The sequence below is a fragment of the Tursiops truncatus genome, chromosome 6 (assembly GCF_011762595.2).
Source record: "Tursiops truncatus isolate mTurTru1 chromosome 6, mTurTru1.mat.Y, whole genome shotgun sequence".
In the NCBI taxonomy this organism is placed as follows: Eukaryota; Metazoa; Chordata; class Mammalia; order Artiodactyla; family Delphinidae; genus Tursiops; species Tursiops truncatus.
This window is the reverse complement of record NC_047039.1, coordinates 19,802,992-19,875,080: the sequence shown is the minus strand read 5'-3', so window position 1 is coordinate 19,875,080 and position 72,089 is coordinate 19,802,992. Positions and strand designations below refer to the sequence as shown.

Below are 72,089 nucleotides of genomic sequence, written 5' to 3'. Positions count from 1 at the left end.
TACATCAGACAGATTCTGTCAGTGCAATTTTTGTCTAGATGGAGAGACAGACTCCTGGCACATCCTGCTTCACATGTTCTGTGAATTCCCTCCTGACAGACTTTATTCTCTAACAATTGCACCATTGCATATTCCCACCAGCATTGTATAAGTGTTGCAATTTCTTCACATCCTTGCCAAAATTTTTTATTATCTCTCTCAAAAACTGTCTTTTGATCAATGACCAAGTGACCGGGAGGGACTAGAGAAACAGAAAAGAACTGTTGAGAAGAAAAGGTATTGAGTGAAAATCCTGAAATAAGTGAGCAGAGGGGATGGGGAGAAGTGGTAGGGACTGGGTAGGAAAAGGCTGGAGGAAACAAGGGTATTAACAGGGGCAAATATGAAGTCAGGGGAAAGACAGAAGCAAACGTGTGGGCTGGGAAAAGGCCACAAAAGTGGTAACAATTAGACAGATGTGAGTGTCTGGGGTACCTGCTGGATGATGGGGGACTATGAGGACAAAGGCCAAGGCTGTAGCTGGGTTTGGCTGTAGCTGCACTGACAATGGTTTGGGACGTTATTAAGGAAACTCAAGCCTGCCTGGTGTTCAGTGGACCCTTGGAAAATACCACTTTGCAGGACAAGATTTTTGGCCATTTGTGCTGTAACAATTCTTTTTCATTTCAGGAAAGATAGATATGCCAAGCTGTCACTTGAGAATACCATGAGGCGGGACCATTGTCTTCCCAGAAGACAATTTACATAAGTTACAAGAGAGGGAATAAAAGCATGAGAGACCCTGTGAAGTCTGTGTGTCTATTCTTTGCCAAGGGAACTTTTATATGCTTCCTACTTGGTGATATTTCCCTTAAAGGAGGCCCCCTTCCCTGAGTCCCAAATGAGAAAGAAGGAGTTAGAATCAGATATCATTACTGTCAGTCATCTCAGACATGAGTGAGTGAGGCAGGAGTCTGACCTCCATGTCATGTTTATGGAGTTGTGTGTACACAAGTCTGTCTCTTTTTCTGCCTGTCTCAGGATAGGTGGGTGATGGCTTTTTCCATAAACCATTCAAGGAAGGAAATATCACCCACAGAATATCTGATTATTACTAATGTTGAGTAGAAAGTTAAAGAAAGTTTGCTGAAAAATTCTTACGGCCGTACCTGTCCCTTGCTGTACTTCATCTTTCACTCGCTACTTTACCACGAGAATTAAATCTCTATTACATATAGTCAGTTCACCTCAAACCTTCTGGTGCAGTTGGGCCATAGCAGAAGGCTCTGGGAGACCTTAGTACCTTAGCTGTGGAACTGGCCCACCTGTAGATTGATGATAGTTGTATAAAATATGCTAAGTGCACAGGTTAGTATGTTTCTCCTTTTTCCTTTTCCTTTCTTGTATTTAGTAATCTTTTAGTGCAGTCAAAATGTAGGATACTTGGACAAGACTAAAGGGAAAGCCCAAATGAGAATTTTCCATTCTCAAGTGGCCAATTATGAGATTGGTTCATTGAGCCACAAATGAGCCAAATGGGGAATGATTCCTAGCTCACCCACAACTGTAGGGAAATTTTGTTTTGCATTTTATTTTATTTTTTTATACAGCAACTTCTTATTAGTTATCTATTTTATACATATTAGTGTATACATGTCAATCCCAATCTCTCAATTCATCCCACCACCACCACCACCCCTCCCCTGCTTTCCCACCTTGGTGTCCATATGTTTGTTCTCTACATCTGTGTCTCTATTTCTGCCTTGCAAACTGGTTCATCTGTAGCATTTTTCTAGATTCCACATATATGTGTTAATATACGATATTTGTTTTTCTCTTTCTGACTTACTTCACTCTGTATGACAGACTCTATGTGCATCCACCTCTCTACAAATGACCCAATTTCTTTCCTTTTTATGGCTGAGTAATATTCCATTGTATATATGTACCATATCTTCTTTATCCATTCATCTGTTGATGGACATTTAGGTTGTTTCCATGTCCTGGCTATTGTAAATAGTGCTGCAGTGAACATTGGAGTACATGACTTTTTTTTTTTTTTGTGGTACACGGGCCTCTCACCGTTGCGGCCTCTCCCATTGCGGAGCACAGGCTCCGGACGTGCAGGCTCAGCAGCCATGGCTCACGGGCCCAGCAGCTCCGCGGCATGTGGGATCTTCCCGGACTGGGGCATGAACCCGTGTCCCCTGCATCGGCAGGCGGACCGTCAACCACTGTGCCACCAGGGAAGCCCTGCATTGTTTATTTTAACTTATATTATTTAAAAATTTTACATATAGTAAGTCAACTTTCTTTTGTGTACAGTTGTATGAGTTTGAACACACGTATAGAGTACTGTATAAATGGAATCATACAGTACATAATTTTTTGAGGTTGGATTTTTTCAGTCAGTGTAATGTCCTTAAGTTTTGTCAAAGTTGTGTATTGTAATAGTTCAGTTTTTTTATTGTTCACTAATATTCCATTGTATGGATGTATCATAATTTACTGAATAACCTATTAAAAGACATTTCTCTAGTTGGCAGCTTTTGATGATTTATAAAGAGTGCTGTTATAGACATTTGTGTATAGATTTTCTGTCAACATGTTTTTATTTATTAAGAATGAATACATAGGATTAGGATTGTCGGGTCATATAGTGTTTGTATATTTAACTTCTTGAACTTACCAAGCTCTTTTCCACAGTGGTTGTATCATTTTGCATTCTTACTAACAATGTATGAGAATTCAAGTTACCCTGTGTTCTTGCCAGACATGGCATTGACATTTTTAAAAATTTAAGCTGTTCTAATATGTGTGAAACTATAACTCATTATGATTTTAATTCGCATTTCCCAAATAGATAATGGCTAATTATACTGAGCATCTTCTGATGAGCCAACAATACATCTTCCTTGGTGAAATGTCTGTTCAAATGTTTTGCCACTTAAAAAAGTTGGTTTGTTTTATTACTGTTGAGATTTGGGAATTTAAAAAAATATATATATATTCTGGATATAAGTTCTTTGTCAGATAAGTGCTTTGTAAATGTTTTCTCCCAGTCTATACCTTGTTTCTTCATTCTTTTAATAATATATTTTACAGCGCAAGAGTTTTAAATTTTGATGAAGTCCAATTTATTATTATTTTTCTTTTAAAACATGCCAGGAACACTTTGCTCAACCAAGGTAATTAAGATTGTCTCCTATGTTTTCTTCTAAAAGTTTTATAGTTTTACATTTTACACATAGATCTGTGATACATTTGTGAGTTACTATTTGTATAAGGTGTGAAGTTTAGTTTGAGGTATTTTTTCTTTTGCATACAAGTAACTAATTATTCTGGCACCATTTATTTATGAAGATTTATTTCTTCATTAAAGATTTGATAGTATTTTCCAGTGAAACTATTGGGGCCTGTAGTCTTTTGCAAAGGGGTATTTTTAAATTATAAGTTTAATTTCCTTGTTAGATATAGTACTCTTTGGCTTGTCTAGTCTTTCTTGGGTGAACTTTAGTATAGTTTATGGCTTTCAAGGAACTCATCTATTTTATCTAAGTCTAATTTATGTGCCTAGAATTGTTATATTGCTCTCTTATTATCCTTTTAATATCTGTGAGGTCTGGGGTGATATCCTTTTTTTTCCACTCCTGATATTGATAATTTGTGTCATCTCTTTCTTTTTCATTGTTATTTTGGCTAGAGGTTTATCAAAGTTATTAATTTTTTTTTAAAAAAATAAGTTTTGGGTTTCATTCGTTTTCATTACTGTTTTGCTGTCTTCAATTTCACTGACCTTTGTTCTTATCTGTACTAATTCTTTTTTTTCCACTAGTTTTGCATTTTTTCCTTCTCCTTTTTCTAGTTTTTAAGTTGGAAATTTAAGATTACTGAGTTGAATTTTTTCTTCTTTTCTAAATAAACAGTTAAATCTATAAATTTCTCTCTAGTGCTTTAGCTACATTCCACAAATTTTGATGAGCTATATTTTCATTTTCATTCAGTTCAAACAAAATATTTTCTAATTTCCCTTGAAACTTCCTCTTTGCACATAGATTATTTAAAAGTGTGTTTTTTGTTTCTAAATATTTGGAGAATTTTCAGTTATTTTATAATTGATTTCTAGATAGTTTAATTATGGTCAGAGAACACATTCTGTCTGATTGTTGAGGTTTGTTTTGTGACCTAGGATATGATCTCTCTTGATGAAAATTCTGCTCCTGTTGGATGAAGTGTTCTATAAATATTAGATCAAGTTGTTAGTTGACGTTGTTCAGTTCTTCTATATTCATGCTGATTTTCTCTCTGATTGTTGTGTTGATAATTGAGAATGGAATATTGACGTCTTCAACGGTAATTGTAGATCTGCCCATTCTTTCAGTTTTTGCTTCATGTGGTTTGAATCTCTGTTGTTTGATGCATACACATTAGGACTGTTATGTATTCTTTGTTATTTGACACTTTTGTCATTGTTTAATGTTTTTCTTTATTCACGTTGTTTTTCCTTGCTCAGAAATCTACTTTGTCTGATATTAGTGTAACCTCTTCTGCTCTCACCAGTGTTTGCATGGTTTATCCTTTTTTCATCCTTTCCCATTTAACCTGTGTGTATCATTTATTTAAACTGCATTTCTTCCAAACAGCATACAGTCAGCTCTAAATCCATTCCAACCATCTCTGTCTTTTAATTTGTGTGTTTATACCATTAACATATAACATAATATTGATATGTGTGCATTTAGGTCTACTCTCCTATTACTTGTTTTCTGTTTATTCTGTTTATTCTGTTTTCTGTTCCTGGTTGCTCTTTCTTGACTTCTTTTGAAGTATTTGACTTGTTTTTAGGTTTCCATTTAAAATTATCTATTGAATTTTAAAAATAATATTTCTGTAATTTTCTATTGATTGTTCTAAGTATTAAAATATACATATTTAACATTTCTCATTATACTAAGAATTTTACATTTTACCACTTCAAGTTGAATATAGAAACTTTACCACCACATAAGTCCATTAATTTGCCCCCATTTATGTTGTAGAAATATATTCAAAATCCTATAAGACAATGTTATAATTTCTGATTTTAGTTGTCACACATATTTAAAAGAACTTAAGCAGAGAAAATTTTTAAATATTTAAATAGATACTTACTATTTCTTTTTCTCTTTTCTTATTCCTGAAATTCTATATTTTCTTTGGGTGTTATTTCACAAGAACTCTTTTAGCATTTCTTTTACAGTGGGTTTGCTGGTGACGAATTCTCTTAGTTTTCCTTCATCTGAGAATAGCTTTTTATTGCCTTCATTCCTGAATAATATTTTACATGCACATAGATTTTTTTTCTCCTCCTAGCATAACATGTGTTCCACTGTCTTCTGGCCACTATGGTTTTTTTTGTTTTTTTAACGTCTTTATTGGAGTAAAATTGCTTTACAATGGTGTGTTAGTTTCTGCTTTATAACAAAGTAAATCAGCTATATATACACATATATCTTCATATCTCCTCCCACTTGCGTCTCCCTCTCACCCTCCCTATCCTACCCCTCTAGTTGGTCACAAAGCACTGAGCTGATCTCCCTGTGCTATGCAGCTGCTTCCTGCTAGCTATGTATTTTACATTTGGTAGTATTTATAAGTCCATGCCACTCTTTCACTTCATCCTAGCTTGCCCTTCCCCCTCCCTGTGTCCTCAAGTCCATTATCTATGTCTGCGTCTTTATTCCTGTCCTGCCCCTAGGTACTTCACTCTGTATGACAGACTCTAGGTCCATCCACCTCACTACAAATAACTCAATTTCATTTCTTTTTATGGCTGAGTAATATTCCATTGTATATATGTGCCACATCTTCTTTATCTATTCATCTGTCGATGGACACTTAGGTTGCTTCCTTGTCCTGGCTATTGTAAAGAGCTGCAATGAACATTGTGGTACATGACTCTTTTTGAGTTATGCCACTATGGTTTTTGATGAGAAACATGTCATCATTCAAATCACTGTTTGTCTCTGTGTTATGCATTATTTTTCTCTGTTTTTTTTTTTTTTTTTTGAGCAGTTTGCTCATGATGTATCTGTGTATGGGTTTACTTGGATTCACTGACTTTCTTCAATGTGGAAGTTTATGTTTTTTGCCAATCTTGGGAAGTTTTTAGTCATGATTTCTTAAAATATTTTTTTCTGCACACTTTCTCTTCTCTTCTAGGACTGCAGTGACACAAATATTAAACGCTTTGATGCTGTCTAATAGGTCTGAGGCTCTGTTCCTTTTTTGTGTTCCAATCTATTTTTCTCTCTGTCGTTCAGTGCATTTCATTCCACTATATTCATTTTTCTATTGCTGCATAACAAATGTCCTTAAACTTAGTGGCTAAAATAGAACATACATTTATTATCTCAGAGGTTATGTGGGTCAGGAGAGTCCAGATAAAATTTAGATGGATCTTCTGCTTAGTGTCTCATATGGCTGCAGTCAAAGTGTTGGTCAGGCTGTATTCTCATCTGGAGGCTTAACTGGAGAAGCATTTACTTCTGGTTCATTCATGTTGTTGGCAGAATGTATTTTCTTGCAGCTATATGACTTTCGCTGGCTATCAGCTGGAGGCTCCCTCAGATCTTGTAGGCCACCTGCTTTTGTCATGTGAGCTTCTCCAGCATGGATACTTACTTCATCATGCTCTGAAGGAGAATCTATGCTAGCAAGATAGAATTTTATATAAGGCAATATAGTCACAGGTGTAACATGCTATCACTTTTGACATATTCTATAGGCTACAAGCAGGTCACAGGGCCCACCCACCTTCAGCAGAATGGAATTATACAAGGGCATGATAGCAGGCATAGGATAGAAGCTTTAGACATTGTGATTCAAAATGAGGCAAAATGGAAGATAAAAAAGTAGTCACTTTATCATACACATTCTGAAATCTAGCCAGGTAAATATTGGGGGTTCCTCAATTAGGTTTCAAGGTCTAGAAATAACTCTCCTTGGTCCTTGACTTCACCTCTTGATCTGATTCTCCCCCACGAGTCACCCTTCTTTATTGTTAAAGGTAGATCAGAAAGAAAAGGCTTCTCTTAGAATTCATTCTCTCTACACCTTTTGTGCAATTTCAGGTTTCAAGTTGACTTTGAATTCAGGTCAGGAGATACCAAAGGTCGGGGGGGAATATCTAAGAACCTTATTGCTGGATTGTTCTTACTTGGATTCTGGTTTGTTTCTTCAATCTACCTTTTATGATTTACATTTCAGAGTCCTCAGATAGCTGTTCCATTTATTCTGCCCTAGGATTTTATTTGCATTCAATAAGATGGAGTGTGCTTGTTCCATCTTTACCAGAACTGGAAACTTCCAGTGTTTACTTAAAATAATTTAATAGACAGAATAGATAATAAATTAACAAGATACAAAAGAGCATACAGTGAAAAATCTCCCTTATTCTACTGTTTCCCACTTAATCAATTCCACTCCCTGCTGGCAAGCAATATTATTAATTTCTAACCTATTTGTTCAAAGAAAATTTATGTGTACATTCAGGGAAGATACAAATACTCATATATACTTTTATACTCTCCTTGTCACAAAAGATAGCATACTGTGTATTCTGTTATATATTTTGCTGTTTTCACTTAAGAATATAGTGGTGATCAATCTATCAATACATGATCATTTCCTTGATATGGCCACTTAGTATTCCATTGAGTCAAAGTATGAAAATTGATTTAACCATTTGTCATCCTTAAACAAAGCCACAGATAATAATGTTATCCGTACATTCTTGCAAACATTTTAGGGTTTATTTGTAGTATAAATTCTTATATGTGGAATAGCCAAGTAAAAGAGTATGTGAATTTGTAATTGTTATAGATAGGATCCATCATCTCATATAGCTAAAAAATGTTTTTTTCCCCATGTGATGAGAGCTCTTAAGATTTACTGTCTTAAAAACTTTCAAATATGCCATACAGCCATGTAAATGATACTCATCTTGTTCCATATTATATCTCCAGTATAACCACATGCTTTTTTGAAGTATATTCTTTACTGGGTATAGAATTGTAAGTTGGCAGTTATTTTCATTAAGCAGTTAAAAATTGTTTTTCCTTTATTGACCAAATAATGAGAGAGATACTCCCATAATTTTTATGAAAAATGTTATTGTTTTCCATTTGAAAGCAAAATGATTCTTTTCCCCCTCTTTGGCACTGATTGTCGGCAATTTTAGTAAGATAAACTTAGATTTGGCTTAATTTTTGTTTGTCAGATTTGAGGTTTGTAGAGCTTTCTGAATTTGTCACTTGATATTAATTTTGGAAAATTCTTGGTCAGTACCTATTCTAATACTACTTTTGTCCAATTCTCCCTCTTCATTATTCTTGCACTATAAATACTTTTGTTATACATTTTCACTGCTTTTCATGTACAGTCTTCAAACTTTCTATATTTTCCTTATCCCTTCCCATAATTTTTCTATCGAAAAAAATTTTATTGACTCATCTTCCTGTTCACTAATATCCCATCTGTTGAATCTCTGTTTCAAGTTACATGTTTTGTGTTCTAGAATTACCATCTTTGGTGGCCATGAGAATGCACCTCTCACTTCCCAAAGTAGGGACCATATTTAATTGGCCACTGGTCTCAGCTGCTGCATTCTAAATTCATCACAGTGTTTGTACTGGGGCTGTGATTCCCACAGGCTGATCCCAGCCAGTGAGCTTTGTAGGAATACCAAGGGCAGGATGGTCCTGAGAGGTGGAGGACTAAGTTGCCAGGAGAGTTTGCCTTAAGGTGTCCCCGACATCCTTGCCAGGCATAACTTAGAATGGCACTTCAGTATAAGGTCCTTCCACATATGATCTTTTCTTCTCTCTTTCCTTCTCCTGGGGTCATATCTGGGTTCTCCCAGGGTCCCTCTCCATTCCCTCTCTGTTTTGGTGGGTAGCTTGGATTTGGTTTAATTAGGTATGGTAAGATGACAGATATGGACTGATGACTGCCTTGAAGGAGGAGTTTATTGCTTAAAATTCCCAAGGGGAGGGAGCATACTGTGCCCTGCAGGGCCACATGGGGAAGCACCAGGGTCAGTCAGGAGGGAGAAGGAGAGGGGAGAGCATGGGCCAGAGAATTTATTGTGGTTTCATGGGGAGGAAAGGTAACACAGGCTAAGCATCTGAGCAGGTCTAAGATTGGATAGTTTGAATGATTTTGGTGGACTCTGGGCTATAGAAGTCATCCCTAGTTGTCTGGTACCTGGTACAGAGGTGATGTAGGGCAGGAGGAGTACTGGCTTGGTGTGTGTGAGAATTAGATAAAGGAAGTGGTTGGGGGTATAGGCTCTGGGTTAGTTTGTTTGCATATCAAAGGCATGCTTTCAGGCAAGTTGTTTGCTATCTCTAGGAGTTAGCTAACCCTGCAAGGGTCAACCTCTCTCTGGGTCCATAAGGCTTCAAGATATCAAAGCATCATAAAATATAGAAAATAATAAACATGATTAATACACTCTTACAAGTGTTTCTCCTAATAAATATCTTGCACATCGAATCTTGTCTTGGTTTCTGTTTTTTCATATGCCCCAATAACATGACATCTTTTTAAAATCCCAGTTTAGTTTTATCTATCTTTCATCTTTTATATCCTCTTGAACATGTGATGTGTACCCACATTCCCTCTTCACTGAAACGTTTGTTGGCTCCACTTCTCGGAGTTCTGTCAGCAGACTACTTTCAGCTCGCAGTAACTCCAGGGATTGCCTCAGCTGTAGATGCAGAACCACTTTGCCAAGGTTTTACCACCCTAGGGAAGTCCACATCCATTGACTGATGAGTAGCATAAATGTCTGCCTATCTTTGCACAAGTTGACACAACTCAGAAAGCCCATTCTTGATCTAGAGTTCTCCATGGAGTCAGTTTAGACTATAATTGGGTCTTCATGATGACTCAACTTCTCTCTCTTCCCAGTTCTGCCCCTGTACCCTCCCTTCCATAATTATTACTCATGAGTGCATTTCTGAATAAATTCTGACTCACAGTTGGCCTCTGCGGGATTGGAGACATGACAAGATATGGTTTACCTGTGGGTTTTCTCTATTGTCTGTTTTTACTTTTGTATTTTTGATTACCTGATCATGTTTCCTGAATTCTTAGTGCACTGCCTTTTCATTAAATAACAGAAATTTCATAAGCAATTATAGAGGCTCAGGATGAAGCTGTTTTTCCTTAGATTGGATTTTCTGTTGGTAGGCAGATAGAGAGTGGATAGTTCACCTGAATCCAGTTCAGATGGTATTTCAGACATTGTTAAAGCTGGCATTTTCTAGTTTGTTCTGAGTCCCATGGTGGAGACTTTCTGAGGTCTCAAATGAAAACCTCGAATGTTGACAAGGACTTCTGCTCTTTGATAGGCTCTGAACTCCAACTTCCATTTCTCCAGCAGTATTAAACAGCTGAAACTCTGCTTTCATTTTATAGTCTCTTAAAACTGCTTTTTTGCTTGTCTTCTTTGTTCCATAGGTACAGCCTAGAATATATCAAATGCCCTGTGAAGAAGGATGTTGCATGCAGAATGTCAAGTCCTCTTTGGTTCCCTTTCTTCTCAAATTTTGGCCATCAGCTCCTGCAGCCCAATAAGATTGCTGTAAGCTCTGGGCTGCTATTTTTTGTTTTGTGTCTGTGCACAGAATGGCAAACTAACAAATGCTCTGAAGGAAAGGGTTGTGGTGAATATAAGGCCCACTCTATGTATTTCCCTTTACTCTGGTATCTTGGTGGCTTTGGCTGTCCTCAAATGGCTTCAAAGACCTGGATTTTTGTTTTATGCTATTTTAGTCTTATTTTATAGTCATTCTGGGGTAAACTTAGCTGAGGGTTGAAGTTTTAATATTTTTCTTTTTGGCTTAAGATAGGGAGAAACTAGAGCTTGTTGGAAGAGGTTAGAGGAGTTTGTATACGATTTCTACACAGTTCCTCTTATCCAGATGTATTAGTAAACACAGTATTCTGGAAAGAACCATCATTAAAATTTTTTCAATAATATTGTGTGTGGTTGTGTATGTGTGTAATCCCTCACTAACAAGCAAAACTTCATATTGTGGCAGATAATCATTTATCTTCCTTGAATTAATTAATTTTCTTAAACAATTTGATGTATGTAGAACAGTTTCCAATTACACTTTTCAGACCAACTGGTCCTTATCTACTCTTGTCTTGGAAACCATCATCTGGAGTGTCCCTGAGCTGACCCACACTGGATGGTCTCATTGATAACATCCATCATTCAGCAAGCATTGATACAGCATTCTTTCACACTGCCTTCCAGCCTTCTCTTAGCAGATTTTAGAAAGTCCACTAAAATGCTATGAGTGTATCAATCCTGTCCTCAAAGATTACATTATAAAAGAGATTTATAATATAGAATACTACCTTTTAATTTAATATAGCTAAGAGCATTGAATGAACTGCATTTAATTCTCATTTAAATGAGAATTTCCTCATGGTCTAGAGTTGAGATTAAGGGACTAGATTATGTCCCATGGAGTCTTGCCTTCCACTGCTTGCCTCTTTGTGCATAATTCAGTATGAGTCCAACCAAATGAAGGCTCTGCACTAGCAAAGTCCCCAAGGAAAACAGATATTCATCTCTACGTTTTATAGGCTAAGAGTTGTTGTTATATAGCCATATTTATTCCAACATTAAAGTAAATGTGAATGACCTTTGTGACTATAGGAGTAGAGATTTTGAACACAGAACATTTAAGACTCAAGGTATTGCTAAGAGATACAGCTGCCACTCTGCTTAGCATGCTTCACAGCTGTTTCTCAGGTGAACAGGTGTGGTAAGTGTCAATGACTCCTGATTCTATGAGGTTTGTCCACCATGTTGCCTGGCTCCTACTCCATTTCCTAAGAGATATGCTTCTGTAATAGTGTCAGGTTCAGGAATCAGATTTAAAATGTCTATTTTGTGTTTCATTTTTACAAAGCTTATATACATGTATATATGTCTGTGCCTCTGTGTCTGTGTGTGTATATGTAAGTTTGTGCATGTGTGGTATGTGTACAGGCATGTGTGTGTACATGGGTATGTGTATTTGAGTGGTACGCGTACGTGTATATGTATGTTTGTATATGTATATGTGTGTGCGCATATATGTATATGTGTGTGCACATATTTGCATGTTCACCTAGTTCTTTCTGCTGAGAGGAACGAGAGCAGGGATAAGCCAGTAGCAATGAGCAATAAGCCAGTAGCAAGCAGCACATATAGTGTGCTGTTTTCTAAATATCAATCCCCACAAAAAGAAAAAGGGGTCCTCGGAAAATTCTTGATTCCATATCTAGGACAGTGAAAGAACAAGATGACCTTGGTACATCTTATGCCAGAAAACAATTAAGCCTTCAAATAATATTGGAGCTTGTGAAAAGGACTTAAGAGTCTGCTTGAAGTGTTTCCCTCTGACCAATAGGAGATAATTGTCCAGACGGGATCAATATTTTTTCCCCTCCTAAATTCATATGTTGAAGTCCTAACCTCCAATGTGTTGGGATTTGGAGGTGGGGGCTTTGGGAGGTGACTAGGTTTGATGAGGTCATGAGAGTGAGGCACTTATAAGAGACATCAAAACCGCTCTCTCTCTCTCCAAGCACACACGAAGAAGAGGCCATATGAGCACACAGTGAGACGGCGGCCACCTACAAGCCAAAAGAAGAAGCCTCAGGGTGACACCTACTTTTATGATGCCTTGTTCTTGGGCTTGTAGCCTCCAGAACTGTGAGAAAGACATTTCTGTTGTCTAAGCTACCCAGCCTATGGTATTTTGTTATAGTACCCTGAGCTGACTAATGCAGGAGACAATTGAGCATCAAAATAAATAAGGAATAAGATGAAATCAGAGCCCATTAGTATATTCATGTATAAATAAATTAAAGAATACATAATAAGTGAGAGAAAAGGAAAAGCTGTTTCTTATAGTGAATGCCAATTAACAAATGTAGAAGGAATGACGACATTGGCAACCTGTCTTCAGAGCATATTAATAACATTCAGGTAAGAATGGTCAGTAGATGAAAGTTTGATGAGGAACAGGATAACTGCTGAATTTTGAAATATTTTCCTACAGAACAGCTTATTAGTTAGAAATGGAGAACAGAAAATATACAGTAAAGAAGCAATCTGGTTACCCAAAGTTAATATCACCAACAAATGGGCATCAAGTGACCCTGGGGCGCATGGCGTTGGAGTTTGTGCCATCTTATAGGGTGCAGTTGGGCAGAACGTCAGTTTTACGGAATTCCTTTCCAAGCTGCTAACATGGATACTGAAAATAATTGATCTGTATTTGTCAAAGTCTCCAAGTCATAAAAACAAAGACAAACTGAGGAATGTCTCCAGATTAAAGATGTCCCCTAAATGCAGCTAGCAGTCCTGGATTCCTGGAGAAAAATAATTACAAAGGACATTATTAGATCAATTAACAAAATTTGAATAGAGGCTATATTTTAGTTAATAGTGTTGTGTTGATGTTGAATTTCCAGGTTTTAAATTTTGTACTGTGGTTATGTAAGGAGTGTCCTTATTCTTAAGTATTTCAGGTGTAATAAAGCTTAATGTCTGTGACTTACTTTCAAATGATTCAGAAACAAAACAAAACAAAACAAAGAAACAAATGGAGCGGGAGAGTAAGCAAGAGGTTAAGTAAATGGGGCAAAATATTTAAAATGGTAAATTTGGTAAAGAATTTACAGGAGGTCTTTGTCTATTCTTAAGCTTTTCTGCAAGTTTGAAATTTTATCAAAATTAATGGTTACCAAAAGGAAATATCTCAACAAAACAAAACAGAATAAAAAAATTATGAAATGACTTATAGCAATTTCTTCTTGTCCTATATATATATATATATATATACATAAAATCATATATATTTTGTATATATATGTATGTATATGAAAGTTCAGAGTTCAAAGGCTATGTTGAATGATTCAGTATCACAATGTCATCACCAGAATGTCCTTTTGGATTTCTCCCACCCTATGATCCAGGGAAGGATTTCCTCCTTTCCCACAGGATGGGCCATTATACTTGGATGCCCATCAAGCCTGTACAGTTATGTCTTCTCATTTAACTGCCACTGAGGCCAGTGCCTTCCTTGGAATCCTGAGGCAGGATCCTTCCAACCTCAGGGAGCAGCAGTTGGCCTCACACCGACAACTCCTTTTGACAGTTGCAGGACTTGGAGCTAGACTTTCAGGCCTCCCTGTTCCACCAAGATATCCAGGAGGGGAAACCCTGGGACTGTTTGTGTCACTATGAGCAAGGACAGAATGCCCTTATTCTGTAGGGTGAATGATTTTATGCCCCTACAGAATGCCTCAGGAAGGTACTTAAGGCCAACGTCTGCAGTTCTTTTCCTATTAATTTACCAGTAATAACTCAATTACACTTTTTAAAAATATATGCTAAATAGTGTTTATACTTAGAGCTGGGTTTCAGGGCTTCTGCTTTCAAAAGAATACTTATTTTTTTAGCTAAATTTCTATTTTCTTTTCTTACAAATTATAACAGGAAATGGTGCTTTGAACTACAGGTAGCACTATATTTAAATATATCATGAAATTAATGAATTAGGAAATTACATGTGTTTATTACTCTTAAATATTCTTCAGCTCACTTTCCTGAATTATCAAGTTTTGACTGAGATTAAAAATTAAGACAATTTCTGTAAGCTAACTCTTTTTTGGTGTGTATTTAACAATAACAACAAAAAAGCTGTGTGTCCACAATGTGCAAATATATATATATACACACACATATTTATAAAGAAAATTAATAAAATTTAAATATAGGCTATATTTTAGTTAATAGTGTTGTGTCGATGTTGGATTTCCAGGTTTTTATTTTTGTACTGTGAGTATGTAAGAAGTGTTCTTTTACTTAAGTAGTTAAGGGGTAATAAAACATAGTGTCTGTGACTTATTTTCAAATGATTCAGAAAGAGAAACATATGGAGAAAGAGAGTGAACAAGAGATAAAATAAATGGGGCAAAATGTTTATGTGTATATATGTATATATATATATCTATCTTCTGATGCATGTATACACACACACAATTTTTTGAATGTATATATTTCAGATGCTTTTAACTACTCTGCCAGGTAAATACATATTAACACTCCATTTTGTGTCTTAATTTAGAGATGCTTTTTAAAAATTTTATTTCTTATTTTTATTTATTTTTTGGCTGCGTTGGGTCTTCGTTGCTGCACATGGGCTTTCTCTAATTGTTGTGAGCGGGGGCCACTCCTCTTTGCGGAGCGCAGGCTTCTTACTGCGGTGGCTTCTTTCGTTGTGGAGCACAGACTCCAGGTGCTCAACTTCAGTAGTTGCAGCACGTGGGCTCAGTAGTTGTGGCGCACCGGCTTAGCTGCCCCTCAGCATGTGGGATCCTCCCGGACCAGGGATCAAACCCGTGCCCTCTGCATTGGCAGGTGGATTCTTAACCACTGTTCCACCAGGGAAGTCCCCAGAGATGCTTTTAATATACTTAGGTTCACATAAATCCTAGCAGCTAGAACCAAATTGGTTCCCAGGAATACATGACCCAATGCCTACACTAGTTTCACTGTTGTCTCTTCCCTGCACATATTTTGGTTTGTGTTTGTCTTGTGTCTTGCCTAAACTCTTTCAATTGTGATTTGTTCGTAGGCAGTTATTTCCTTTAAAATTCCATAAGAATTTGTTCAAGCATTGTGCTCAGTTTGCTTCTTTGATTATTAACATGCAGGAAAGCCACACAGAAAATATTTTTTCTCCTGAAAGCCCTTCATATCATGTATCACATGTAAGTATATGTGAGATGCAGCTTTATTTCAAAAATTTCCACTATAATCACACTTAATACAAAAACAACATAATTGAGCCTAACAGAGTTTCTGGAGATCAGATACGAAGAAATGTATTTTTCAAGTTCAGTTATATGAGAATCTGTGATATTACCTCTTACTGTAAAGATACAAGATGCTCTAAGTTTTCATTAAAAATAAAAATATTCAAAATTGTGTAATCTGTTTCTATAGGGCATGTCTTTTCTAAGGTGCTCAAAGAATTTGCTTATTTACTGGTAGGCATTGATTGTGATCCAGCAGAGTCATTATTCTATGATGACTGCTGCTTCACGAAGATTGAATGGCCAGTGGAGACAGTGAGAGTAGGGCTCTTGTGTTCTCCCTGCAATTGGCCCAGAACTCTGAGAGTTCCACTCCAGATCTAACACTGATATCATATGGGATTTTAGATCCAGATTATAATTTATTGACAGTATTTTAGACTTAATCATAAGTTACAATTATAGTTGTTGCCACTGTTCTTGTATCCTGTTTCCCTCTCTCTTGAATTCGGCTTTTGTTTTGCACTAGAGAACATCCTGGAAGAATTCTTTCAGAAAAGTTTGTGTGTTGTAAACTATCTACCTCTTTGTATGTCTAAAAGTTTCTTTCGTTTACTCTTATACTTGAGTTTTCATTTGCCAGCACAGAACTTGCTGGGGAGTGATGGGACTAACCATCTCATTAACTGAGCGATCCTTCTGCGAATGGAGGTTTAAGGCTGTTACAGTAATAAGTGGTATAGACTGTACATAACGCTTACCAGTAAGCTATTTTACAGTTGGGTGTAGTGTAGATTTTCAGTGCTTACATTAATATTTACATTAATCTCTAATTAAGAATAAACAGTTCAGAATAGTGACATTTCTTAATTAAGTCCATAAAACTGTCTTTGCCTTGAATTAATGATTTCCCCAACTACATGGTCTGAACCTAGGAATTCGTCTACTCCTGTCCAATGTTTCTTAAATCCAGCCAGCCACTTCACATTTTCTAAGAGCATTGTGAAAATCCAGGGCTATATATTTTGGTAGCATCTCTAGACTTTAACTCTTTTCTGTTGGTTGTAAATTATTTATGACTCCTTAAATAGTCTTATGCCAAGATTTGCTGTCATGTATCTTTCTCATATCCTCATTTAGGTTGATTAATTTTTTTCCATGTTTGCATTTTATATTTGTTTTTTCTTTCTATATTGCAGCAACAAGGATGAAAAGGATGCCCAGGACTTGATCTTAGAAAAAACCAAAGAAGTGGAGTCTTTACGAAATTCCAGCTTCGTTATAGGAGCAAGAGTGAGTGTCAGTCACATCCCAGGAAGACTCATAGAATGGAAAAAAGGAAAGCTAAAAATGATGATAATAAAGTTGCTGAATAATGTCAATTTGTCTAGATCTCAACCTGAAAAATGCCTTTTCATAAGAGATGAGCCCTGCTTTTTTGGGAGGGGAGGCAGCTATCATGGTTATAAGCAGAAAAATGAGACTGTTCATATGAATCTTTAATAATATCCCCAAATTTAATGAAAATAATACAATTTAACAATCAGTTTTTCTATTTACTATTCAAGAAAACTAATGGTTCCCAGCACCTCCTAAGTTTTTCTAGAAGTGATTTAAAATTTTGTAAGTATAAGATGGAAATCAAAACCTACTTATCTGATTTTGTAGAAAATGCCAGGGGCAATGGAGCGATTTGATAAACTGGATATGTCAGCTATGCTTAAGTTGGAGTCGGCTTTCGACAGCGAATTTCCGGAAAGATCCTCCCAGAGGCTGCTCCAGCCACTCTAAACTGGTGAGACCGACTGACACCATTTTTAAAACAACTTATTTACAATCTGGTTGCAAAGTACTTAAAGCATAGTTATGTGTTTAGTTTCTTCCTATGACATAAAGTTTAGTTTCTTTTTTTAAAGAAAAGCTTTTTTCTATGAAATGAAAAGTAATGAAAATTTGAAAGCAATTAGTTACTTTTAACATATGTACTTTCAACAGGTTTTAATTGATTCTGGCATCTCTACAAAATCGTATCAATAATACTGAAAACTGAATCATCTGTGAATGACGTTTCTGTTGTTTTCTCCTTATTTGCAAAATTTCCTTGATTCGCAGGCACCCAAAATCCTCTAGTAAGAAATACCTCGTATATGTAGAAAAAAATTTTTTGAATGAAAATAGAATGAGGTAAACTCAAAATGTGGCCTATTTCCCATAGACCTTTAACTTCTAAAGGGTCTACTGAGGTTGGTTTTCTCATATTTTTAATTATAGCTTGTAACTTGTATATTGCAACATGTGTATTTTTTAAAGGGCTCCTCTCTCCATTCTGTTTGCTGGTTAGTGAAACAGTTTGTTTCATTCTTACCACAAAAATAGAGCAAATTAAACTCCAACACTGTGGATGATAATATGATAATCATACAAATAGACAATAAACATAGCTAATGAATACATCAGTGTGGGTGAAGTGGTGTAATATTGGAGAGTAAAAGGAATAAAAGAAAGAAAGTTCAAACCAGTGTGAAAAAATATATATGACATCCATTTCTTATGTAAACGTGCTCCAAAAGAGTCATTTTAGTGAGATGAGAAGAAACATAAGCCTCTGAGGGCCACTTTCATGCCTAAAGCCTTATTCACTTAACTGTAATCGTTAACATGTGGATCAACTTCAATGCAAGAAGTTGAATTATTAAAAGCCAAAAGCTTTATATGCTGCAAATGATACAGTTATAAGACCAGTATACTTTATTAAACATGAAAAGGAAAAGACATTTCTCATTGTGTGAATGATACAGTGTAAAGAGCTATCAAATAACATCTGTGTAATCGTCCACAATAAACATGTTATTTCATATTATATTTAGGGCATCTCAGTTCACATATTTGCTCAAAAGTAGGCATGTAAATCAGATTGAAAGTTAAATAATATATATACACATTTATTTGCTCCATTATTTTGGTTCCTTAAGAAACAAACCTTGATGCAGTTGCCAAATCTCTTTCAGTGGAACTACTTTTTTTCAGCATCATGATATATTTCCTAAAAACATGTTAGTAATTGGTAAAATTTTTCAATTCATATCAGTCACTTCCCAGCTTTGGAATGCTCCCATGTGTTGCAGCATGAGACAAACCACTGGCAATGGGGAAGTCGGCTATTGTTCAAACTGGACAGAGTCGAGGCAACACAGGTCTGTGTGTTCAGAGCTGTAAGAGGAGGCAAAGTGGGATACGGCAAAGTGCAGCTGTGGAGCCCTCATGGGAGACATGGGAGACTCCCTCAGACTTGCCTCAGGATGCTCCTGATCCTCCTCCGCTTTTCTTTTTCTTTTTTTTTTTAAACATTTTTATTGGAGTATGATTGCTTTACAATGGTGTGTTAGTTTCTGCTTTATAACAAAGTGAATCAGCTATACATATACATATATCCCCATATCTCCACCCTCTTGCGTCTCCCTCCCACCCTCCCTATCCCACCCCTCTAGGTGGTCACAAAGCACGGAGCTTATCTCCCTGTGCTATGCGGCTGCTTCCCACTAGCTATCTATTTTACGTTTGGTAGTGTATATATGTCCATGCCACTCTCTCACTTTGTCACAGCTTGCCCTTCCCCCTCCTCATATCCTCAAGTCCATTCTCTAGTAGGTCTGTGTCTTTATTCCTGTCTTACCCCTAGGTTCTTCATGACATTTTTTTTCTTAAATTCCATATATATGTGTTAGCATATGGTATTTGTCTTTCTCTTTCTGACTTACTTCACTCTATATGACAGACTCTAGGTCTATCCACCTCATTACAAAGAACTCAATTTTGTTTCTTTTTATGGCTGAGTAATATTCCATTATATATATGTGCCACATCTTCTTTATCCATTCATCTGATGATGGACACTTAGGTTGCTTCCATGTCCTGGCTATTGTAAATAGAGCTGCAATGAACATTTTGGTACATGACTCTTTTTGAATTATGGTTTTCTCAGGGTCCGCATGCCCACTTTAAGCCATTTTCAACTATCTGTTAACCTTTTTGTTCTCCACTAAGATTTCCTGACATTTGCCCATGACTCTGGAAGCTAAGAATGTGTCACCCTTTTCAATACATGGGTTTCTTAGATTCTTTTCATTATGAGGGTATTTATAATACGAGAATTTAATAAAAAACAACTGTGGATGTTACCTTTAACTGAAGGGATATTTTATTGTCTTAACAGAAGCCACTTATTATGCAAATGAGTTAGTGGAGCTTCTACCTGTCTGAGTTCCTCTTTCCTTTCTTGCCACAGTTTTTTGGCTCACATTGGACTGGATTAGAGTCCAATGACTCTGAGCCTGCGCCAGTGATGAATATTCTGGAGGGGAGGGAGTAGGCTCATAAGGAATTCAGGATAGGAAAACTCTGGAAGTAAATAAAATTGTCCTATAAATATTTGTGAGTGGACTTTTTTATGGACAATAGAAGAAACAATTAAAGAGAACTTGAGTACCCTTGCAAAGATGAGAACCAAGACAGGTTCTAATTCAAGAGAGGTGTAGGAAGCACTGAATATAGGATAAGTGATGTAGTGTGCTTAGGTGGTAGCGGTCCCAGGGCTGAGGCTCCAGCAAAGAAGTCAAGGCCAGAGTATTGCTCACTACACGGAACCAGCGGATGGGGTACTTTGGATAACAAAACATTTATAGGTGGGAAAGACTATATATATATATAATCACAATACTTTATCAAGTTAACATTTTTATCCTGGAATTTTATTTTTACCATTATTTTTTCTCTAAATGCTGCAGAGCAATACAATCCTTGTGCAGTATTATGTGGCATTTCTGAACACCCTTCCTTATTTGACTATTAAGCAATTGTGTTTAGTGATTTATAGCTGGAAAATTCACACTCCTGGCAATGTCAGTTGCTAAAGGTATGCTAGTTAGAGAAAGTCTGAATTTGTGCTTTTTCTTCTCTCATATTTAAGTAAAATTATAATCTTACAATAAGACTTCATTTTGAACATATTTAAAGTTAGTAAAACTGCTAAATGATAATGCATGGAATTTCTTTAAAATTCCTTTAAGGAAAAAAACCTTGTAGTTGGATACTTTATTCTGTCTAAATAAATAAAGCCTTGACAATATGATAAAAGTTTTAGGTATAATTAATATTTGTTTTATGTCTGCCTGTGTTCTTCTTATAGAAACTTAGGCAAAGAAGTGCATGCGTTTGACTCTCCATATCTGCGGGTTTCGCATCTGTGGATTCAACCAACTCAGATCAAAAACATTAAATTAAGAAATTCCGGAAAGTTCCAAAAAGGAAAACTTGAATTTGCCATGCACCAGCAACTATTTACATAGAATTTACGTTGAATGTGCCACCTGCCAGCAACTATTTACATAGCATTTACATTGTATTAGGTACTATGAGTAATCTAGAGATGATTTAAAGTATACAGGAGGATGTGGGTAGGTTATAAGCAAATACTACATCATTTTATATAAAGAACTTGAGCATCAGAGGACTTTGGTATCTGCAGGGGGTACTGTAATCAATCTCCTCTGGATACTGAGGGGTTATTGTACTAGGTACCTAGGAGGAATAATTTGAAATTGATTCCTGAAGTGGGGAGAAACTAGCATAGAAAAAGCAGCCATCATTTGCATGATCATATTGCTGAAATCCCCTTGGGGTTTCCAAAATTGTTTCAAGTTCTGTATGAACCTAATACTATTAGGGAAAAGAAAGCTATGATTTGACACACAGGAGTTAATTCATGAAAACTTATATAATTTATTTATATACTTCCATTATAAGTTTACCATAAATTTGCTAAAAAGCATTGTTTCGTTTGAGATGCAGAATGCTTAGATATATTAAATGTACCTAACATATAAAAATAAATATAAACATACTTTGACTTAAGTATATATAGATGATAAACCAGATTACCTCTGAAAATATGGTTTGAGAACGATTTTAAAGAGATTAAGGTCCAAAAAGTCATGAACGTTAGTTTCAATTTTCTGAGTTTAATAAATTTTTGCTGATGTGTTCCAGGTTTAGTGCTACCAGACCCAAGTTCATCTTCCTTGGCACTTTTTAATACAACTACCTATGCCATGGCTCAGTGTGAAGTAAGTACTAAACTTCTTGAGTATGTTCTACAGCCACTTCAGAAGTCACTGATGTGCTCAGAGTAGCACTTTCCCCTTGCAATAAAACTGTTTTAATATTATTCCCTGGGAGAGGCCTGAAGTCTTGATATAAGCACATAGGAAAGAAACAGTTTTCATGGAAAGTAAGGCTGCAAGTTTATGTAAGTTACAAGGTCATCTGTATTAGAATTAAAATAACAAACAATATATTTTACACTGTGAAATATGACACACATACAGAAGAACGTATAAAACACCTCTATAGCCCGCGCTCACATGAAGACAGGAAACATGACTGATGCCCCAAAAGTGTGCCCTTCTAGTTGGTAGCAAGCCCTCCCTCTCTGCTGTGGGCAGCTGCTACTCTGCTGCTCATGGTAAGGACGTCCTTGTTTTTGTTATGTTTTTACACTCGATGTATGCATCCCTACACAAGAGGATTTAATTTTAGAATGTACGTAAGTGGAATCATACTGTATATGTCCTTTTGTGTCGCAACATGGATGAGTTTCATCCATATGCAGCAACAATATGTTCAACTGTATTTCAGTATATATGATGGTCTATTATATGAATACATTGTAGTTTATTTACCCATTCTATTATTGAGGAACCCTTGGATATATGTCTGGCTCCAGTCAGAAAAATAGGAATTATAACAGTTATTTTAATAGAGACATTTTATTTTATCTATTTATTTTGAAAAGCTTTATTTAGGTTTAGTTGATATACAACTGATGTACATATTTAATGTATACAGTTTGATGACTTTGTACATACACATACACCCATGAAACCATCACCACAATCAAAGTAGTAGATATATCAATTACCTCCAAAAATTTCCTTGTGCTTCTTTTTTGTTGTTGTAAGAACACTGTTTTTTTGTTTGTTATGTTTTTTTGCTGTGTGGCATGCGGGGTCGTAGTTCCCCAACCAGGGATTGAACCCCGGGTCCCAGCAGTAGAAGCTCGGAGTCCTAACGACTTGACTGCCAGGGAATTCCTGTAAGAACGCTTAACATAAAGTTCTTAAGTGCATTTAACCATATGGTGAACTATCGGCACAACGTTGTACAGCAGATCTCTAGAATTTATTCATCTTGCGTAACTGAAACTTTGCACTCACTGTCAGACATTTCCCCATTTTCCTCTCCCTGCAGTCACTGACAATCACAATTCCACTCTCTGCTTCTATGAGTCTGACTAGTTTAGATTCTTCTTATAAGTGGAATCATGTAGTATTTGTCCTTCTGTGACTGGCTTATTTCACTTAGCATAATGTCCTCTGGGTCCATTCCTTCATTTTAAAGCAGAGAATTGGTTAAACAGACATTGGAGGACTAAAAATGCAAAAAGCAAATGGTGAGGTGACACAGAGGCAGGAGAAGCTACCATCTCTGGAGCTTGAAAAACAAAAAGAAGGGGTAGGGGTTTAAGAACCTAGAAGCTTAGAAGATGGGGCTGGTTCACAGAGTGTAGAAGGAGACTGCAGACCAGGACCCACTGCTGCTGGGAGGAAGGGATCTGCAGGCAATTACAGAGTCGTTGTGCACTAGGCAAAAGGAAACACCAGACTTTTCAGAGATGATAAACACTGGCTCATTGTCAACGCTAATTTCTGGGACACAAAGCACCACCAATGTCCATAAGTCAGCCTGGAGCTATATCATACAGGAGGTAAATGACATTTTGGGCTGGGACTGTGTCTCAGTTGACTCAAAGGGACCATGAATCTAACTGTGGTTACTGAATATATAATTGGAATAAATATACTAAAAAACTGGTATGATCCATGCATGATCTCTGCAGTCTGGGGAGTGAGGGAGGCCTATTACGGTAAGAAGAGCCAGATGGAGGCCCTGAGGCCTTCTCTTTGGGGTAGTCTGGTAGGCAGAATTCGAATCGACCTTTAGAATTAGTTTTTGCCACCTGTTGTACATACCCTGTAAAATCCCCTCCCCTTGAGTGTGGGGAGGATCAGTGAAAATGATAGAATATCATTCTTATCATTAGGTTACTCATCAGTTGACTTTGAGTTAATGAAAAGGGAGACTATGCTAGGTGGACCAGACATAATAAGGTGAACTCTTTACAAGAAGGTTGAGTGTCAGAAAGATGCTATTATGCTGACCTTGAAGACGCAGCCTCCGTGAGTTTTATAGCTGCAAGGAAATGAGTTCTGCTAACAGCCACATGAGCTGGAAAGAGGACCCCAAACCTCAAATGGGATACCAGCCTTTCTGATACTTTGATTTCAGCCTTGTGAGACGCTGAGCAGATTACCCAGCCATGCCAAGCCCAGATTCTTGACATGCATAACTGTTAGATAATAAATGGGTATTGTTTCAAGGTGCCTCATTTGTGGTAAATGGTTACTCAGCAATAGAAAACTAATGCAAATAGTAAAGCAAAAGCAATACCAATGTCCTGGGGGCAGGTGAAGAGGGTAGTGCAAAGATTTGAAAAATGCAGGGTTGGTTGTCTTTTTCAATCTCCTTTAATCACCTTTTTGCCCTGTGCAAAAGCACATAGATATTGGAGAATGCAGTAGTTTATTGAAGCTTAATCAAATGGTGGCTGTAGTTTCAGCTCCTATTCCGCATCTCTTATATTTACGGGAGAAAAATATTAAGAAGCTCTCATACCTGGTTCATAGTTACCAATCTTACAAATGCTTTTGTTCCTTTTATACCAGTTTGTAAGTTTGGTTTTGTGCACAAAATGATTTGGTTGCTTTTTTGGCTGATGATAACTGTAAACTAATAGTGATTTTCAGACATATCTCTATTTCAAAGATGTTAAAACATAAAAAAAATGTGCATCTTAGAATTTGTAAAATATGGTCAATGATAAACTTGGAGATAATTTCAGGGAAGCAATAATAAAATATGGCATGACATATTTTAAAAAAGAATCAGTGGACATAACTGGCAGCAAAATGAAGACAGTGGAAGGGAGAATTTGTGATTTAAAAGACAAACCAGAACAAGATGGAGAGAGAAAATAGAAAATACAGCAGAGAGGATAAAAATTGTAGGAATTAAGTGAGAAATTCCCAGCAGTTGACCCAAGTCCTGAAAGGTGAGTAGAGAGAGAAGAGCAATAGTTAAAAATGTCATAGCGGAGACTTTTTCAGACTCAAGACTAGATCCACAGTTGCAAGAAGCTTAGAAATTCCAAGCATGATAAAGGAGAATATATTCATGTCTAGATACATTGTAGAGCTGCAGAAAATGATGAACAAAATCTTTAAGTCATCCAGAGAAAAAAGATTGATTACCCTAAAAATAATAGCAGAGGGAATAATAGGTGAATTCTTAAAAATTTCAACAGAAGCTGGAAGAGGAAAGATATATTGAATGTACTATAAGAAAATAACAGCAAACCTATCTATCAAAAATGAGGATAAATTTCTTTTATTTACAGATAAATGAAAACTAAGAGAAGAGGATCTGTCAGCAACAAAATCTCATTGAAGGAAATTCTAAAGAGTGTAGTGTAGGCAGTAGGAAACTGATCCCAAATGGTAGGTCTAAGATAGGAAAGGAAAAAAGAACAAATAAAGTGGTAGATATATAAGCAAATGTAAATTAGCATTGACTGAATAAAACAGTGATAATAATTTCTACAGAATTAAAAAACAAACCAAGATGGACTTTCAAATGGAGATAATAACATTTAATTCAAAAGAGAGGTAAATGAATTGAAAGTATCCCAAGATCCATGTATTGCTCAGAAGGAGGGTAAGGATTTGATCAAATTCAGATTTGTGGAGTTAATTGTACATGCTTTAATTTCTAGGGAAACTACAAATAAGATAGAAACAGTATTAACAAGTTCAAAGGTGAAAAAGTAATTATAACTATATTCAGCTAATCTAACAAGACAAGAAAGGAGAGGAAAAGAAACAATGAATAGATGGGACAAATAGCACAAACTAAGATGATAGAAATAAATCTCAGTAAATCAGTAACTAAAATGATTAAAAGTGAAGAAAATTACTCCAGTGAAAAAATAAAGATTGTCAGACTAGATAAAAATAAAATCTAACATATACTGTCCATAAGGGAAACATCTAAAACATAAGTATACAGAAAGCTTTAATATCTAAACATTAGCTAAAACAAGTTACATAAATATCAGATAAAATAAAATCTAAAGCAAAAAAAAATATTGTAGGTAAAGAAAGTCAATTATATAATGAAGGTTATTTTACCTGGAAGTCACACTAATCTTAAATATATACTGACCATATAATGTAGTCTAAATATAACTAATATGGAAATTGACAGAACTACAAGAAGAAATAGACAAACTGACAACTATAGTGGAAGATCTGAACACACATTTCTCAGTAACAGACAATATTTGAAAATGATTAACAAAAGTGGACAAATATAGAACAGTTCACATAACACATGCTGAATGCATTTTCTCTTTAAAATCACAAAAACATTAACAAAAATAAGCAGATGGACCACAAACTAAGACTCAACAACAAGTGCAAATGGATTGGACTCATGGAAAGTATGCTCTCTGACCATGAGAAAGCTAAGTTATAAATCAATATTTTAAAATATGTGTTAAACTCCTAATGTAAATCAAGAAATACCTTTTTAAGTAAACTATTAATCAAAGGAGAAATTCTAATGGATATTAGAAAATAGTTTGAAGTGAATAATAAAATACTACATATCAACACTTGTGGAATGCAACTAAAGAGTATTTAGAAAATTTTTATAGCCTTATATACATAAACTAGACAAGAAGAAATCCTGAAAAGTTAATGGGCTAAGCATCCATTTTAAGAAATTACAAAAAGAAAAGCAATTTATACCCAAAGAAGGTGGAAGGCAAAAGTAAAAAAAATAATGCTGTAAAAAAGTAACATAAAATAGAATGGAACAGTAAAGCCAATAATTTCAACCTTGATAAAGCTAATAAAAGTGACAAAAGTGTGACATGGTTCATTAAGAAACAAACAAACATAAAGGCACATAAAACCAATATGAAAAATGATAAAACAGACATTATATCTGGGGCAGATAGTTAAAGATAATAAAGTATATAATAACTTTAGACCATTTCAAAATATGCAAAAAATCATGTCAATATATGAAAAAAAGGACAAATTGTTAGAAAGTATCACTTATTGTAATCAACTCAAGAAAAAAAATGGAGAAAAGCTTATATTCCTATAATCATTAAATAAATTGAATCTGTTTTTAAATATCTCCCCACACATAAAACTCCAGACCAAAATAGCTCTATCAAACATTTAAGATGAAATAATTTTAATTTACACAAAATCTTCCAGAAAATAAGGAAAGAAGGAAATCCCTGTGATGGTTAATTTTATGTGTTAACTTGAGTAGGCCACAGGGTGTTCAGACATTTGGCCAAACATTATTCTGAGTGTGTTTGTGAGTGTACTTTTGGATAAGATTAACATTTAAATTGAGAGACTAAGTAAAGAAGATTGCTCTCCCCAATGTGAGTGGGCCTCATCTAATCAGTTGAAGACACGAATAGATCACAAAGACTAACCCTCCAGAGAATAAGAGAGCACTTCTTCTGATTGACTACTGAGCTGGGACATCAGTCTTTTCCTGCCTCTGGATTTGAACTGGAACTTTGGCTCTTCTTGGGTCTGAAAGCCTGCTGGCTTTTGGACTGGAACTTACACCATCAGCTCTCCTGGTTCCCAGTCCTTTAGATTTGACTGGAACTACATCATTGACTCTCTTGGGGCTCCAGCTTGTTGACTTCAGGTCTTGAGTTTTCTAAGTCTGCATAATCATGTGAACCAATTCCTTACAATAAATAAATATGTATAAAATATACATATAAATATATATTTATATAAGATAAAAACATATATATATATATACACACATACATAAGGATACATAAAAAGATATAGACATTAAAAAGAATTGGCTCACATGATTATGAAACATAACCAATAGGAGATATAGATATATAGATACAGATACTGATATATATTCCTGGTGTTTCCGTTCCTCTTGAGAACACTAAGACAGATTTTGGTGCTTAGAAGAGAAGTGCTGCTGTAACAAATACCTACAAATGTGGACGGCTCTGGAACTGGGTAAAGGAGAGAGGATGGGAGAGTTTTGAGGTGCATGTTAGGAAAAGCCCAGATTCCTATGAAGGGATTGTTGGTAGAAATATGGACATTAAAGGTGATTCTGCTGACAGCTCAAAAAGAAAAAGGGAGAGCTGGAGAGAAAGCCTCCATCTACTTAGAAAAAAATATAAATATTCATGAACAGAATATTGGTGGAGTGTAGTTGTTAAGGGCCATTCAAATGGAAATGAGGAAGAGCGTATTGGAAATTGGAGAAAAGGCGATCCTTGTTATAAAGTGGCAAATAACTTGGCTGAAGTATGTTCTAGTGTTTTGTGGAAGGTAGAAATTGCAAGCAATGAGATTGGATATTTAGCAAATGAGATTTCTAAGCAAAGTATTGAAGGTGTGGCTTGGGTTCGCCTTACTGCTTACAGTAAAATGCAAGAGCAGAGATATGAATTGAAGAAGGAATTATTAAGCAAAAAGGAACCAGAAATTAGAAATTTAGAAAACTCTCAACCTATTCATATTGCAAAAAAAGAAAGCTTGTTCTGAAGAGAACACTGAGCGTGTGGCTGAACAGCCACTTGATAACAAGATCACGGGTGTGATACATGGATTTAATGAGTCATCTCGGCCGAGGCCAGGAATAGAGATGGCATTAAACCAGCAGGAGACACTGCCAGTTTGAAGTAAAGGGGACAGAGAAAGCCAGGGAGAATGAAGGAAAGCTGTCAGACTTCTTGGGTTCTACAGAAGAGGACCTAGAGCTATGTGGCTGTGAACTTGCACTATTTTTAAAGGAAAGGGAAGAATGACCTGAAAGGCAATTCAGAGATCATAAGGGCTGCCACTCGCATCATAGGCCCAGGGGTCAAAACTATTTGCTCCTCTGTTTCAGAGACAGAGCTTCTGTAGAAAACCATGTGGGCAGGTCCCATTTAGCTGAAGGGGCAGGGTCACCCCACAGAGGAGGGGGGGTTGAGGGTGATGCTGCCATCTCGATGGGCCAGGAAGGTAGGACATTGAGGCAAAGAGGATTATTCTGGAGCCTTAAGATCTAATGGAGTCTGTCTTGCTATGTTTTGTACTTGCTGGGGACCTGCCACCCCTTCCTTCTCTCCTATTTCTCCCTTATGGAGTAGGAAAGTCTAACCTATGCCTGTCCCAACATTGTATTTTGGAAGCACATAATATGTTTGGTTTCATAGAGTCACAGTTTGGAGAGGAAGTTTGCCTCAGGATGAACTGTACCTCAAATCTCAAACATACTTGATTTAGATATTTAGATGAGACTTTGGACTTCAGACACTAGGGATGATGCCTAAATGAGTTAAGACTTTGGGACTGTTGTACTGGAATGAATGTATTTTTCATATGAGAAGGACATGAATTTTGTGAGGCAGAAAACTATGAAATGAATTTTGTCCCCCGCTAAATTCTCATATTGAAGCCCTGATCCCCAGTGTGACTGTATTTGGAGATAGTGTTTTTAGGAGGTAATTAAGGTTAAATGAGGTCATAAAGGTGAGACCCTAGTCTGATAGTATTGGTGGCCTCTTCCATGTGAGGGCATAGTGAGGAGCCAGCTGTCTACAAACTAGAAAGAAAATTCTCACCAGAATCCAACCACGGTGGCACCCTGATCTGAAACTTCCAGCCTCTAGAACAAAGAGAAATAAATTCCTGTGTTTAGTCACCTAGTCCATGGTATTTTGTTTTGGCAGCTATATTTGACTAAGACACTCCCCAAATTATTTTATGTGGCTCCTGTAACCTGATACCAAAACCTGATGAGGACAATATTAGAAGGGAAGATTGTAGTCTAATCTTACTTGTGAACATACAGAATTCTTCTTCTGACATTAATGAGTATTTTGTTGGTTTTATACCTGTTGTGAAAAATAAAGGTTTTGTCTTAACTGAAAACAGAGCTTTAATTTTTAGCCACTGGTTTAAAAGATTATTGAAGGTAAGGCTAGGATAACAATGTTCGTATGGCTGTTAAAGACAAAGGTACACAATCCAGGATTTTGGCTGAAAATACAGAAGCATTCTTTGAACTGTAGTTTGAATTTTAACAAGAACATGTATGGCTTTATCTGTGCTGATAGCAATGGCATTCCTTGGAACACTTCAAAGATTATATACACTGTTTTCAGTATATTTCATCATTATTGCTCAATGGTAGAACATCTTCATAAAACACATACCAAATTTGATCTTTTGTACACTCTTAGCTCTACAGTGAGAATTCCCATGAAATGCTGAACATAATGAATTCTTTAAAAAAACATTGCTAAACAGAATTCAGTTATATATAAAAAGAATAACACAGCATGACTAATTTGGTATTATCCCTGACACACAAAGTTTGACTTTAGAAAATGAATGAGCATAACATAGTAACAGTTTAAAAATAAAAATCATATATCAATAAAAGCATAGGAACATCTGATAAAATTCAACATTCTTTTGTGATACAAAAACAAAAGCAAAACCTCTCTTCCCAATTAGAAATAGAAAAGAACTTCCTTAATCTGATGGAAGGTATCAGCACCAGCAACAGAATTCATAGAAAACAGTGTAATTAATGGTGAAATACTGAAACTTTTCCATTTTTATATTTAGGGACATGACAAAGATGCCTGCTATGACTATTTCTATTCATTATGAAATGGAGGGTCTTTTAATAAATTTTTAGAATTAATAAAAGAGTTTAACAAGGTGGTTAACTACCATGTCAATGTACAAAAATCAATTTACAGAGTATATTGTATGTACAGAATATATTGACTACAATGTCAGTATACTCAAAGGTCTTTGTATAGACGAAGAAGAAATATTAAATAATTACCATTTTAAACACACACCATTTACAATAGCATAAGAAATCAAGTATTTAGAAACAAATCTAAAAATAGCTAAAAGGCCTCTAGGAAGAAATATTATAAAATTTAAAGAGGGACACTTGAAAAGGCCTAAGTTAAATAGAGAGTTATACTATAATCCTAGATCGAAAGACTCAATATTATAAAGATATTAATTCTCCCTTAACTGATAATATATCAGTTCAATCAAGATTCAATCAAGATTAAAGATTCAGTATAATATATCAAGGTCAATATAATCTTGATAAAAATCCTATTTTTTTTTATGGAATTCGCAATTTATATGGAAACACAAAAAGCCAAGAAAGTAAAAATGCTTTTGAAGAACAAATAGGCACTAAGAAATATCAAGACATTATAAAACTACAGTAATTAAAACCGTATGGTATTTGTAAAATCATAGACACGTAAACAAGTGGAACACAACAGTTCCCAGAAAAAATGTATTGGGAATACTTGATTTATTATAATGCTAGTAGTGTATAACAGTGGGAAAAAGACCATTAAAACACAAGGCTTAGAGTGGAGATAGATACTTGTAACACATACAACTAACAAAGGCACATATCCAGAATATGTGAGGAACCTTATAAATCAATATGAAAAAGACAGTCAACCCAGTGGGAAAGTAGCAAGAAACTTAACAGGTTATTCATAAAAGAGGAAATCCAAATAGACAATAAACATATTAAAAGTTCTAAACCTCATGAGATGCCACTAGTTAAAATAAAATGACTATAAAAGCAAATGTTGGTGAGTATTTGAAGAAATATGAACCTGCATATACTATAATTCCATTTCTAGAAATACATCCTACAGGAATGGTTGCACATTTTATGCAAGGAGATACATAGAAGAATGTTTATAACAGCTAAAACACAAGTGTTCATCAAAGTGTAGAATGAATAAAGAAATTATGTTAATATAATGGAATATACTATAGTAATAAAAATGAATAAATTATAGCTGCACACAACACCATGAATGAATCTCTCAGCATAATGTTGAGTGAAAAAAGCCAGGCACAATAAAGAACATACTATGAGCAAAATTAAACAATGTTTTTTGTGTTAGTCTCAGCCTATTGGTAGTGATGCTCTTGGCTAGGAATGCCCGGGGCACTCACCTGGGCCATAGTACTTGTAGTGAGTCCCACAGACATTCCTTTCCACCACCACAGGGGCCATTGTTGTGACTGGACTGAGACTTGTGGTTCTTATTATGATAGCAGGATGTGTTTCAGTAAAAACTATCAGGGAACTTTGAGGAACAGGATTGATCACTCACAGATCCTGGAGGGTACATGGCATACCCAGTGGCCACACAATGAGGTGGCAGGTAGAGAGAATGGGAGAGAAAGTGGACCCAGAGCTCTGCTTTTCTTTCTTTTTTTTTTTTTTTTAACATCCTTATTGAAGTATAATTGCTTTACAAATGGTGTGTTAGTTTCTGCTTTATAACAAAGTGAATCAGTTATACATATACATATGTTCCCATATCTCTTCCCTCTTGCATCTCCCTCCCTCCCACCCTCCCTATCCCACCCCTCTAGTGGTCACAAACCACCGAGCTGATCTCCCTGTGCTATGTGGCTGCTTCCCACTAGCTAGCTAGCTATTTTACGTTTGGTAGTGTATATATGTCCATGCCACTCTCTCACTTTGTCACAGCTTACCTTTCCCCCTCCCCATATCCTCACGTCCATTCTCTAGTAGGTCTGTGTCTTTGTTCTCGCCGTACCCCTAGGTTTTCATGACCTTTTTAAAATTTTTTTCTTAGAAAAAAAAAATTCACAATTTATATGGAAACATGAAAGACTTCGAATAGCCAAAGCAATCTTGAGAAAGGAAAATGGAGCTGGAGGAATCAAGCTCCTTGACTTCAGACTATACTACAAAGCTACAGTAATCAAGACAGTATGGTACTGCCTATTATTTCTTATTCTGCCTGAATAGGAAAAGTGGTAGTGGACATCTTTGCCTTGTTTCCATTCTTAGGGGAAAGCATTTGGTTTTTCATCATTAGTGGTAGTGCTTGCCTTAATTTCTTGTAAATGCCCTTCATCAGGATAAGGAAGTCTCTTGTATTCCTAGTGTGTTGAGAGTTATCATGAATGGATGTTGAATTTTGTCAAATACTTTTTTTGCATCAACTGATATGTTAATTTTCCCCCCCTTCAGACTGAAGATAGTCTCTTTTTAAATTAAATTAAATTAAATTGGAGCTAAGGCATCAATAAATTGCCTCCTAGGAGGGATTCTTTATTATATTCATTCTATGAATCCATATGAAAAAGTCTATTTATTGGGATGCATAGTAAAGAGGCATTTTTTTCTTCATAACTTTGAAAAGTTGGCAAATGTTCTGAATCTCCTGCATTTACTACCAATTTCTTGTATTTTTTCTCCATGGTATTTGTCATTATTCAAGTCTATATACTTATATGCTCAGCTGTGCAGCATCTTCACCTACAATCAAACTTTATTCCCCAGTAACATCTGTAAGCATCCAATTCTTTCCATTTCAAAATGTATTTTCTACTATTTCCTTGGAAAGAAAAATTCTATATCATATGGACAGCCAAATTTCATATACTTTTGAAGTCTAATTTAAGAAATGTAATCTAAATTACCTGTACCCATTTTTAGATTACTAGTATTCACAAAATCTTGCTGAACCCTCTATAATTGATTTTAATGTATTTCTACATATTTACGGCCATATATCCCTTCTACATTTATAAGACAAGTAGTTCAAAGAGTCTTTTGACGATTCTGATCATATATCTACTTAATGAAAGTATCTTTTAAATACGTTTATGATTAATATTCTCCTTTTAATGTAGTCTACATGCACATGCTATGACACACATTTAAAAGTAGCCAAATTGATATAAAGTATATGAAGTATACATATATTTTGTTTGTAGAAATAGAAAGCATAGATTTAAATTACTTAAAATATATTTTCAGCTTTGTGAGAATTTTAGTTTTACTGTGTTTTTGTCTAACAAGTATTATTCTTTTGTCTTACTTGAGAAATAATTTAATTCTTATAATTTTAGTGACATAGGTAACTTGCCTATATTTATTTTTGTCTCTTTGATTCAGATCACAGATTCTGCTCACCTTCCAGTTCACACACCAATGATAAAGAGAAAGGAATATCATAATAGAATCCTCCTTCCAACTAAGACACTTGATTTAGTTATAAACTTAACAGGTCCTTGAAAAATGAGAATAAGTTAGTTTTGGTCTCTAACCCCTCCCTCCCTCCCTCTCTCCTTCCCTCTCTCCCTTTCTCCTTTCCTCCCTTCTTTCTTTTCTTCCTTTTTGCTTGTAGACTTCTGGTTAAATAGAGCAGATTCAAAAATGCCTACACTTTTGCTTTCTAATGAAACTTGTTAAACAGACTAAAGAGAGAGAGTAGACAAATAAGTCAACATAATTTTGAAAGATGGAAGAACCTGAGTGAGGGGTTAGGAGAGCTGAGAAATATGAATGCCAGGTGCTTAGAAATGACTTGTCAAAAAGTCACAAGATAATTAATACTTTGGAAACCTAGGAGGATTCAGGGATTAGGGACACCAAGTCCTTTAGGAGGCAAGGGTGACATGTGGTGCTGAAAAGAGGGGAATAAATTGAAGATCTGAGAAAAAGCAGGTAGCCCCTGTACACAGTCAGGGCCCATGGCAGGGACTGCAATCTGTCCACATCACAAATCAGGAAACAGAGACAATGAAGGTGAGAAAATTTCCCAACTAGTATTTGGAGAAACCGGATTTTGTTGTAATTTAGATATTGCTAATTTATGATAACAATAATTTCAGGTCAAAGAGGCATGATACAGAAATGGACAATCCCTAGTGGATTTTCAAATGGTTGATAATTTTGTGAAGACCTCTGGAGTTTTATTTGTTGGGGTTTCAGCTAGAAATTTCAGTGTGCCTTCCACCTAGAAAGTGTAATATGGCTTGCTTAATCAGAGTGTTCCAATTCCTGGAGCACATTATTTTTTTATTGATAATAGAAAATGAAACACATAATTTTCTATAGAGATAAAATTTTAAATTATTCTTTTTTTCCAAAGAAGGTATAAAAACCATATTATTTTTTGTTACCCCTCCCCAGTAAAAATATGTATACATAGGCAATTCTGACTCCATTAATAGTTAAGGAATCATTTGAAGAATTTATCAATCTAGAATTTTTAAATGTTCAGGATGTATCAGCTCAAATAAAGGCCAGGCTTTATTAATTTGGTTCCAAATAGTAGTAATGAACATTTGATCACCACTTAAATAATTCTCCTTCTTCTTCTCCTCCTCCTCCCTTCTCTTCTTGGTAATTTTTGGATCCTTTAATCAGTATTTTCCAACTATGAAGTAATTAGGGGCAAGAATCTTAAATGCTGGTAAGAAAAGGGGGAGCTGCTTATCTTGGCATATAAAATGATATTTTGGGCAGGGTGGGTTGAAGGAATCACCAGAATCAGCTTTTCATAGTTATTTAACCATCGATGTGTGTTTATTCTCTTCATTTTGTAGCATGAAACCCACAGGTTTTTCCTCACGTCCTTTACCGCTCCCACCAAGTGTCACCAGTGCACATCTCTGATGGTGGGCTTGATAAGACAAGGCTGCACCTGAGGAAGGGACACATGGAGTCAGAGCCATAATACTTGTACCTAAGTTTTTTAGTCAACTCAGTGGTTTAGTCAGCTGCCATAACAAAGCACAGAGACTAGGTGGCTTCTAAACACAGTCATATATTCCTCACTGGATGGAAGTCTGAGATCAGGGCACCAGTATGGTCCAGTTCTGGTGAGGACCCTCTTCCAGGTTGCAGACTGCTGACTTCTTGCTGTGTCCTCATGTGGTGGGAGGGGCCAGGGAACTCTGTGGGGTCTCTTTTTTTAAGGGCATTAATCCCATTCATAAGGGCTCCACCCCCATGACCTAACAAAGTCTCCACCTCCGAATACCCTCACATGGGGATTAGGATTTCAACATGTCAATTTTGAAGGAACACAAACATTCAGTCCACTGCATTTAGTTGGTAAGAAGAAATTTCGTTCTCTTTGAATTGTAGAAGGATGACGGTGAACTGATTACTTTACTAAAAATTCCTCTGAATCTGTTTCATATGAACGGGTGGTCATTGGGAGCATTTGGGGGGGACCTCTGCATTGTGCAGCTCCAAAGAGCCTCATGCCCTCATACCTGTGTGAACAGCACCCCAGGGAGGCATGCTGTGTAGCCTGCAGGCAAGGCCACACTTATTAGGAAAATGTGTTTAATGAAATTTTGTTCTCTGTAGCACTAGTAGAGTATGAGGACGACATTCACCAGCTTATGTGACAGGAAAATGGAACACTATCCTTGAGTTGTAATCCTTTTATTTTACTCAATGAATTTATTACAGTAGATATCGTTGAAAGAAAGAAATATATGTTTGGAAATATCAAACAGTGGATCACAGTGCTACACAGGCACCTCATACGTCATCCTAGGGAACAGACTCTGTACTCATTGGTTTCCCCAGCCAGTCCTGTAGAGTGTCCACTCAGAGACTCACAGCGCTGAGCAGGACAACTTTCCTGCCCTCAGCATTGTGACAGTCACAGATGCCTTAACCATAAATGTGTCCTAGCATATTAAAGAAAATAGGATTTTAAATGGGGAATTATGTGCCCATACAATTCTCCTAGGGCAGCAGAGGCAGGCTCTGAGCTGAGCTCCGAGGTGCATCTCCTGCTGCCAGCATTACTCAGTCTCTGTTGAGCCTGGGACAGCTCCACCATTGTCCCAAGAAGACGGTGAATCTGGAAGCTGCCACCACTGCTGCAGCCCTCAGAACCTGCAACTTCTGCCAGAGTCAGGAAAGACCCTGTTGTTGCAGAGTTAAGAGAGCTTCCATCAAATTCAAAAACCACCACTGCAGCTGTGACCTCACACTCCCTCTGTCAAGATCCAAGCCAGTAAAATGGATGTGCTACATCAGGCATCTCCCCCAGCTTGACTCAACTCAAAGTCTCATAGAGAGCTATCTTATTAGTGGAGCTTACATCAGGTCCAAAACTTAGTTCCAAGGGAGTCTGGGAAATGTAGTTTTTAGCATTTCACCTTTACAGTAGTAGACAGAATTGCAATGGGGGTTGAGGGAGTCAAACCATCATATCCCCTACAATCTTATCTCTTTATTTCCCTCAAAAAGCATGTGGGTTCTCATGTCACACAACCTGTGTAGAAAAAGCTCCAAAAACGTGTCCCATGCCTTTTCATCAGAAGAAAGGTGCCTTCTGTCTAGACCCACAGAAAGGCATGGGAACAGCCTATGAAGGCCATGTCTGGGTAAGTGTCAATATTTTTGTTTCATATGAAGTCTTAAAGAGTTTATTAATCACTTTTCACAATGTGTGCACAATATTTTTCAGAAATATTTATGATATGTTATACGATATTAATTATATGCAACTGAAAATCATCTGAAGAATATGATTTCAGAATAAAGTTTAGGTGTCCCTGATAGGATATTTTCAAATTTCACAAAGTTTTCTGTTTAGACCTTACTTTGCAATGAACAAATGCTAAAATCCCTTCTAATGATGTAACTTTGACTTCCAGTCAGTAATAATAAATTATGAAGCTAAAAGTGAAAGAATCTTCTTCAGAAATATTTAAAATCTGAGTTGAACTTGAGGCTACCAAAATTGAATTTAATCTTATGTAGAGGCAACGCTGTGACTAGTGTTAATGGAAATTGTATTGATCGTATTTTCACCACCCAAGTATTGTTTAGTCCTCAAAGGAATTATGTTATGTAGTTCTGTTCCAATCTTTAACAAGTGGTAGATTTGTAACACATTTTTTTTCATTTTTATTATTTTAATTTTATATGTAATAAATGGGTAGTATTTGATGTTTCAGCTTGGATTGCTTTTATTTGTTTTTTGAAAAATAAAAACTAAAGATTCCAAAGAAAGCAGGGATGAAAAAAGGATGGCAGAGGGCATTGGCTCTAGTGTGTGACTTCAAACTCTTCCTGTATGATATGGATGAAGAAGAAGACTCAAAACCCAATGTTGTAGTTAGTCAAGTGATTGACATGAGGTAAGCTTCGAAAGGGAGATTATTTTTTATCAAAAAATCTGGGAATAAAAGTGGTTTCTGAAATTTTTAAAAATAGTGCTGTCATTTAACTTATGTTAAGTTTCTAATTTTCTCCATTGCCATGTGAACTTTAAAATGGAAGATTTCTGCCTAAAGTTTGCATCATTACCTCTTAGTTATGGATTATAATTGTGTAATATTTGTAAGAGTTTATTTATTTATTTATTTTTAGTCAGAAGTTTATATTCTTATTGTGTGTGTGTGTGTATGTGTGTGTGTAGCAGAAAAGGAAATACAACCTTAAAACCAGATGCTCTTTATATTGAGATATAATTCATATATTATAAAATTCACCATTTAAAAATGGGCAACCCAGTGGTTTTTAATGTATTCACAAGGTTGTAAAACCATCATCACAATCTAATTTTAGAACATTTTCATCACACGAAAAGGAAACCTTTATTAATTAGCAGTCACTCTGCATTTACCCCTGCCCCCAGCCCCAGCAACCATTAATCTGTTTCTGTCTCTATGGATTTGTCTATTCTGAATTTTTATATAAATGGAATCATACAACATGTGGAGTTTTCTAACTGGCTTCTTTCACTAAGCATAATGTTTCAAGACTCACCCATGTAGCATGTATCAATACTTCATTATTTTTCATGGCTGATGCCCTTTATCAGGTTGAGAAAACGACCTTCTCTTCCTGGTTTTTTGAGTGTTTTTATCTGTAAGGGCTGTTGGATTTCGACAAATGTTTTTTTGTGTGTCTATTGAGAAGATCACATGATTGTTTTCCCCTTAATTCTCATGATGCATTACATTAATTGATTCTTGTATATAAAACCAATCATACATTCCTGGGATAAATCCCATTTGGTCATGGTATCTAATCTTTTTTATAATATGTTGGATTGGGTTCAATAGAATTTTTGAAGATATTTGCATCTATATTAACAGGATATTGGTTTATAGTTTTGTTGCCTTGTGATATTTTTGCCTGGTTTTGGTATTAGGATAATACTGACCTCAGATTAAGTTGGAAAGTACTCTCTTCTCTTTTATTTTTGAAAGAGTTTGTGAAGGATTGGTATTAAATATGTTTGGTAGAATTCACTAGTGAAGTCATCTGGTCCTGAGGTTTTCTTTATAGGATATGTTTTGATTGCTAGTTCAATCTCTTTACTTGTTATAAGTCTATTGAGATTTTCTACATCTTCTTGAGTCAGCTTTAGTACCTTGTGTTTTTCTAGGAATGTTTCCATTTTCTTTAGATTATCTAATTTTGGGGGCATACACTTGTTGATAGTATTCCCTTACACTTCTTTTATTTTCTGAAAGGTCAGAAGTAATGTTCCCACTTTACTTCTGACTTTAGTAATTTGAGGTTTCTTTCATTTTTTCTTGGTCAGTTTAGCTAAAAGTTTATCAATTTTAGGTGATCTTTTCAGAAAACTAACTTTTGGTTTTCTTGATTTTCTCTTGTTTTATTAATTCCACTCTAAACTTTATTATTTCCTTCCTTCTCCTTGTTCTGAGTTTAGTTTGCTCTTCGTTTCCTAGTTTCTCAAGATGGAAAGTTAGGTTATATATTGATTTGAGATTTTCATTCAATTATCCTTTCTGACCCCTTTTCTCTCTCCTCTCCTTCTGGGACTCCCGTTATATATATTTTAGTATTCTTCATGGTGTCCCAAGGGACTCTGAGGTTCTACTAATTTTTCTTCATTCTTTTTTCTTTCTTTTCTTCAGATTGGATAATGTTAATTGACCTATCTTCAAGTTCAGTGATTCTGCTTTCTGCCTGCTCAGTTCTGTTGTTGACCCCTTCTGGTAAATTCTTCATTTCAGTTATTGTACTCATCAACCTCTGAATTTCTGTTTGGTTCTTTTTTGTATTTTCTATTTCCTTATTTATATTTCCTACTTGGTGAGACATCATTCTCATAGTTTCATTTAGTTCTTTAGGCATGATTTCCTTTAGGTCTTCAAACATATTTAAAATAGCTGATTTAAATCTTTGTCTGGTAAATCCAACATCTGGGTTTCCTCAGAGATAGTTTTTATTGATTGCTTTTTTCCTGTGTATTGGTCATACTTTCATGCTTCCTTGCAAGTCATACAGTATCACTTTTTTTTAAACTGGACATTTCAAGTAATACTATTGTCAGCTCTAGTTATCAAATTCTACTTCTTCTCCAGGATTTGTTATTGTTGTTTGTTGTAGTTGTTTGTTTGTTCAGTGAATTTTTCAAACTAATCCATAAAGTCTTTATTCTTAGTCATGTGTAGTTATTTGACATCTCTACTTCATTAGCTTAGTAGTTAGCTAATGATTTTGCAGAGATTTCTTTAAATATCTGGAACCAGTGAATCTCCCACACTTTGCTGAAGAGCTCTGTGTGCAAGTGGGGTCACTTCTTCAACACTCAGCCAGGCCGTTGACAACACGTTATACTTGTGCAAAGCCTCAAGAATATTGGAAGAAATAATGTCAGAAAACCTCCCAAATTTGATGAAAAACATTCATTTATGCATCCAATGTCAGCCAGAGGTGAGAACTTATGTCCTTCTCTGGTCTTTCCTGAGCATATGCATAGCCCTAAGCATGTTCACAGTTCTATGCATGTGCATGATGCTCTAGATTCTCAGCAATATGTCAGACCTTTTCAAAACCCCTATGGATATCTCATTTTCTAACTTCTCCTTTTAAGAGTTTTGGTTAATCTATTATTTTGTCCAGCTGTTAAGCACTGCATAGGCAGCTATGCAGTTAAAATGCTTGCATGAAATAGTTTTTTATGAGTTCCCCTTGGGGAATAGACTTTTCCCCGGGAGACCTCTGAATCAAGCCTAATACTCCAGCTCCTTTCTCCTTCCTCCTTCTACTCTCCAGCTCCCTCAGGTGTCCAGTGGCTTCTAGGATGCACTGTGAATGCAGGCTGCCATTTTTCAAGGCTACTGAGGAGCTGGAAATGGAGCATGGGCCTAGGGCGAGTTAAACTACCACAAAGCTCATACTCCTTACCAAGATTCAGCTTTTTTTTTTATTATTTTAAATAAATCCTCCTCAGATTGCCACAAACCTTGGTTAATTTATAGAGTTCTAAAAAAGTTGTGTCTGATGAATTTTGCTAGTTTTCTCATTTCTTTTATGAAGGAGAGAATCTTCAGAGATCCTTACTTTGCCATTGTTGCAAATGTCACTCCAGACACTCTTTAAGTGTTTAATAAAATTGAATCGATGAACTTATAGAAAGTGTATCCTTTGGGGAAATGCAATATGTTCTCTGCTCCCCCTGATTCTTCTGCACCTTTTCGGCTCCTCTACACTTTTCTCTTAGTGTCTCTGAGCATCTGTCCTTGACCTTCTTTTCTTCCTTCTCTGCACACTCCCTGGGTGGTCCTTTCACTTCCTGTGGCTCCAGGTAGTGAGACATTTATTCATAGTATTCCCTTATACTTCTTTTCCAGGTGTAACCTGCACTATGATGGCTGTGTGCTTGCTCAGCCTGAACTTTCTCCTTATCACAGATTCTGTGGGTCTCTACATTCATCTTGTCTTATTTTGATTCCTTACTCACAAACTTTGTTTTATATTCTTCACCTCAGCTAATGTCATCTTTGTCAGAACTTTGGTATTACCTTGAATAACTGATACAGGAAACTAGATAATCTTGAAGGTGACTTTAGAAAGTTACTTTTTTTTTTTTTTTTTTTTTTTGGGGTACGTGGGGCTCTCACTGTTGTGGCCTCTCCCATTGCGGAGCACAGGCTCCGGACGCGCAGGCTCAGCGGCCATGGCTCACGGGCTCAGCCGCTCCGTGGCATGTGGGATCTTCCTGGACCGGGGCATGAACCCGTGTCTCCTACATCAGCCGGCGGACTCTCAACCACTGCGCCACCAGGGAAGCCCAGAAAGTTATTCTTGATGTAGATTTTCAATAAGTTGGTTTGGGAGTGTGTGTGTGTGTGTGTGTGTGTGTGTGTGTGTGTGTTTCATTTTGGGGACAGGGAAAATTAAAGTGGTGCTGGAGCCAAGAAGTCCAGCTTACAATTGTCCATCCTTCAGATCAAATGAGTGTCTGCGTTAAAGTGGTGGCTGCAGGAATTACAGAAGAAGAGACAGGTGCAGGAGATATTACTAAAGTGACCTCATGGGACGTGGTGAGTGGCAGAAAAAGGAAGATGAAGAAAAGAGTAGCAATACCAGATGGTACTGAGATTTTAAGTCATCAGGACTGAAAAACTGAGGGTCACATTGACAGCTGTAGGGATATAGTGGAGAATGATAGCATTGGGGGGAAAAATGAGTTTGTTCTAAGTGTTGGAGAAGCCAAAAATTATCAAGTGAGCAGACTTCTACTTTCAACCAAGATGGAGTAACAGGGGCCATATTTATATTTAACCTTCCCCGTGAAATAATAAAAGAACTGATTTAAGGTTCTGGATATCAGATAATGAAGGGAAATAACTGAGGTCAGCTCTATACTTGCCCCAGGTTACTGCCTTGTGAGAGTTTCCAGTATATAACACAGAAAGTGGAATCCCGCAGACCCAGGTTAACTCCCTGAACTGAAGAGATGAAGCTGAGAGTCCAGAGAGACCCAGTAGCCAGAGTACACAGGACAAGTACAGAGCTAGAGAGGAGAGAGTGAGGGAGAGAGAGAGAGAGAGAGGGAGGGAGGGAGAGATTGAGAGCATGCACTAGCTCTGCATGAATCTACAGAGGATCTAGCTTGAGGATTCAGCAGATTACTGATCAGCACATGCATGTGAGGAAAACTACAAAATGTTAGCCAATTGAATCCAATATTATGTAAAAATTATATTGCATCTTGAGCAAGTGTAGTGTATCTCAGGAAAGTTGGTTTATATTGAAAAATCAATGTATTTTACCATATCAACAAATGAAAAAGATCATGTCAGTAGATACAGTAAACACATTTGACAAAATCATATATTCTTGATGAACACTTAGAAGGGAGCTTCTTCATCCTGATAAAGGGCATCTATGAAAATCCCACAGCTGACATCATAATTAGCAGCAAAAGACTCAATGCTTTCTCCCTAAGATCAGGAACAAGACAAAAATGTTCAATCTCAACACACTTATTTAACACTGTATTGGAAATCCAGGCCAGGGAAGAAAAAGAAATAAAATACATCCGTGTTGGAAAGAAGGAAGCAAAATTATTCATAGACAAAATGAATATCTATGGAGAAAATTCAATGTAATCTACAAAGAAGCTATTAGAACTAATAAATGAATTTAGCAAGTTTGCAGGACGCTTGATCAATATATAAAATAAATTGCATTTCTTTATACTAGCAACAAATAATCAGAAATCAAAATTAAATAAGTAATGCCATTTGCCATAGCATCAAAACATAGGGACTTCCCTGGTGGTCCAGTGGTAAAAGAATCCTCCTTCCAGTGCAGGGGACACGGGTTCGATCTCTGGTCGGGGAACTAAGATCCCACATGCCCTGGGGCAACTAAACCTGCGAGCCCCAACTATTGAGCTTGTACACCTCAATGAGAGAGGCTGCGTGCTGCAAACTACAGAGCCCATGTGCTCTGGAGCCCTTGCGCCACAACATGAGAGAAGCCCGCACACCGCAACTAGAGAAGTCCAAGCATCACAACAAAGACACCGTGTGCTGTAACAAAAAGATCCCACATGCCTCAAGGACTATCCCATGTGCTGCAACTAAGACCTGACACAGCCAAAAATAATTTAAAAATAAATAAGGAAAATAAATAAATATTAAAAAATACTTAGAAATAAATCTGACAAAAGATGTGCAAGACTTGTACACTGAAAACTATAAAATATATATATATATATATTTTTTTTTTTTTTTTGCGGTACGTGGGCCTCACACTGTTGTGGCCTCTCCCGCTGTGGAGCACAGGCTTTGGACGCGCAGGCTCAGCTGCCATGGCTCACGGGCCCAGCCATTCCCCGGCACGTGGGATCTTCCCGGACCGGGGCACGAACTCGTGTCCCCTGCATCGGCAGGCGGACTCTTAACCACTGCGCCACCAGGGAAGCCCTGAAAACTATAAAATATTGATGAAAGAATTAACGAAGATCTAAATAAATAGAGAGACTGTGGTCATGCATTGCAGAACTCAGTATTTAAAAAATGTGATTGTTCTCAAAATTGATCAATAGTTTTAACATAGTCTTAATCAAAATCTCAGTAGGCTTCTTAATTCTTTTTGTAGAAATTGACAAGCTGATCCTAAAAGTCATAGGAAAATGCAAAAGAGTTAGAAGAGCCAAAACAACTTTGAAAAAACAAACAAACCTAGAAATATATATAACATTTCTAATATACATATAAAATATATTTACATATGTATTTTTAACATGCACATAAAATATACTTTCATATATAAAACATTTGTAACTATATTTCTGAATTTTCTGTTACCTTAATATATACAATATTTTCAACAAGTTGCAAAATCTAGCAACAAATGAAATTGGAATTTTAGATATCTATGTGTAAAAAAATCAACTTTGATTTATACTTTATACTATATACAAAATTTAACTCAAAATAGACCATAGAACTAAATGTAAAACCTAAAACTGTAAAGCACCTAGAAGTAAACATGGGAGAAAACTTTGCTGATCTTGGATAAGGCAAATAGTTCTTAGATACAACACAAAGCACAACAGGTAAAATTTTAAAATTCATAAATTGAACTTCATCAAAATTTAAAACTTCTGTTCCTTGAAATACATTGTCAAGAGAAGTAATAAAAGCTGCAGACTGGGGGCAAATCAAGTACCTGACAAAGGACTTATATCTAGAATATATAAAAATTCTTAAAACAGTATTGGGTTGGCCAAAAGGTTCATGTGTTATTTTCTCTAAGATGGCTCTAGTAGCACTAAGATGTCTTTGACTTCATTTTAAACAATTTTGTTAGATTGTATGTGACAGCTGTCATATCGGCGTGCATTAAAAAAAAAACTTATCAAAATTGGTGAATTTTTGTGTAGCCATTTTAATATTGAAGATGGAAGGAAAAAAGCAACATTTTCTGCCTATTATGCTTTATTATTTCAAGAAAGGTAAAAACACAACTGAAATGCAAAAAAAGATTTGTGCAGTGTATGGAGCTGGTTCTGCGACTAATCAAACACGTCAAAAGTGGTTTGCGAAGTTTCGTGCTGGAGATTTCTTGCTGGATGATGCTCCACGGTCCGGTAGACCAGTTGAAGTTGATAGCAATCAAATAGAGATATTAATTGAGAACAATCAACGTTATAATTATGTGGGAGATAGCCGACATACTCAAAATATCTAAATCAAGTGTTGAAAATCATTTGCACAAGCTTGTTTATGTTAATGACTTTGATGTTTGGGTTCCACATAAGTTAAGTGAAAAAAACCTTCTTGACCATATTTCCGTGTGCAATTCTCTACTTAAACGTAATGAAAAAGTTCCATTTTTACAACAAATTGTGATGGGCAATGAAAAGTGGATACTGTAAAACAATGTGAATGGAAGAGATCGTGGGGCAAGCGAAATGAACCACCACCAAACCACACCAAAGGCAGGTCTTCATTCAAAGAAGGTAATGTTGTGTATATGGTGGGATTGGAAGGGAGTCCTCTATTATGAGCTCCTTCGGAAAAACAAACGATTAATTCCAAGTGCTGCTCCCAATTAGACCAACTGAAAGCAGCACTCAATGAAAAGCGTCCAGAATAAGTCAACAGAAAACGCATAATCTTCTATCAGGATAACGCAAGATGGCATGTTTCTTTGATGAGCAGGCAAAAACTGTTACAGCTTGGCTGGGAAGTGCTGATTCATCCTCCGTATTCATCACACATTGCACCTTCGGATTTCCATTTATTTCGGTCTTTACAAAATTCTCTTAATGGAAAAAAATTCACTTCCCCGGAAGACTGTAAAAGGCACCTGGAACAGTTCTTTGCTCAAAAAGATAAAATGTTTGGGGAAGATGGAATTATGGAGTTGCCTGAAAAATGGCAGAAGGTAGTGGAAAGAAAGGGTGAATACACTGTACAATAAAGTTCTTGGTGAAAATGAAAAATGTGTCTTTTACTTTTATTTAAAAACCGAACGCACTTTTTGGCCACCCCAATAATAAGAAAATAGCCCAATTAAAAAAAAAAATTTAAAAAATGGGCAAGGGATTTGAAAAGATACTTCAATAGAGAAGATACATATGTCAAATAAGCACATAACAGATACTTACATGCTCAACACCATTAACTATTAGGTAAATTCAAATGAAATAGCCATGAGGTACCACTTCACATCATAAGAAAGATTAAAATTAAAAAGATCATTTCGAGTATTGGGAGGATGTGGAGGACCTAGATCTCTCATATATTGCTTTGTAAATCATATAATAAAAAGCTAAACACACATCTAATATATGATCTAGTCATTCTCCTCCTAGGTATTTCTACGAGAGAAAGCATACCATGAACATTCATAGCAGCTTTATTTAAAATAGCCCCAAACTGGAAACAAACCGAATGCCCATTAATGGGTGAACAGATATGTTGTGGCATATCCATACAATGAAATATTACTCAACAATAAATAGAAATGAAGTATTCATCCATGTGGCAACATGAATGCATCACAAAATTGTTATGCTGAGAAAAAGCCAGACAAAAAGACCACATATTGTATATTTCATTTCTATAAAATGTTAGAAAATGTAAATTAATCTAGAGTGACAGGAAGCAGATCAGTGGGGGAGGAGGGAAGAGTGCTAAGGATGGGGGGTAGGGGTTGCAAGCTGTACAAAGAAACTTTTGGGGGTGATGGACATGTTCATTATCTACAGTGTGGTGATGGTTTCACAGGTGTATACATAAATCAAAACTTACCTAATTGTTCACTTTAAAAACGTGCAGTTTATTATATGTCAAGTCTATCTTGGTAACATTTAAAAAGTATACAGATGAGCTGATCTGAGGGCACATGGCCCATATTCTAGGGACCATGGCTTTGGAGTCAGACAGGTGCTCCTTCCTAGTTCCCTGTGAACGGTGAATCAGGGACAGCCCAGAGTTAACTTGCGTTTTCTGATAATATGCGACAGGCAGGGTACTGCTGATACAATATTTTGACCACTGTCAGTTACTGAAAAGAAGAATGTTAAAAATCAGGGAAATTGAGGATTATGCTTATTTATTGTTTTACTCACTTTCAGGTGATTCTACTCACTCCCAGTGTCTCGCTTTTCCTTCAGGGATGGAGCACTTTCTGTTAGTTCTGTCTGGCCCTCTGATTTTATTCCTGCAAGGAGAAAGGAAATGTCTCGTATGTTTAAGGTAAGTGTGCATACTGCCATTGGATCCCTTGTATGTTTTGTTTCATCCCTTTTTTGCCTGTTCCTAGGGGTCAGGGCTCCTTGAGTTACTGAAGGTACCTGGAGGTTGAGATTTTAAAAGTGCTGTGAGATAGTTTCTCTCCCTCTCCCACTTGCCACAAGAAATCTAGCCCTTTATTCTTATTCAAAAATACTATAAATAACTTTTTGCAGGTGTCACATCTTTCATTCTACAGTTAAATCTGAGACTTAAAATACAAATGTTCCTGAGGGTGTCCATTCATTCCACACTAAGGTAACAGGACAGATATAATTCATAGCTGAAAACAGGGGAAGCTTACAAAGCAGAATGGTACTGGGGTGGGGGGTGTGAAAGAAGAAGGGAAAAACAGTAACAGAGGAAGAGAGACCATATACTTCCGGATCAGACATAGAGGAAGGTCGTCGATTCATGGACCTGCAGTAGCATGAATATGCAACTTCTAAAACTAGAGGTACTTTGTAAAATAAGTCTCCTCTGAGGCAACATTTTGAAGTCATAATTCAGATTCAAACCAAGAGTACAAAATGGAAAAATTGGAGAAAGATGTTGTTTTGCAAACTCTAAAATATAGACACTCTGCTCTTTAAAATTCATGTAAAAAATAAAAGTGATTCTGGAATGGATTAAATAAAGTGACAGAGAAAGCAAAGGATTGTTATCCCCTCGAGACCCATGTGGTTACAGTCAACCTAGGAATCTTGGTTTAACAAAGGCCAGACAGGAGTATTCTTAGTTCCTTAGTGCAAAGATAGACATCTATTTAGACTGTACCCAACCACCAAGAGACTACAAAGAGCTGGCCATTTGGAACTGACTTACAGTGGGAATTTATAAAGTCATTGCTGCTAACTTCATGCTCACAAAAGAAAGTTTTATATATAAATTTAGAGTTCTGCTAGCTTAATCATATATCTTAAAATTTAAATCTGATTTGCCATTTACTGGTATAATGTAAGTTATAGGCATGTAGCAACCAGGAAAACAAGTGTTTTTGAATATTTCTAACTTAACAACAAAAAACTCCTTAACATTCTGTAATATCACAATGGATCATGATGATTGCCGTTGCAGAACATATTGCCGTTTCAGAGATAATCTAAAGATGCAAAGCTGTGTGTTAGAATTAAAGAAATAGAAAGTCTCAGAGTGGAGGTCCTGGCATCAGACTGCCTGCATTCTACCCTGCTGTGCTCCTGTCCTCTCACTGATAAAATGGAGAGAATAGCAGTAACTACCCACTGAGGTTTCTGTGAGGATTTAATCAATTAACACATGTCAATTTCTTAGAGCAGTTTCTGGTACAGAGTCAGCATTCAATAAATGGTAGCTATTTTCATTTGATGAAGTACAAGATTTTAGGTAGTCAGAGAACATGGGTGGTTTTATGAGGATCAAAATAGACGTGATTCTGACACTTTGCTTTTGGCCTGCTTCTGATACTCACGTCATCTATTTTACTACTAGGAAGAGGGTAACTGTATTACAAGTGTCGTTTAACAATGGTGAGTTTTATGAAAAATGCTAGACAGGCTGGCATAAAGAATGTTTGCTTTCTTATAACCTAGATATTCCTTAAATCATTCTAGATCACAGCTTCCCAGCTCTCAGCACCTAGTAATAGATATTCAATCCCAATCTTAGCGGATAGCGAGAATGAGAAGAGTGAGTGGGTGGGTGTGCTGAGTGAATTGCACAAAATATTGAGAAAAAGTAATTCCAGAGACCGCTCAGTCTATGTTCTGAAAGAGGCTTATGACAGCAAGTTACCCCTGATCAAAACCACCCAGACAGCTGCAATCATAGGTATGGATTTACAACATTTATCCCGCTAGGTTCCTTCACTTCACCACAGCCCCAATGTTGAAATCTGAAAACCTTAACTTTATCCACAATTCATTTGTCAGCAAAACCTGAGTGAATGAGGCTTACCTGGGGGTGGAGGGTTGTCTTTCCACTTCTATCCCACAGCTACTCATCAGATTCTCTGCAAAAATATATTTGATTATACGATGGCTTCCCAGGCCCTGCCTGAAAGGGTGTTTCTTTAATCTACCTTTCAAGTCTTTTCAATCTACCTTTTCAAGTCTGAAAAATTATGAGTTCCCAAACACATCTGGCCCCAAACACATAAGGGGTGTGACCCTGTGTGTAACTGTGAACTACCTATCTTAAGGGCAGAGACTGTCTTTCAAATCCCAATGCCCAATACTCAATAGATAAGTGAAAATCAAGTGAATCAATGAATGAATTGCTAAGATCAATACTGAAAGTTTTATCAATAGACAAGAATACTTGCATTTCTTAAACAGCATTTCTTCTGCATTAGATGCTGGTGACAATAGAGCCACTTAGCTATTTCCTCCTGGGGGTCATGGAGCTAGCTACTAAACTTCATGTGTTAAATGCAGATAATTCCAGTTTTTCAGTTATGGAGAGGATTAAATGAGCTTACATATGTAAAGTCTGTGCTTTGTATTCAAAGCCTTCACTTAATGTGCTATCTTTGCACTTTTTTAGTTCTCACTATGTTGTGACATACCTCCCCATGCTGTTTTAGCTCAGGCCAAGGTCGCCAAATTATTTTATAAAATTTTTTCATTCATGAAACATCACTTATAGAAAATTTGACAGTTTATCATTACTTGAATATTATACTTTCTCCAAGTATTCATAAAGATTACTTTGCAAAATGATCTTTCTATTGAGAAAAGTAATGTTTTATTATGCTTATTTCTGTAATGTGAAAGAAAAATCATAGTGCCAATTATTTATTCTTATGTTTCTTTTCACTGTAGTATTGCTAAATATATATTTAATTTGACTTCGAAACTTTTTCAACATTGATAAACTTGTCCAGTTTATCTTATTAGCTTCACTTAATGTTTGCCCCCCAAAATATTTGATATTTTAATTTATGTGTCAAATATAGATCACAAAAGAATCGCTCTGGGAAGTGAAGAAGGGTTATTTGTTGTTCACGTTACCTTAGATGGTAAGGAGAGTGTTTACTGTTCTGGAATAACTTTAAACTCTAATAATAATAATATCAGGTTGTTCTCTTCTTTTCTGTAAAAGAAACTTTCCACATCTGGTTCGATGTGCTTTCAAGTCAAATGATGACTTTTCTACTTTCAGAGATCCATAATCTTCCAGAGCCCAAATATCTTTTAAAAAAAAATTTATTGGAGTATAGTTGATTTACAATGTTGTGTTAGTTTCAGGTGTACAGCAAAGTGATTCAGTTATACATACACATGTATTCATTCTTTTTCAGATTCTTTACCCATATAGGTTATTACAGAAGATTGAGTAGAGCTCTCAGTAGATCCTTCCTGGTTATCTATTTTATATATAGTAGTGTGTCCAAATATCTTCACAAGTGATTTTATCTAATAAGTGCGCTGTAAGAACTTAGTTTACCATCTTCAAGTTGGTTCATGAAAGGAAACACTTCTGCTTGAATCCCCCTCCCCCACTAGTACATTGACACCACAAAGAGTAACAACATAAAGTGAATACTTCCCAGATAAGACCGCAGAGTTCTCTGTTTCTGTTTTTGTTTTGTTTGTTTTTGTTTGGATCTAATGGTTGTTTGAGGGAGAAATGGGGGAGTAGATGAAATGAAGAGGAGTCATCGTAATATAGATGTTCTCTTGAATGTCTTGCACTCTAATGATAAGTTAGTTAAAGGAGAACCTGCATTTGAAGGGCATTAGCTATTCTCCATTGAAGGCTTCCCATGCTGTGTGGGTGACTCAGTCCTGGTGAGGAGACCCATGAAAGGTCCACCAGGTGCCAGCATAAGAGCAGGGACTTGTCTCTTTTTGTTCAGCACTGTATCTTATGCACTTAAACAGTGCCTGGCACATAGTAGTCAATCAACAAATATTTGTGTAATAAAAGAATCAATTTAGTGCCAGAAAAAAAAGGACAGTTTTTTCCCCTAAAGAAGCAGTATATTGGGAATTCCCTGGTGGTCCAGTGGTTAGGACTCGGCACTTTCATTGCCGGGGCCCTGGGTTTGATCCCTGGTAGGATCTAGATCCTGCAAGCTGCTCGGCAAGGCCAAAAAAAGAAAAAAGAAAAAGAAAAAGCAGTATATTTCCACTTGTCAGACATTGAGTGTGTTCGCCTTGCTGTCTGGAATCTCAGGACTGAGTTTAGTGCTTTATTATGCTAATTTTATGTTTAAGGTAATTATGTTATCTATGGAATAATTATTATTATTTTTTTAACCTATATAATTTTTGATCTCTTATGCTCTTCCTATCCCTTTTTGGTCCTTCTCAAACCTACCCTTTGAGTTTATGTCTGTGATTTTATTAGAACCTGATTTAAATCCATTGGAGTAATAATTGGAAAGAATTTTAAAATAGGAAAACATTCTTCTGCACAGCAAAGAAAACCATCAACAAAAGGAAAAGGCAACCTACCAAATGGGAAAAAATATTTGCAAATCATAGCTGATAAGGGGTTAATATCCAAAATATATAAAAACTCATAAAACTCAATAGCAAAAAAACTAAGCCATCTGATTAAAAGATGGACAGAGGACCTGAATAGATATTTTCCCAAAGAAGACATACAGACGGCCAACAGATACATGAAAGGTGCTCAAGATCACTAGGGGAATGCAAATCAAAGCCACAATAAGATATCACCTCATACCTGTTAGAATAGCTATTATTAAAAAGCCAAGAAATAATAAGTGTTGGTGAGGATGTGGAGAAAAGAGAACCCTTGTTTACTGTTGATGAGAATGTATATTGTTGCAGCCATATGGAAAACAGTATTGAAGTTCCTCAAAAATTAAAAATAGAGCTACCATATGATCCAGCAATTCCACTTCTGGATAGTTATTCAAATAAAACAAAAATACTAACTTGAAAAGATATCGCACCTCCATGTTCCTTGCAGTGTTATTTGTAATAGTCAAGATATGGAAACAACCTAAGTGTCTACCAATGGATTAATGGATAAAGATGTGAGATATATACACATACATACATTATATATGTGTATATATATATATATATATATATATATATATATATCATGGCTGAATATCATATTCAGCCATAAAAAAGAAAGAAATCTTCCCATTTACGACAACATGAATGGACCTCGAGGTTGTTACTCTAAGTGAAAGAAGTCAGAGAAAGACAAATACCATATGATCTCACTTGTATGTGGAATCTAAACAAACACGTTCATAGATGCAGAAAACAATCTGTGGTTGCCAGAGGTGGGGGTAATGGGCAAAATGGGTGAAGGGGTTTTAAATGTATAAACTTCCAATCATAAAATAAGTCCTTGGTATGTCATGTACAGCAACATGATCATAGTTAATAATACTATATTGTGTATTTGAAAGTTGCTAAGAGAGTAGATCTTAAAAATTTTTATTACAAGAAAAAATTGTAATTATCTACAATGTTGGATGTTAACTAGATTTATTGTGGTGACCATTTCTCAATACACACAAATATTGAGTCATTATGTTGTACACCTGAAACTAATATAATGTTATATGTCAAATATACCTCAATAAAGAAAATAAAAAAATAAGAAAGCATTGCTATTTGAAGGTGACTTGCTGTTTTATTTGTAGAGAAATTACTCAAGTTAATGACACTAAGAAGATTTATCAGATCATTTTTATTGGGAAAAATGTCTTAATTGCTTATGAGTAAAATTTGGAGAACAGTTGAAATAAGTAAACAGAAGTTATTTAGAATTTTAAAATGACTTACAAATATGCTTACTTGTGTAGAAATTATTCGCATTGGCTACATGAAGATTCACCAGATTGAGCTTATCCCCCATGGCCAGATGGTTGCAGTGATCTCAGGACGAAGTCACCATGTGCAGCTGTTTCCCATGTCAGCTTTGGATGGACGAAAGACTGATATTCACAAGCTGGCAGAAACCAAAGGGTGCGAGACCATGATTTCTGGAACAGTGTGCCAAGGGGCCCATACATGCCTCTGTGTGGCTAGGAAAAGCCAAATCTTCTGTTATGAGCTGTTTCAGAGCAAGAAAATTTCTCACAGAAAATTTAAAGAGCTCCAAATCCCAACCAATGTCCAGTGGATGGGCATCTTCAGCAAATAGCTCTGTGTAGGATTCCAATCAGGATTCCTGAGATACCCCTTGAGGAGAGAAGGAATTCCATACAGATGCTGCACTCCCATGACCCTACACTGTCATTTATTGCACATCAACCAGTGGACGCTCTCTGTGCAACTGAGATCTCTAGTACTGAGTATCTGTTATGTTTTAAGAGCGTTGACATTTACACTGACAACAGGGGCCTCAGATCTAGGCCAGTTGAACTGATGTGGCCAGCAAATCCAAGTTATTTCCGTAAGGCTACCTTACAATTTATTTCCTTGTCTCTCTGTACCTTTCCAACCTTGTTATTACAATTCTATATCATATGACTAAATATTGTTAATGATGGTTTTATTTTTGAAAACTACATCACTGAAGAATTTTCCTAAGTTGTCTATGTCTTTTTAAGTAGAATAGCTCTAAAGAAGTTATATCTAAGCCATACATGTGAAATAACTTAGCCTTTAATTTATACTATATTCATAGGATAATTTACCTTGAATATATTATTAATTCAGGTTGTTGCTTTTTGTAAGGTCCTAAGTAGATATCTTCATGGTCACTGAAAATCACATAAGCATTAATTAACCATAAGAAATATTTACTAAGTAGATTACATTTTGCCTTTTAGATTTAGCTTATGTAAAGTCTACATAGAATGTTCCTAAATAATTTTAGCCTATTTGATATTTCATTGATGCAGGCCATCATTTTATAAATTTAATACAGCATTTTTAATTCACTTAGAGAATAGTAATTGAGCACTTAATATGAACTTACTATGCTAAAAGTTAAGGGCACAATATTAAACATGGTGAAATAGTCTGTATCTTTATTGAGATTATAATCATGATATGAGATCAATAATTAAATTAAGCAAGTGCTGTGATAGGGGAATACAGTATTCTACAGGAGCATGTAGGAGGGACACAATCCAAATTGGTGAGTCTGGAAAGGCCAGCTAAAAAAATGAGAAGCATTTTTTTCTTTCAGCACTTAAAAAATGTCATTCTATTTTCTTCTGGTATCCATTGTTTCCAGTGAGAAATCAACCATTTTTATTGTTGTTCCCTCTGTCTTTTCTATTTGGCAGACTTTAAGATTTTCTCATTATCTTTGGTTTTCAGCAATTTGACTGCGATGTGTTTACATGTGAGTTTCTTTGTATATATTCTGCTGAGGATTTTCAGGACTTTTTGGATCTGAAGATTGATATCTGTCATTAATTTTGGAAAATGTTTAGGCATTATATTTTCTAAAATTTTTTTTAACCTATTTTATCTTTTCTGGAGATCCAATTACATGTATATTAGACCTCTTGACTTTGTTCTACAAGTTGTTGAGGCTCTGTTTTTTAAAAATCTTTTTTCCTTCTCTACTTCAGTTTAGATAATTTATATTGATTATATCTTCAGTTTCACTGATCTTTTACGCCTGGTTTGTCCAGGGATTTTAAAGCATTTCAGGTATTATATTCCTCTGTTCTATAATTTCAAGTATTCTTTTTGAAATTTCCATTTCTTTGCTAGATTTCTCCTCTCTGCCAATTTGTTTATATTTTTTCACAAAGTCTTAAACTATTTATACAATTATTTATAATTATTCCAACATATGGCCTCTATGGGCCTGCTTCTACTGATTTTTTTTTTTTTGATTAAAGCTGTTATTTTCCTGCTTTTTTACAGCTCTTATTTTTTTTTTAATCTTTGCTGGACATTATGAATGCTATGATACAGGGACTCTGGGTTATATTATGTATTTCTCTAGAGGGTGTTGTGTGTTTTGTTCTGACAAACAACCTACTGATGAATTACTTTAGTTTTTCTGAGTCTTGGAATTAGACTTTGTTAGGGTGGGCCTATTTTGTCTTTTCTTCTAGTCCTCATGCCCAAAGAATGGCCTTTCTGGGTCTCAAGTGAATGCCTAGGGTTTTCACCAATGTCTCTCTACTCTGGTTCAGAAATCTAATGTCTTTCCAGCACTGTACTACCTATGAAATTTCTGTTCACTCTCAATGCTCTGTGTGAGTCTTGTGGAATCTTGCTCTGTCTGTGTGCAGTTTTGGATTTGGCCAGGAAGTTCAAGGGAACAGCTGTGCAGATTTCTGGGACACCTTTCTTTGTGGCTCTTTCCTCTGTGTACTCTGTCTCGCAAATTCCAGACACATTAGAATCTGTTTCCTCTGTCTGGCAAAACTTCAACTCTCTGCTTGGGTTCCATTTTCCTGCATAGCAGTTTTGGAAATTTCCCTTAGGCAGAGAAACAGGGGAATGTGGGACCCACCTTATATATTTATCTTCTTTTATGAATGGCAGTCCTGTGCTTCCTACTAACTAATGCCTAAAAACAGTTATTTCATATGACTTGTCCATTTTTATAAGTGTTGATGGTGGGAGGGTAATTCTAATGGCAGATGACTCTGTCATAACTGGAAAAGGCCATTGATACAGCATTTTGTGAGGAACTATAATAAGTTCACTGTTTCAGGCATGGAGTTCAAGATAAGAGTTCAAGAGATGGGACTGGAGAAGTTCTCATGAGCCAGATCACAGACACACTGACATGGCTAGAGTTGCACTTCAGAAAAATCCCTAGGTTCTAGTGGTGAGGTAAACGATAAATGAGAGGTGAGACTGGAGCCCAAGAGACCAACTAGGAGGTCATTGTAGAAATTGTGGATTAAAATTATGTATGGTAGAGACAGTTGGGATGGAGAGGAGACAAGTTGAGGGATATTGAGGAGATATAATTGAAAAAACTTTGCTTTACAAAGCTTTGATTAGAAGTGGAAGCTCAGGGACCAGAGAATCAGGATTTCCTAGTTGAGAAAATGAGTGATGCCACTGATATTACTGAGATAATAAAACACAAGGTGGGACAGATTCGGATGGACAGAGGAGGAAGGTATATGATAACTTAATATTTTTTCTTTTTTGTTGAGTTGTTGAAGTATTTGAAATAAAATCCCAAACATTATTTTCATTCCACTTCTACACACTTTAACATACATCTCTAAAAATATGGTCATTTTCTCATAAAACCACATCGCTATTATCACCTCTGAAGAAATTACCAATGATTCTTTTTTACCATCCAGTAGTCCATATTCAAATATTGCTGATTACCATAAAGACATCTCTTTTGACAGTGTATTTCTTGGAATCAGAATCCAAAAATGGTCCACACATGGCATGTTATGGTTATATCTTAAATATCTTTTAATCCTGAGTGGTTTTCCACACCATTGATTTGCTCTACTGTAGGATGTTCTACAATCTGGATCTGTCTGTTTCCTTGTGGTGCTTTCTAACTTCTTCCTCTACATCCTGACTTTCCTACAACTGAAAATGAGCATTAATGGCTTCTAATAAGAGTAATTTCTTACTAGTTTTGTATGTCACACTGAACGCATCAGAGCACACAATGTCTGGCCATCCCATTTGTGGTAAAGCTAAAATCAATGACTAGTTTCTGGCATTATCAGCCTGGTTCCTTGGACACGCTGAGTTTGTACTTCCAGTGCGAGAGTAAACAGAGTGAGAGAGAATAGGACATAGGCCAGAGGACCAAGAAACATAAATATTAGAGAGATGGTCAGAGAGCAAGAAGCCCACAAAGGAAACTGAGAGGGAGAATTGTAGGAGGCAAGTATTGCTGAGCTTTCAAGTAAGACAAAGACTGAAACGTGTCTGTTGGTTTTAGGACTAATGGACGGTTAATGGCTTGTAGTGAGAGCAGTTTTAATGGATGGGTTAAGACACAAGTCAGATTGCCATGGACTGGGTGTCAGTAGGGCTGGGAAGTGGAGGATGTGAAATGTAAATGACACTTTCAAGAGTTGACCACAGGAAAAAGGGAAGAGATGGCACAACATGAGTGTAGGAAGTGTTGTTAATTATATTGCTGTTGCTTTAATGGGGAGACATATTCATGTTGAGGTGAGTATTCAGGAGCCATAAGATGTTGTTATTAATAAAGTGGAAAGTTCCAAAAATGTTACTGGCTGGAAGTTCTTTCTGCTTTGCTCATTAATTTCACTCCCCAGATATACTTTTCTAATCTTACACTATATTCTTTTTGGGAGTTGACCTGGTTTAGGAACCACAGATTTTGAAATATTATGAAATTTCTTAATAAAGCTGCTGTTAGATGTAGGTGTTAGAAAGATTGTTGTCAGACTTTACATACGTGTTGTACTATATAATTTGACCCATGCGCATCATTTATGTGCCATTTTAATTTATGTTAACCCTGTGTATCAAAAAAAAGATTTTGAGGCAGATATTATATGATAATATAATATTATTATGGGATTTTCTTTGGATTCCACTCTGAAGGTATTTTTTATAATGTATTTGGGCTTAGCAGATATAATTAATCATGAATACCATATGATTCCATTTATTTATTTAACATCTTTATGGAGTAAAATTGCTTTACAATGATGTGTTAGTTTCTGCTTTATAACAAAGTGAATCAACTTTACATATATCCCCATATATCCTCTCTCTTGCGTCTCCCTTCCACCCTCCCTATCCCACCCCTTTAGGAGGTCACAAAGCACTGAGCTGATCTCCCTGTGCTATGTGGCTGCTTCCCACTAGCTATCCATTTTACATTTGGTAGTATATATATTTCCAGGCCCCTCTCACTTTGTCCCAGCTTATCCTTCCCCCTCCCTGTGTCCTCAAGTCCAGTCTCTACCTCTGCGTCTTTATTCCTGTCCTGCCCCTAGGTTCTTCAGAACAGTTTTTTTTACTTTTTTAGATTCCATATGACAGATCTAAGTCTATCCACCTCAATACAAATAACTCAATGTCGTTTCTTTTTATGGCTGAGTAATATTCCATTGTATATATGTGACACATCTTCTTTATCCATTCATCTGTCGATGGACACTTGGGTTGCTTCCATGTCCTGGCCATTGTAAATAGAGCTGCAATGAACATTGTGGTACATGACTTTTTGAATTATGGTTTTCTCGGGGTATATGCCCAGTAGTGGGATTGCTGGGCCATAAGGTAGTTCTAGTTTTAGTTTCTTAAGGAAACTCCATACTGTTCTCCATAGTGGCTGTATCAATTTACATTTCCATGAACAGTGCAACAGGGCTCCCTTTTCTCCACACCCTCTCTAGCATTTATTGTTTGTAGATTTATTGATGCTGGCCATTCTGACTGGTGTGAGGTGGATACCTCACTGAAGTTTTGATTTGCATTTCTCTAATGATTAGTGATGTTGAGTATCCTTTCATGTGTTTGTTGGCAATGTGTATATATTCTTTGGAGAAATGCCTATTTAGAGTTTCTGCCCATTTTTGGATTGGCCTGTTTTTTTTTTTTTTTTTTTTTTTTTTTTTTGATATTGAGCTGCATGGGCTGCTTATAAATTTTGGAGATTAATCTTTTGTAAGTTGCTTCATTTGTAAATATTTTCTCCCGTTCTGAGTGTTGTCTTTTAGTCTTGTTTATGTTTTCCTTTGCTGTGCAAAAGCTTTTAAGTTTCATTAGTCCCATTTGTTTATTTTTGTCTTTATTTCCATGTCTCGAGTAGGTGGGTAAAAAAGGATCTTGCTGTGATTTATGTCATAAAGTGTTCTGCCTATGTTTTCCTCTAAGAGTTTTATAGCCTTACATTTAGGTCCTTTAATCCATTTTGAGTTTATTTTTGTGTATGATGTTAGGGAGTGTTCTAATTTCATTCTTTTACATGTAGCTGTCCAGTTTTCCCATCACCACTTATTGAAGAGGCCATCTTTTCTCCACTGTATATTCTTGCCTCCTTTATCAAAAATAAGGAGACCAAAAAAAAAAAAAAGGTGACCAGAGCTTCCCTGGTGGCACAGTTGTTGTGGGTCCGCCTGCCAATGCAGGGGACATGGGTTCATGCCCCAGTCCGGGAGGATCCCACATGCTGCAGAGCGGCTGGCCTGTGAACCATGGCTGCTGAGCCTGCGTGTCCAGAGCCTGTGCTCTGCAACGGGAGAGACCACAGCAGTGAGAGGCCCGCGTAACCCCCACCCCCACAAAACAAAATAAGGTGCCCATATGTGCATGGGTTTATCTCTGGGCTTTCTATCCTGTTCCATTGATCTATCTTTCTGATTTTGTGCCGGTACAATACTGTCCTGATTACTGTAGGCTTGTAGTATGGTCTGAAGTCAGGGAGCCTGATTCCTCCAGCTCTGTTTTTCTTTCTCAAGATTGCTTTGGCTATTCGGTGTCTTTTGTGTTTCCATACAAAGTGTGAAATTTTTTGTTCTAGTTCTGTGAAAAATGCCATTGGTAGTTTGGTAGGGATTGCATTGAGTCTGTAGATTGCTTTGGGTAATATTGTTATTTTCACAATGTTGATTCTTCCAATCCAAGAGCATGGTAATTCTCTCCATCTGTTTGTATCATCTTTAATTTCTTTCATCAGTGTCTTATAGTTTTCTGCATACAGGTCTTTTGTCTCCTTAGGTAGGTTTATTCCTAGGTATTTTGTTCTTTTTGTTGCAATGGTAAATGGGAGTGTTTCATTAATTTCTTTTTCAGATTTTTCATCATTAGTGTATAGGAATGCAAGAGATTTCTGTGCATTAATTTTGCATCCTGCTACTTTACCAAATTCATTGATTAGTCTAGTAGTTTTCTGGTAGCATCTTTAAGATTCTCTATGTATAGTATCATGACATCTGCAAACAGGGACAGCTTTACTTCTTCTTTTCTGATTTGAATTCCTTTTATTTCTTTTTCTTCTCTGATTGCTGTGGCTAAAATTTCCAAATTATGTTGAATAATAGTGGTGAGAGTGGACAACCTTGTTTTGTTCCTGATCTTAGAGGAAATTGATTCCTTTCATGTAGCATTTTTGAAATGACAAAATTTTTGAAATGGAGTACAGAATATACTGATTCCCAGGGATTAAGGAAGGAGGGGAGGATGGAATGAAGGTGAGTGAGATTATAAAAAGGCACAATGAGGGATCCTTGGAGTTATTTTGTATCTTGACTTTGGCTGTAGACACCTGAACCTACACAGATGATATAATTATATATACCTTCACACACACAAACAGACATACACAGACATCCACACACATGAGTGCTAGTATAACTGGGGAAATCTGCTTGAGATGGATAGGTCATCTCTATCAATGTCAGTATGCTAGATTTGCAAAATGTTACATTGGGGAAAACTGAGCAGAGCATGCAAGAGATCTTTCTGTGTTAGTCTTACAACTGCATGTGAATCTATAATTATCCTAATAAAAATTCCAATTAAAAAATGAATCATGAAGTCCATGCTTGCTGTCACCTGCTCCACTTGTCCCAGGTTACAATGCCCCATATCTCTCAGTGTACAGTGAAAATGCAGTGGATATCATTGATGTGAACTCCATGGAATGGATCCAAACCATCCCCCTCAAGAAGGTGATTTGACATTGAGATCATGTGACTGATGAATTACTGACTGAAAATGGAAACTCAGTTGTGCCTTTGCTGTACTTACTAATGTACACTTGGTGATTTGAAGGCTTAGCTAAGAGTGAAAATAACCACCAAAACCCAAATTGGTTAATTTTTTTTTACTAGTACAAGAGCTATTTTGTGATATTTAGTTGCACAATATAAGGTAGGATTGTCATGAAATAAATAAATGTACTATTTATTTATATAGATAATATAATATGAATATTTATAGCATACATTATAGATGTTACTTCCCACATTCAGTTTAGTTACTTGTGTTTATTACTAATTTTCACTTAGTATAATTTTGCACACTGTGAAGGAAAATTTTACTGGCAAAAAAAAAAAAAAAAAAAGGAAAAGTATATAGCCAAAGCTGTGTTTTGGGATTCTCAATTAGATTCTCACAGATTCATAATAAAATAAAAATTTTGTATCTCTACTACAAATAATCTAAAATTTACGTAAAATTTATAAGTAAAAACCTCCATTTTGTTAAAAGACCATGGAAGATTTAAGAATGATTAAATTCTGGCATATGTGGAGTATACATAGCAGGAGCCATCAAAAAGGAGTTTATAGAGGAAAGGATGAAGGAAGTATTTACAATTATATGTGAGATTTTGCCTCACTTTAAACAATATAAGCAATGGGAAAAGCTTTTGTAAGGACGGTCCCACTACATAAAATATTAAAATACACGTTTCCAGTGTTCTAAACGTGAACAAGTCACATTTACTGTTTGATAAAATGAATTCACAAGGCAGATGAATCTTCTCAGGATAATTTTTTAGTTACTAAAAACGTTTTAAAAGTTAATATAAAAATGAAATATATTGCTATTTAAGTTAGTGTTCAGATTTCTTTAATCTATGATATTCATGTTTCTGAAATTTTATCAATATGAGTTTGTAACACCATTTATTTTCTTTAATTGATGTTTTTGGGGTCTTTTTTTGAGACTACATTATTCTGAGGGGGGGAGTTTAAGTAGAATATATTTATTCTTAATTCTTTATATGTAAGAAAATAGTCTTATAACTTAATTTTAAAAAAGTATTCATTGAAATGGTAATCTTGTGTTTTTTTTTATTATTTTAGGGTCAATGCTTGAATAGTGAAGGATTCCTAAATATTTTGCTTTTGGAGACAATTAGATTAATATATTTCAAAAATAAGAAGACAAGAAATGACTTCTTCTTAGTAGAAGTACTTCTAAGAGATCATGTCTCTAACTGAGTGTCCAAGGTCACAGAGCTAGTGAGGGTCTGACATGGACACCTGTGCCCTTTACACACAGTCCTGGGATGCTCTCCTTCATCCTCGCATAGCAGTAGAGATAAAAGCATTTACTTGTGGCACACTCCAGCTATTTTTAAGCAGGACTGATGGTTGGACATAAGCACCTGGAAACACTAATCTACCATTTGAATGCTCACTGTGAAAATTCATTCACTTCCCAGCAGGCTGTGCGTCCAGATGTGCTCCAAGCTGCAGTGCACACGGGGGAAGCAGATGCGGCCCACCCCACCGCCCTGCTCCAACTTCTCCCGCTTACATTTTAGACTCTAGCAGATTTGGAATGTGAGAAAAGCCACAGGGATTCATTTATCTTTCTTTCTTATTTTATTCATAGCATGGAATACTTAATGTAGCAGAGAATTAGTTTGCTAGGGCTGCTAAAAAGTGCTACAGGGCTGGACAGCTTAAACCACAGAAATGTATTGTCTCACAGTCCTAGAGGCCAGAAGTCCGAGATCAGGATGTCAGCAGGGTTTGTTCCTTTGGAGGGCTGTGAGAGAAATCCTTTTCCTGGACTCTCTCCTAACTTCTGGTGACTTGCTGGCAATCTGTGTGTTCCTTGGCTTTTACATACATCACCCCTGATGTCGGCTTTCATCTTCATGTGGCATATTCACTGTGCATGTCTGTGTATGAATTTCCTCTTTTTATAAGGACACAATCAGATTAGCCCCCACCCCAATGATTTCATCTTAACTTGATCATCTGCGAAGATCTTAATTCCAAATAAGTTCACATTCACATGCTCTGGGGGGGTTAGTATGACATATTTTGAGGGGACACAATTTAACCTATAAGAAGCTCTCTTATTTTCTTTTTGTAGTCTAATACAGTTTTGAGTGTTTCTGGGTGACATTTTGTTGACTTCTAGATATTAAGAACTTAAACAGAGTAAGTCTTGAGTCTAAAGAAGGTGCATCTTTCCCCAAGATCAGAAGAGGCAGCAAGTAGAGAATGACTCTTACCTCCAGCAGAGAAGAAGAAGAGAATGACTCTTACCTCAGCACATCTTCCTCCAGCAGTGGACCTCAGAAATACTTTGCTCAGTTTCAATTATTGTAATTGTTTTCATTTACAGAACGACTGGCCCTTTATGCTTGCCCCTGAAGCATAACAGACAGTTTTGATACCCTTTAGCCACAAAAATCTTATAGGAGAAAAACATAGCATAGAAATGTGAGGGCAAATCAAAGTGGAAAGACACCAACATGATTGCCCTCTCCTTCTGGTGAAATGATGTCATTTTATAGATAAGAGTCGCAATAAATTCATTTTTAAGTGCTGCTTACATTGAACATTAAATTGTTCATTAATACTCTGTTTTAATTCTTGAGAAATTTGCCATATTCATCCATTTTTAACTTTAAAAAATCAGAGCAAGGGGCTTCCCTGGTGGCGCAGTGGTTGAGAGTCCGCCTGCCAATGCAGGGGACACGGGTTCGTGCCCCGGTCCGGAAAGATCCCACATGCCGCGGAGCGGCTGGGTCCGTGAGCCATGGCCGCTGAGCCTGCGCATCCGGAGCCTATGCTCCGCAACGGGAGAGGCCACAACAGTGAGAGGACCGCATACCGCAAAAAAAAAAAAAAAAAAAAATCAGAGCAGTATGATATTTGTGCAGTTAATTAACAGTTGTGAAATTAACATGAGAAACTGGATGGGAGGCCTCTTAACAGTTTAAAGAATGACATTGGGTTTTTTTGTTTTAAAATACATATAGATGGAGAGGAGCTGGTATTTCCCAAAACATCAGATAATCAACAGAAGAAAATGGTCCGACACCACAGCAGCAAGCATCATTATTCCTTCTGGGTTCCCAGAGGGAAAGGGATGCTATTGAAGGGGGGATGACCACCCTCTCACGTGTGGTCCAGAGGGACCACTTGAGGACCATGTGATATTTGATGTAATTTGGAAGAAAAAGAAATAAATCTGTGAAACTCAGGTGGAGACATCTGTTTGCAGCAGTGTTATGTTTATTTTTCTGTGCAACTTTAAAGAAAACATTTATGTAGTGAGTATGAATGGAAGTGTAATACGTGGATATATTTCTCTGTGAATGTGGAATAATTGGAATTCAGTACTTAAGCCTCCACATAATGCAAATATAGAACTCGTGTATACACACCATAATGTATGTCACTGAAGCATTTTGCAAAGGAATAAATAGTACTGAGCTGCATGTGGATTGATTACTCTCTGACTCTGGAGATGACTTCCTTTGACTTTATAAAAGAACTTTCATTCTCTTATTGCCTATTACTTGGTGGTAATTTCTATAACTAAGTGGAAAAATAAGCTGATCTTCTTTGGATTACAAATAAAAACTTCTCTAGAGCAGTGCTGTTTCTTTTAAAGGAGCCGTAATTATATGAAAAATATATAATAGGGCAGAGCCTCTTTGATGTCTGTGGCTGTTAAATGCCATGTGATTTGTACCAAAAACTTTAAGATACTTAATTTTTTAAAAGTATCTGGGAAGCACAGAATAACTGAATATTCTCTCCATTCACCAAATTTGTAATTGGATATACCTATCAGTTGCCCTTGAAAAAGTCACCAGTACAATTTTGTCTTTGTCTTTTAAAGTTGATTGCAGTAGCATCTCTGTTGATTAATACCTAAAGTAATAATTTTTAATAAAGTAGTACTTTTGAAAATGAGGCTGAAGATCTTCTGATTTCAAACATGAGAATTCATGAGGGATTCATCTAAATTGACTGTTTCCTTTTTAAAAATTTGTGTTTTCATCTTTATTGGAGTTTAATTGCTTTACAATGTTGTGTTAGTTTCTGCTGCATAACAAAGTGAATCAGCTATATGTACACATATATCCCCATATGCCCTCTCTCTTGCATCTCCCTCCCACCCTCCCTATCCCACCCCTCTAGGTCACCACAAAGCATCGAGCAGATCTCCCTGTGCTATGCAACAGCTTCCCACTAGCCATCCATTTTATATTTGGTACTGTATATATGTCAATGCTACTCTCTCACTTCGTCCCAGCTTCCCCTTCCCCCACTGTGTCCTCAAGTCTGTTCTCTAAATCTACGTCTTTATTCCTGTCCTTCCCCTAGGTTCTTCAGAAATTTTTTTTTAGATTCCATATATGTGTGTTAGCATACAGTATTTATTTTTCTCTTTCTGACTTACTTCACTCTGTATGACAGATCTAAAGTCTGTCCACCTCATTACAAATAACTCAATTTCGTTCCTTTTTATGGCTGAGTAATATTGCATTGTAAATATGTGCCACATCTTCTTTATACATTCATCTGTTGATGGACACTTAGGTTGCTTCCATGTCCTGGCTATTGTAAAGAGTGCTGCAGTGAACACTGTGGTACATGACTCTTTTTGAATTATGGTTTTCTCAGGGTATATGGCCAGTAGTGGGATTGCTGGGTCATATGGTAGTTCTATTTTTAGTTTTTTGAGGAACCTCCATCCTGTTCTCCATAGTGGCTGTATTAATTTACATTCCCACCAACAGTGCAGGAGGGTTCCCTTTTCTCCACATCCTCTCCAGCACTTACTGTTTGTAGATTTTTTTGCTGGTCATTCTGACTGGTGTGAAGTGATACCTCATTGTGGTCTTGATTTGCATTTCTCTAATGATTAGTGATGCTGAGCATCTTTTCATGTGTTTGTTTGCAATCTGTATGTTTTTTTTTTAAAGAAAGACAGAGCTGGAGGAATCAGGCTCCCTGAATTCAGACTAAACTATGAAGCTACAGTAATCAAGACAGTATGGTACTGACACAAAAACAGAAATATAGATCAATGGAACAGGATGAGAAGACCAGAGATAAACTCACATACATATAGTCACCTTATCTTTGACAAAGGAGGCAAGAATATACAATGGAGAAAAGACAGCCTCTTCAATAAGTGGTGCTGGGAAACTGGACAGCTATATGTAAAAGAATGAAATTAGAACACTCACTAACACCATACACAAAAATAAACTCAAAATGGATTAAAGACCTAAATGAAAGGCTAGACACTATAAAACTCTTAGAGGAAAACTTAGGCAGAACACTCTATGACATAAATCACAGCAAGATCCTTTTTGACCTACCTCCTAGAGTAATGGAAATAAAAACAAACAAACGGGACCTAATGAAACTTAAAAGCTTTTGCACAACAAAGGAAGCCATAAACAAGACAAAAAGACAATGCTCAGAACAGGAGAAAATATTTGCAAACAAAACAACTGACAAAGGATTAATCTCCAAAATTATATAAGCAGCTCATGAAGCTCAATAATGAACAAAACCAATCCAAAAATGGGTGGAAGCCCTAAATAGACTCCAATGACTGTCTTCTGTTCTTTCCCTTTTTCACCAATAGAGAAGAAGTGGTGCTGGAGACAGCCCCACCTGAGACTGGCCTGTTCTCATGCCTGAGGACTGAAAAATGCACTAGTTTCCAGACATGTATTTTATGGCGAGGTATTTTTATGTATGCAATAACTAGTCTGGTTGCTTCTGATTTTTTTTCTATGAAAAATTCCTGGTTTCATCTTTACTAAAAATATTAACATTAATAATTCAAATCTGTTTAATGTCTTATCTGTTGGAAAGTATTTTATTTTGAGAGTTTTCTGTGACAGGAACAGCCAATTGGGGTTTTATTTTAATAGTAAATTCATAATCATGTCTTAAAGTAAAAATAATAATAAGTGAAATAATAATAAAATTCCTTATGTTTGAATCTCATTCCTTTGAGGCAAGGAAATTAAGAAGTATTTACATGATATCTTCCACCAGTTTAAGCAGTTTTTCTTTTTTCTTTTTTCTCACTATCTGTATACTCTTGAGACTTCCTATGTGCATTTGATAATGCTGGTGTTAGGATTTTCTGACTGCTCTGCAATGCCCATATTTCTGGGTTGGAGGATTTTCAGAGGTTTCTCTGGACAGGCAAGGAAGGGGAGAAGCTTCTTTGACTCTTCACATCAAAGAAGGAAGGGAGAAAGACAAATATCATATGATATAGCTTATATGTGCAATCTAAAAAAAAGGGTACAAGTGAACTTATCTGCAAAACAGGAGTCACAGATGTAGAAAACAAACTTATGGTTACCAGCGGTAAGGGGGGAAGGGATAAACGGGGAGATTGGGATTGACACATACACTCTACTATATATAAAATAGATAACTAATAAGAACCTGTTGTAGAGCACAGGGAACTCTACTGAATACTCTGTAACGGCCTAAATGGGAAAAGAATCTAAAAAAAAAGAGTGGATATATGTATATTTATAACTGATTTACTTTGCTGTACACCTAAAACTAATACAACATTGTAAATCAACTATACTCCAATAAAAATTAAAATAAAAAAAGAAGGAAGTGAGATGGTGAGGGGTGTGATGAGAGAGGGAGGGCACTAGGAAATCCATCTTCTCTGGAGCTCCTGCTCTCCGAGTTCCCTGCATACTTCTCCCAGCTGGTTTCACTGCTCTCTCCTTGGTGAAGTAGGCCTTTGGCATATGATCTTAGCATCACCTGGGTAACAGTCTGTATCTAGGGCAGTGGTTCTCAAAGAATGGTCCTCTGACCAGCTGTGTCAGCCTCACCTGGGCACATGTTAGAAATACAATTAAGAAATGGGAGAGGGGCAGCAATCTGTGTTCTCACAAAAATAAATAACATATAAATCAAATCAGATTTCAGGAGGAAACAAGAGAGAAAGGAATAGTAAACAGGACAATCTTGGTATATATGCATAATTATGACTTAATAAATAAGAATATATGAGTAGTATTTTATATCACTCATGTTACAAATAAGAATTTTTGAAAGAAAAGTGATGTGGTATACAGCTAAGCTTAGTAACTGACCAAATAGGAAATAAAGACTCCAAAAGATCTTTGGAGATCTTTTTAAATAGAAGCCTTCTAATTGTCTCCTCCAGAAGATTATTTTCATTAACAGGAGCATGAATAAACAAGCCATGAAATATTCAAATAATAGGTACTACTAAGCAATCAAAGGAACTACTGATCCACAACGCTGTGGATGAATCTCAAAAACATTATGTTGAAACAGAGGAGCCAGAAACACAAAAACCAAACAAAATGAAAAACTATGAGACATGATTCCATTAATATGACGTCCAAAAGCAGGCACACCTAGTATATGGTGACGGAGGTCAGAGGAGTGCTTCCCACTGCAGAGGGGAGGGGTAGTTATTAATGGCAAAGGGGAATGAAAGAAATTCCTGGGGAAGGAAGTGTTCCACATTCCACTCTGGGTGGCAAATTACATGAGTGTAACCGAAAGTGGGGTCCAGCTTCTTGCTGCTCAAAAGCCAATAAACAGGCAAGGTTGGTGGAAACGAAAGTTTGCTTTATTTTGGATGCCAGCAACCGGGGTTGGACACCTGTCCAAAGGCTGAATCCCTGTCACTGACAGTCAGTGGAAAACAGCTTTTATAGACAGAGGGACGGGGCTACATGTAGAAACAGTACAGTCATCTCTGACAGTCATCTTGAAATTGGTCATTGGTGGTCTGACCAGCGTCATCTTGATTGTTTTAGGTACAGTTAATCTTCAGTTCCAGGGTTGATTTGTTTCCATTTCTTTGAGGCCAATTCTCAGAATTGTGGCAGCTTATGTCCTGGCTACAGCCTGGTCATTATGTAGTTAACTTCTACCTGGTGGGGTTTTCAGTATCCATAAGACAGCTCACAGGACATGGCTCAGAATATTACCTGAGACCTTAAGGAGGAACTGAATGTCCTTGACTATGCTTCATGACTAAACTATTATTATTTTGTCTCCTTTGACAGTTTTCCTTTGTTTCTGCATTTTCCCACTTCTCTGATTAAACTTATTCCTTGGGTAAAGTTTTTCCACAGACAAAAGCAGGCTGAGGATGTGGCGAGGTGGGGGAAGGACCATAGGGTCCTGCTCCGTTTCAGGAGTGTACGTATGGAAAAGTTCATCCAGCTGTATATTCAAATACATGCCCTTTAGCGCTATTTAAGCCATATCTCTATTAAAAGAAGTAAAAGGAAATGAAAAAGTAGAGAGCAAAAATATGGGACAAATATGAAAAATGTTTATAATTGATTCATTTGAGAATATGGGCATATGCTTATTACATTATTGTTTGTAACTTTAAAAATTTCTCAAAATTTTAAAAATTAATAAAAAAATAATGTACTACCCATTCCTCCCAGATCCTCCCTCTTAAACTGAAAAAATCATGACCATAAGACAACAAGCACATATGGGAATGCTCTGAAAGGTGGGAAGAAGAAAGGGATCTTGGTCCTTGAGGAATGACATGGCAGTGTGTACCCTGGTTTCCTTATTGTTTCCCAGTACCCAGTACCCCAGAGAGGCTGCTGCAGAAGCCTCTTACCCAGAACCACTAATAGGCATAGGAAAAATAAATTCCAAGGAAAGCCTGTTTCTCCTAGCCAAAGGACTAGGAAAATTGTGCCTACTAGAACAGAAAACCTTTTTGACAATACATGATCTATTCACTTTAAAAATCAACAGGAAAAACACCCTCTCCCACTGCCATGTGTCTTTGGTGGGGCTTGGCAATGAGCTGCCCTTTCAGTCTCCTTACTCCTGCTCTGCAGAAGCTGATGACAGTGCTTAGATTCCCCCACCCATGGTGTCAGGGGCCAAATAGGCATCTCATCTTCCATCTCCAGCTTGGCAGAAGCAGGAAGTGCTCTAATTCCCCAGCCTTCATAAAGCCAGAGAGCTGAGGGCTTCCACGCACCCTGAGAAACCAGAGGACTTCATGAAAGGTGTGAGTTGAGGCTGGTCAGAATTTCACCTTCCCCCACCCCCAATATGGACAAAGTGCAGGGGAGAACTGAAGCCCCAGACCCAATGGCTGCAATGAGATTGACCATCGCAGGGCTAGTCAGCGCTCCACTGTGCTCCTTCCTCATCTGGTGTCAGATGGGGAGCTGAGCATCTACCCCCACCAGGCACCCACAAGTTGGGACATGTAGTGAAAAGAAGACTGGTCAACAGACTGCATAACCCACCTTGGTTTCAGTAGGACCTGGTATGGAGTTGAGCTTATACTCCATATTGCAGGCCACAAGGTAGTGTGAGACAGTGCCCCTCCTTGACTGGGAAGTTTTCAGTAGAGCCAGAAGGGAGCTGGACTCTAGCCCACCCTTCAGCAACGAGACAATGGGAGTCAGCACACCAGTTTTGCAAGGGTGATGTCAGTAAGTCCTTGCAGGAAGCTGATCACACACCTGCCTGGCTCTCATGCTACATCTCAGTAAAGGGTCTGCCTGCTAAAATAGGATATTAAATAGGATCCAGTGTCATAATATAACACCCAAAGTGTCCAAGATACAACTGAAAGTCACTAGTCACACTAAGAACCATGAAATTCACAACTTGAATGAAAAAAGTCAATCAATATACATGCACATGGAGAGGGATCAGATGTTGGAATTATCTGAGAAAGATTTTAAAGCAGACATCACAAAAACACTTCAGTAAGTAATTATGGATTCTCTTGAAGCAAATTTATAAATATAAAATATCCATAAAGAAACAGAAGTTGCAATAAAGAATCAAATGGAAATTACAGAACATAAAAATGCAATAAAAACAAAACAACAAGTCTCTGGGGGGTCTCAGTAGTAGTGTGAAGGAGACAGAGGATAAAATCGGTGAATTTTAGGACAAAGCAACAGAATTTATCCAATCTGGATAACAAAGAGAAAATAGAGTGGGGTAAAAAATGAAGAGTCTCAGGGACCTCTGAGACTATAAAAAAACCTTAACATACGTATTACCAGAGTCTCAGAAGGGGAGGTGAGAGAATGAGTGAGACTGGAAGAGTATTCAAAGAAACAATGGCCAAAAATGTCCCAAATTTTCCTAAAGACACAAACCTACACTTTCAAAAGGCAGAACAAAATCCAAAGAGGTCGAGATTGATCAAGATAGCAGAGTACGAGGATGTGGAACTCACCTCCTTCACATGAACACATTAAAACTATATCTACTTGTCGAATACTTCTCACTGAAAACTAACTGGAAACTTGCAGAAATATTCCTGTACAAACAAGGCTGTGCGAAAGATATGCATATAGATCGGGTAGGAAGGGGAGAAAAGCAATCGGGGCAGGACCTGTGCCGCGGTGGAAGGTTACTGCTTCCCATCCCTCAGCCAGGATGTCCCCAGTAAAGCATGGGACCCAAGGGTCAACACAGTTTGCCAAACCTCAGGCGTCATCTTAGCTCTGGATGCCCTGGCCAACCACTGGTCTCATCTGCACATTTTTACAAACTCTTGGGACATCATGCAATACTGGTCCCTGTGGGGTAAAGAACTCAGGAATCTGTTGCCTCACAGATGCCCCAGATATAAATCAAGGTCACAGATGTCTCTACATGGACTAAGGCCACAGTTCATGGCCTCACCAGGACAGTTCTTATCCCCTTGGGAACTCTGATAGGACCAAGGTCCTCTATTTGTTTCTCAAGATGCATCATTGCTGGCTCTTGACAAAGGTATTCTATGGAGCTTCCACTCCCCCAGAGGCCCCAGCAGCTGGTTTAACTGTGAGGCATAATGGCTCCTCAAAGACTCCTGTTTTAAGTTATTATACAAGGTGGTGAATGGACTCCCAGGTGGGCGTTGCTGTTGCCTCAGGCATTAATTAGTCTACATTCACAACCCCTGGGCACACACATGCTCAACACCAATGCCACATGTTTTCATAGGTCATTCA

At 36.6% G+C, this 72,089-nt stretch overlaps 1 pseudogene; it reads left to right on the top strand.

Moving 5' to 3' along the window:
• Positions 1-14,212: 14,212 nt before the first annotated feature.
• Positions 14,213-47,443, top strand: LOC101320667 (serine/threonine-protein kinase MRCK alpha-like; annotated as a pseudogene).
• The last annotated feature ends 24,646 nt before the right edge of the window (positions 47,444-72,089 follow it).